The sequence below is a fragment of the Triticum urartu genome, chromosome 1 (genome assembly GCF_003073215.2).
Source record: "Triticum urartu cultivar G1812 chromosome 1, Tu2.1, whole genome shotgun sequence".
Lineage (NCBI taxonomy): Eukaryota > Viridiplantae > Streptophyta > Magnoliopsida > Poales > Poaceae > Triticum > Triticum urartu.
In genome coordinates this window covers 145,076,189-145,148,277 of record NC_053022.1, presented here as the reverse complement: position 1 = coordinate 145,148,277, position 72,089 = coordinate 145,076,189, and the positions used below count along the sequence as shown (strand labels likewise).

Here is a 72,089-nt window from a genome sequence, read left to right as displayed (position 1 = left end):
GGCTCTGGACCACGTCGGCAAGGTGAAGGAGCTAGAACTGGAGCGGGAGGAGCTGAAGAAGAAGATCTTGGGGCTGATAGAGGAGAGGGACACGGCCAACCGCACTCTGGCGGATGCGTAGGTCACCATCTCCGACAAGGCCAAACTGCTCTCCGAGGCCAACAACTCCATCAACGACCTGAAGCTGAAGCTGGGTGGCTTGGAGGGGAAGCTTTCGGAGGCCGGGGCTCATGAGGAGGCCCTGAACAAGGCCCTCGAGGACGAGAAGCGGCTGTGGAGCGATGATGCCGCCGAGCACAAGGATTACGCAAAGAGCGTAAACCTCTGGATCCGCCGCCTCGTCGACATCGCCGAGAGGATCACCGCGAAGCTGGCCGTCATGGGCATGCCGGATATCAGGTACTCCCAGGAGCTGAACATGAGCCCCAATGCCAGGCTGACCCCGTTCTTCGAGGGCGTCCTCGACGCCCTGGAGCAGCTCCGCTCCAATCGAGCAGTTTATCTAGCGAATGAGTCCCGGAGGCTTTGCCGGGGCGCCCTGACCAAGGTGCTCACCAAGGCAGCGTTCTGGAACCGCAGCGTCGACTTCGCCGACGCGTTGGAGAGCTTGCCGGAGGGTACGGACCTCACGGTGCTCGAAGAGCGTATCGAGCCCATCATCAGCTACGTCGACGGAGTCAAGAGGGTGAAGGGCCAGCGCCAGGACTAGGCACCCCGTTTCTCATCGCCGCCGCGAGTTCATGACCAAGACAATTTTATCTTAAGTTAGAACCGCAGCAACTATTGATGTAACATAACCCTGCAATACTTTGAAATGAAGCATGCTATCTTCATGTTCGATCTTTTCTTGTATGTACACACCCTACCCCTAGTTGGATAGGTTTGCCGGCGCGTAAACCCATGCTATGGCGCTTTGAAGGACGAATCCTTAGCAGCCAGCCAGGGGGCGCTTGCTGCCGGGCAAGCCACCCTGCCGTTCTCAGCGTAGCGGCTTGAACTGTTGAGCAGACTCGAAACAGAACAAGGGCGTCGCCAATAGCGGAAGGGTTCCATCGCGTACAGGTTCTCCATACAAGGGGCAAGATTTTTCGAGGAGAACAACCTTACATTAAAAAGGAATTGCTCAAGGTTTTGCGTGACAGCTTTTCTGTTGCCATGCAGATAGCTGTTGCGGCTGCGACAACATCGCCTTGCCTGGCTGACGACGCCAGAGCGTGGCTGATCGACGTAGCCTTCTTCTCTTGAGACATCGCGACGAAGGAGTCGATGAGTTGAATTCAAAACCGGATTTCACAGTTTGCGCCCCTAGAAACGACACCTATGGGATCACAGGGAATCCCTACTATGGTTGACAGGGCGCGGGGCTGTGGAAAGAGCGGGTTTAGAAGATCAACGCGCGCGCGGGGGGGGGGGTTACCCAGGTTCGGGCCGCAAATGATGCGTAATACCCTAGTCCCGCTTTGGTGTATATTTGGTGTTCTTGAGATCTTGAACTAGCCGCGGTGCATGCCTAGTCCAAAGAGTCCGAAGAGTCTGAATCCTTCCTCAGTACGCCTCGGGCCTCCTTTTATATGTCAAAGGGGCTGCCACAGCGGCACACAGGAGGTGGAAAGTATCTACACTCTACAAGTTTATCTCCTTACATCATAAGACAAACGCATTTAATGCGCCGCCTATGTGTCCTCTTGCTTTATCGGGGACGGCAGAGAAACTCGTTCCGTCCGTCGCTGCCTCGCCTTGCTTCGACACGCGTCTAGGGTGACGAGGCATGCAGCGCCATGCTGGCTGGCTGGCTGCTAAACTGGTGCGGTGGCAGGGTCTTCACGAAGATCCGCATGCCACCACGGAGGTGCTTGGCTGGTCGGTCTAAAAGCTGCATGCTGCCACATAGGTGCGTGCCTAGTTGGCAGGCTGGCTGCTGTGTCGGAACGGCCATGGGGCAGCGAAACCTTGGTAAGTGCGGGCCTGGTTGTGGCCCCGCAGATGTCCCCGTCAAGAGTCTTTCCAGCGCCCGGCAAGGATCTTGTCGGGGTCTTGTGGGCGTCCCCGGCAAGGGTCTTGCCGGGGGGCCTTTGTCTTTCGGTTCTCATATAGTCTTGCAGGCCTTCAACCTCCACAAAGATCTGCATGCCACCATGCATGCGCTCCCGAGCCTCGATCTTGACGCTTGTCGATGGCGTCATAACTCCCAGGCTCAAGGGTGGCGGTCTTGCTGGTGTTGGGCAAGTTGCCCTGGCAAGCCTCTTGCCAGGGCCATGTAGGCCGCCCCGGCAAGGCTCTTGCCGGGGGAAGCCCATCTTGTCCCTTTACCCTTTATGCTTCTGGCTTGGGTGCTGCCTCGGCAGCTTTGTATCTTTGCTTCCTCTGCCCCACCGAGCCCGGCCGCAGGTGTGGCTACGACTGCCCGTGCACAAGTAAAGGGGTACAGAAGGGCCCCTACTTTTGTACACCGACACTTGGTCTTACCAATCTTGAAGAATGTTCCTTGAATTTGCACTTGGCGGATTCTACTATTAAAAAGCCTATGGGAAGAATTAATGATGTTCTTATTCTTGCAAATAGAAATTATGTGCCCATAGATTTTATTGTTCTTGATATTGATTGCAATCCGTCTTGTCCAATTATTCTTGGTAGACCATTTTTACGCACTATCAGTGCCGTGATTGATATGAAAGTAGGCAATATTAAGTTCCAATTTCCTTTGAGGAAGGGTATGAAACACTTTCCTAGAACTAGAATTAAGCCACCTTATGAATCAATCATGAGGGCATCTTATGGATCTCGAACCAAAGATGACAAAACTTAGATCCTTGCTATATGCCAAGCTAAGGGCGTAAAACTATAGCGCTTGTTGGGAGGCAACCCAATGAATAAAATTTATTTTTGCTTTTTGCTTTCTGTTCTTGAGTATTAGCACAATTATGCTACTGATATGATTGTGTTTTTTATGTTTTAATTAGTGTTTGTGCCAAGTAAAGCCTTTAGGATCTTCTTGGGCAATAGTTGTTTGATCTTGCTGAAAAAATAGAAACTTTTACGCTCACGAAATTAATTTTCATTTTTTACCAGAGAGCGATAAAATACCTATTCCACTTGTTGTAGATCAATATGCAAATTTCTCGGGTCGTCCTAATTTTTCAGAGTTTTTTGAGTTACAGAAGTATTTGAAATAGTCAGATTGCTACAGACTGTTCTGTTTTGACAGATTCTGTTTTCATTGTGTTGTGTGCTTATTTTGATGGCTCTATGGTTTTCTTTGAAGAGTTTTTGCCATAGAAAAGTTGGAATACATTAGATATAATACCAAAAAAATTATGAATTGGTTCCATACATCACTTATAGTAGTGGTTTATTATTCTTATACTAATGGATCTCACGAAGGCTTTGTTGGGTTTTGTGTGATTGAAGTTTTCAAGTTTTGGGTTATCTTACGATGGATGAAGGAAGAATGTAAGATCCTAAGCTTGGGAATGCCCCGGCATCCTAAGCTATTATCCAAGAATGAGCAACCAACTAAGCTTGGGGATGCCCCCGAGTGGCATCCCCGCTTTCTTCCAACAACTATCGGTATTTTACTCGAGACTATATTTTTATTCGTCACATGATATGTGTTTTGCCTGGAGCATCTTGTATGATATGTGTCTTTGCTTGTTTTGTTTTGTGTTTTAAGTCATCAATCCTTGCTGGACACACCTATTTGAGAGAACCAAAATTATGTCATGACTTGTTAGAATTGCTCTCTATGCTTCACTTAAAGCTTTTATGAGCTAGGACTTGCTCTAGTGCTTCACTTATATCTTTTTGAGCACGGTGTACTTTGTTATTTTTGAAGAAATGCTCTCTTGCTTCACTTAGATTTATTTGAGAGTTAGTAAAATTTTGAATAAATTCTCTCTTGGTTCACTTAAATTATTTTGAGAGAAAGAAAATTTGTTATGCTCATGATCTTCACTTATATTTGTTTGAGCTTATGAAAAGCAACACATGAAAATTAGTGCCAAAGTGATAGATATACAAGAAGGATAAAGTAAAATAAAATGTCATGAAGATCATTGGACAAAATAAACTTGATTCTTAGTAATAGTTTTGAGATATGATAAAGAGATATGTGAGTTATGTTCATGAGTAATTATGCTTTAGTAAGAATATTGGTGTTAAGGTTTGTGATTCCCTATGCATGCACGAAAGTAAATAATCATGTAATGAAAATTATATCCTACTTGTGGTGCATTATTCGGTGTTAATTATGCTTAATGCTTGCTTATGAGATTATTCGTTTCTTGGTTGGTCGCTTCTCAATCTTTTTGCTAGCCTTCATATTGCACCAAGTATGACCTCTACTTGTGCATCCAAAATCCTTTAAACCAGTTTTGCCACATGAGTCCACTATATCTACCTATATGTGGTATTCTTTTGATGTTTTAAGCAAATTTGCATGTGCCATCTCTAATTTTCAAAATAAACTTCTCTTTTGTGTGTTTGTTTCACTCGCGGAGCGGTGAGGGGTGGCTAATATTTTCGATGCTAGATGTGTTATTCTCAAGATGAGTGTTTATTCACTTATCATTGCACGAGAGTAAGGCAAAGGTATTAGGGATGCCTAGTCCCGAAATGAAAAAAAGAAATGAATTTACTTTATGTTGTCAAATAATAAATTCCTTGAAAAGTGTTGGTATGGAGGGCACCCGTGGATACGGTTAGCCATGGAAAGTGAAAGTTATGGTGGAAAAAGAAATAAACTTTATTTTTTGTTTGAGAACCGCTTATATATATATATATCTATGCATGGAAAGTATTGGGAACTCTAAGTCATTTTCATTGGTGGGATGGATACACCTCCCAAAATGTTTTTATCTCAAATTTCTTGCTTTGAGCTCTGGCACCTCTACAAATCCCTACTTCCCTCTACGAAGGGCCTTTCTTTTACTTTATGCAATTTTTATTTTGAATCTCCATCTTATCTCATAAAATCACCAACTAGGAGGCAATATGATCATGCTCAAGTATTGGGTGTAGTTAATATTCGAGTGTGTTTCATGAATGGATCAATGTTTGAGCATGATGGGCTAGGGATAACTTTTTTAGCATTGATATTTTGGAAGACATGGTTGCTTGTTGATATGCTTGAGTATCTAAATTATTATGTCAAAAATAGACTATTGCTTTGAATCACATAAAAGTCCAAATGTCCGTGCTATAAAGAAAAGAATATGATATGACTTGATGAACAACACTCCACATCAAAAAATATGTTTTTATCACTTACCTACTCGAGGACGAGTAGGAGTTAAGCTTGGGGATGCTGATACGTCTCCAACGTATCTATAATTTTTGATGGTTCCATGTTGTTTCATTATCAATCTTGGATGTTTTATAATCATTGTATAGTCATTTTATATCATTTTTTGTACTAACCTATTGACATAGTGCCAAGGGCCAGTTGCTGTTTTTTCCATGTTTTTTACATCGCAGAAAAATCAATATCAAACGGAGTCCAAACGCCACAAAACTTTACGGAGATTTTTTTATGGGCCGAAAGGAAGGCAATGGGCCCTGGTTGCACCTGGGGGATGCCCCAAGGGGGCACAACCCACCAGGGCGCGCTAGGAGGCCCTGCCGCGCCCTGGTGGGTTGTGCCCACCTCGGGTGCCCCCCGGACCGCCTCTTTGCTCTATAAATACCCCAAAAATACCATAACCCTAGGGGAGTTGACGAAATATTCATCCAGCCGCCGCAGAGTCCAGAATCACCAAATCCAATCTAGACACCATCACGGAGGGGTTCACCACCTCCATTGGTGCCTCTCCAATGATGCGCGAGTAGTTCTTTGTAGACCTTCGGGTCCATAGTTAGTAGCTAGATGGCTTCATCTCTCTCTCTCTTGATCCTCAATACAATGGTCTCTTGGAGATCCACATGATGTAACTCTTTTTGCGGTGTGTTTGTTGGGATCGATGAACTTCGAGTTTATGATCAGATCTATGTTTTCATATCCATGGAATTATTTGAGTTTCTTTGATCTTTTTTATGCATGATCTCTTATAGCCTCGTTTTTCTTCTCTGATATTTGGGTTTTGTCTGGCCAACTTGATCTATTTATCTTGCAATGGGAGGAGGTGCCCGGTAGTGGGTTCGATCTTTCGGTGCTAGATCCCAGTGATAGAAAGGGAACCGACACGTATGTATCATTGCCACTAAGGATAAAAAGACGAGATCTATATCTACCGCTATATATATAAACGGGTCTTGTCTACATCATGTCATCGTTCTTATTGCATTACTCTGTTTTTCCATGAACTTGATACACTAGATGCATGCTGGATAGCGGTCGATGTGTGGAGTAATAGTAGTAGATGCAGGCAGGAGTCGGTCTACTAATCTTGGACGTGATGCCTATGTAATGATCATTGCCTAGATATCGTCATAATTTTTTAAAGTTCTATCAATTTCCTAACCGTAATTTGTTTACCCACCGTTTGCTATTATTCTAGAGAGAAGCCACTAGCGAAACCTACGGCCCCCGCATCTTCTTTCTCATATATTTGCCTTGCGATCTACTTTTCCTTTGCATTTTTATTCAAATCTATTAAACCAAAAATCCAAAAATACCTTGCTGCAATTTATTTTATTTGGTGTTCGATCTATCAATCTACTACAATTTACCTCATGTTTGTTTGCCTATCTTGAGAAGCCGTACCCCGGAAGGGATTGACAACCCCTTTAACACGTCGGATTGCGAGGTGTTGTTATTTGTGTGCAGGTGCTGCTTACGTTGTGTTGCTTGGTCCTCCTACTGGTTCGATACCATGGTTTCATAACTGAGGGAAATACCTACCGTCGCTATGTTACATCATCGCTCCCTCTCCAGGGAAATACCGACGTAGTTCCAGCTACCATCAACAACCCTCTTGCCCGTGTTGGGTGCAAGTATTTGCTTTTGTGTGTGTAGGTGTTGTCAAAGGGAATTTTCTTGGTTCTCCTATTGTTTCGATAATCTTGGTTCTCATTGAGGGAAATACTTATCTCTACTGTACTGCTTCACCCCTCCTCTTCGGGGAAATCCCAATGGAGTTTACAAGTAGCAGGGAGCTCTCCCCTAGATTGGACCTCTCTTTTGTCTTCTCTTTTTCAGATATGTTTTTTGGCCATTCATCGTTTCTTGAATATTCGGAGATCCGTAACTTTGATTGGGCTAAAAAAATTACACGATTCTTCTCTAGAAATTAGCTTTCTTGCGGAGAACGAAGGGCTCCAACCTACCTAACGGCTGCCCACAAGTCACCCCAACGTGCCCTAAGGGGTAGGGCGCGCTGGCCTGCCTTGTGGGGACCTTGGTGTTAAGGCATATCTCTCTCGATGTAGTTTTGGTGATTGATGACAACATGTTTGCGGACTAATCGTGTGCTTTGAGCATTTTAGAGATTCATCCTTTGGCACGAGACGATCTCTTTCCCCTCAGAGTGTTATTCAAGACGGTGTAGCTCTTTTGTTTCTTGTTTGGTGGGTTAGTTTCGTAGGAGTCACCGTACTATCAAGAGGGGGTCCGCTTTGGTAAGGCTAGGGTGGAATCAACACGTACACATCCTTTCCTCACCCTCTGAGTCTTTCTGCTTCTTTGGAGAGCTCATTACCCTTTCCACATGTGCTGATTTGGGTCCAAGCGGTAGTACGGCGGTACCCAGCGGTAGTACCGCTTGTGGTTCTCAGCCACAGTACCGCTGCCGTACTGGGCCCCTACCGCGTCGATTCGAGGGGGTTGCATCTCGTGTCGGGTTGAGCGGCACTTTGCAGCGGTAGTAGAAGCGGTAGTACCGCCCTACCACCGCGGTAGTACCGCGCTGGGCACGGTTCCTGCTCTCTCTTCAAGCGCTCCCAGGCTGGGCGGTAGTACCACAAGGGGGAGCGGTAGTACCGCTGCCCCCTGCTGATAGAGGCTAAGGTGTCCCGATGTTTCCATGAGATGGTGGCTATCGTTTTCTGTGGGAGTCGACCTTGACAATCCGACTACGAACGTGCGAGACGTCGCGCCTTAGCAATCGGTAAACCAACTTCCGAGGGTTATTGACCACGCCGGAGCACGATCAACCTGACCACGAGGGTCTGTTTCCTGCGAGCAAACGAAGAACAAGCAAGAAACTGAGATTGCAATTGGGATATTGCGAATATAAGATGAAAGCTTTATTGATCAAGGTGGGGTTCTGTGACGTCTTGGTCTGGTCGTTGGACACAAACGAAGTACGCGAAGTTGCAGCTATGGCGAACTTTTAATCTAAACAAAACCCAAAGTCTAAACGACGCCCTAAGAGCTGTATATATGGAGGAAGAGGGGGGGAATTTCGTGGCCCTTGAGGGTGGGGTCCGAAACCAACCCTAACTCTTGTTTCCCCACACATACGGACTCTAAAAATAGCCTATACTTAAGAATTTCGAAATTACATGGGCCTGGCCCATTAATAAGGTGACGCAGCACCTAGAATAGCCTATGGACGAATATTATGAAGTGGCATCTTGTATATTTCGTCCAAGGCTTCATGCACTCCTTATGGCGGCTTCAAAGTCCTGAAATCATCACTTGTAACTCCGTTCTTGATCCCCTTGCGCATGCCATCAACTCCATGCGTGCTCTTGCTCCAATGTTCATCCTTCTCCAAGCTAGGCCCTTCATTTGTAAGCAAAACAAATGTATCCAATTTAGGCAGCATCATAATCTCATGAACATTAGAATCATTACCAAGAAACGAAAGTACCTGGTAATTTAATTGGTGTGCGCGAGCTCTAGTAATTGGTCCAGTATATGTAACAGTAGGGGCTGTAGGTCCGAACAAGAGCATATAATTCTTTATCATAAGTAGAATAGTTCAGACTAGGCCCACTCAATTTTTCAGAAAAGTATGCAACAGGTTTTCCATCTTGTAATAACACACCTCCTAATCCAATTCCACTAGCATCACATTCAAGCTCAAAAGTCTTATTGAAATTAGGAAGTTGGAGTAAAGGAGCATGTGTCAACTTATCTTTCAATACCGTGAAGGCTTCTTCCTGTGCGGTACCCCAAACAAAAGGCACATCCTTCTTTGTAAGCTCGTTGAGAGGTGCAGCAATGGTGCAGAAATCTCTCACAAAACGCCTATAGAAACCAACGAGGCCAAGGAAACTCCTCACTTGTGTGACCGTTTTGGGCTGCGGCCAACTCTCAATAGCTTCAATCTTGGCTTTATCAACTTCAATTCCCTGTGGAGTAACAACATAGCCAAGAAAAGATACTCGGTTGGTGCAAAAGGTGCACTTTCCAAGGTTTCCAAACAAACGTGCATCACATAGAGCAATAAAAACAGCACATAAATGTTCCAAATGTTCCTCCAAAGATTTGTTATAAATCAATATGTCATCAAAGTAAACTACCACAAATCGTCCAATGAAAGCATGTAAAACTTCGTTCATTAACCTCATGAAAGTACTAGGTGCATTAGTTAACCCAAAAGGCATGACTAACCACTCATATAATCCAAACTTAGTTTTAAATGTTGTTTTCCATTCATCACCCAATTTCATACGAATTTGATGGTATCCACTACGCAAATCAACTTTGGAGAATATTGTAGAGCCACTCAATTCATCAAGCATATCATCTAGCCTAGGAATAGGATGACGATAACGAATAGTAATATTATTAATGCCTCTACAATCAACGCACATACGCGACGTACCATCCTTTTTCGGCACTAAAATGATAGGAACATCACAAGGACTAAGGGATTCGCGTATATAACCTTTGTCGAGCAGTTCTTGTACTTGACGCATAATCTCCTTCGTCTCCTCTGGATTGGTACGGTATGGTGCACGGTTGGGTAGCGAAGCACCGGGAATTAAGTCAATTTGATGCTTAATCCCTCGAATAGGTGGTAATCCCGGTGGCACGTCTTGTGGAAAGACGTCAGCGAACTCCTGCAAAATGTTAGTGACAGCAGGGGGCAAAGAGGAAGGCACATCCTCGAATGAAAATAATGCCTCTTTGCACACAAAAGCACAGCAAACAGATTTGCTAAAATCTAGCTCATCAATATCAGATTTGGTGGCAAGTAAACATGCACTTTTCAATTTAATTTCAGAAACAACAGTAGATGGTTTATTATTAGGCTTCATTTGGTGCTCAAATTCTTTTGCCACAATCTGATTTTCACTCTTATTTGTCTCCTGTTTTGCTTTATTAGCTCTATTAATATCATCTTTCAAAATGGAATCAGGAGTCATAGGAAGCAAAGTAATATTTTTATCGTTATGAACAAGAGTATACTGATTGTTTCTACCATGGTGTACAGAATTTTTATCAAATTGCCATGGTCTACCAAGTAATAAGGAACATGCTTGCATAGGTACCACATCACAATCAACATAATCAGCATATGTAGAGATACTAAAATGCACACGAACAGTACGTGTTACCTTAACCTTGCCACTGTTTTTGAACCATTGGATGTAGTAAGGATGTGGATGTGGTCTTGTGGTGAGAGATAGCTTCTCCACCATCTCCATGCTAGCCAAGTTATTGCAGCTCCCTCCATCTATGATCACGCGAACAGAACGTTCCTTCACAACTCCCTTTGTATGGAACAAATTATGCCTCTGATTTTGCTCAGCTTGTGTAACCTGCACACTCAAAACACGTTGAGCAACTAAACATTCATACCTGTCAGCATCTTCAGGAGCCATGTATTGCGTCTCATGATCAGAATCGTCTCCACCGTGTTCTTCACGTGTAATAAGAGCCAAAGTCTCCTCATCATAGTCACTAGCGGACTCATACCCACCATCCTCAGTAACAATCATCACACGCTTAGATGGGCATTCTCTTGCATAATGACCTCCACCCTTGCAACGTCGACAAATAATATCATGTGTTTGCCCTGTTGATGCCATGGATGAAGAAGAGCTCTTTGCAGGCCCAGAAGGTGTGCTCTTGGCAGATAGTGGTGATTGTGCCTGCTTTATTGTATCACGGTTGGAGGTGGCAGCCGACGGAGGCGCCGGTGTAGTAGAACGTGTGGAAGTAGATGATGCACGTGGTGTCCATGATGAAGGTCGACCTGTAGAAAAGTTAGTCCGTGCCAATGCCTGTCGATCCTGCACTTCACGTTCAGCTTTACAAGCAAGATGGAATAAACGAGTGATATTAGTATACTCCTTATACTCTAGAATCGTCTGAATCTCTCTATTTAATCCACCCATAAAACGTGCAAGCATAGCTTCATTCTCCTCAACAATACCACATCTAATCATGCCAGTTTGTAATTCCTGATAATATTCTTCTACAGAATTTTTCCCCTGTCTTAAGCGCTGCAATTTTTGAAGTAATTCACGTTGATAATATGGTGGAACCCAACGAGTACGCATAGCAGTTTTCAAAGCAGCCCAAGTAGCCGGAATAGGATATAATCTACAATGCTCAGACCACCAAACACATGCAAAACTAGTGAATGCACAAACAGCAGCAGGAACACGTCTCTCCTCGGGATATTGTAAACATGTAAATCGTTGTTCAGTTTCTAACTCCCAAGTAAGATATATATCAGGAACATATCTACCCTCAAATGGTGGAATATTCAATTTTAGTTTAGGGAGATGGTCATGATCTCGTACCTGAGGGTGAGCCCTACCATTGCCATTATTTGCATGTGGACGACCTGGTGGTTGCTGTGCTGGTGGTGGCACATAGTTCTGATTTTGATCAACCTCATCCTCATAATCTCCCACATAATCATTCTCCTCCACATCAGCAGTAGGAGCCACAGAAGTATCAACAGCAGCACCAGTAGTTTGGGCCGACTGAAGAGGGACACGGCTCGCTCGGCGGAGGGCTGTTTCCCGACGTGGAGGTAGTCGGTGTTGTTGCTGTTGTTGCAGAGGTGCGGCAGGAGCAGCCGGTGGTGGTGGTGGAAAACGCGAAAGCAATTCAGCAAACTTGTTATCGAGCTTTGTTTCAAACGTTTTCTCCATGCCATCTATCTTCTCCATGGCCTCTTCAAATCTGTTTATCACATCTTGCACCTGTCCACTCATCATTTGCTGAAACGTATCATGAAGCTCCTTGTTCGTCAAGTTCTCCCAGTCAGTCTCGTCGGCTTGTGATCCTGGCATGGTTAGCAGCAATAGAAACACACAAGAATATGATCCTACAGACTACTAACAAGTGATGGTGGTGGCGGGTGTCACAAATCCTTCAAGCAAATCTCAAATTCTTACCAGTTCTTACCCAGCAGCAGGCGGTGATCGGCAACCGTTGTAGTCAAAACTCTCAAAAGCTTGGATAGAGCGATTGCCAGGGAGAGTCAAACGCACGAGTAGATGTATGTGGAGCTGGGAAGGCTTATAGTATGGTAGCAAAAAGGGTCAGCAATAATCAATTCAGAGATGCAAAGTTGAATAAACGCTCAACGACGGTACTGTGCTGGTCCTAGGCTAGACCGTGCTAGAGACGCGAGCCTAGAACACTAACAAAATCACGGCGCTGCACATAAATAAGGGAAAAGCACACTCTGGAACTCTTTTTTTCGCTCTTTTTTTGCGCTCCTTTTTTGCGCTCCTCTTTTTTTTGCGAAAAATCACTATAATGGCGAGTGTATCAAAACTCTTCCCTCGTCAAACTGATAGGATGGGCACGAATTTTTTTTTCACTTTTTTTTCGGAAATCAGGGAAGCGACGACGAAAAAGTGTGACAAAAAATCACTATGATGGCACGTGGCTCAAAAGACTCAGAAAAGCCTAAAAATAGGATAGGGAAAAAAATTTGCCCGTGAAAATTTTGGCCTAAAAACTGCCCGAGGGTCTCCAGACTCTTTTTTTTTCCGAGACCTACGCAGGCAAGGAAACACGAATCAGAATTTAGATTGATCTCAAGAACAAACCTAATATGAGAAGAACTCGGATTGGTGGTGGATATATGGTTGTGGTATATGGCAGCGGTGGTGGTATATGGTAGCGGTGGTGGTATATGGATACAGATTGGTGGTGGTATATGGATACAGATTGGTGGTGGTATATGGATATGGATTCAGAGCGGTGGCGGATAAGCAAAAGTGATAGATGGGCGATGATGATGGTGCGGCGGCGGCGTGACAACTTATGACCAGAACTCGAAACTCTAAAAGACTAGACTCTAAGACCAGCAACTTGACACGACGATGCAACCGCAAATTCAACAAAGCAAAAACCCTAAAAAGATTATGCAAAGGCTCAGATTGGTTCGGATATGATGAACTAACCCTAATTTTTTTTTTCTGGCTTTTTCGTGGACTGTAGGTCTGAAGAACAGACTCGATCTAATCTATGAAAAACTGTAAAATCTCACCGAGCAACCTGGAAATCTGATACCACTTGATAGAGGCTAAGGTGTCCCGATGTTTCGATGAGATGGTGGCTATCGTTTTCTGTGGGAGTCGACCTTGACGATCCGACTACGAACGTGCGAGACGTCGCGCCTTAGCAATCGCTAAACCAACTTCCGAGGGTTATTGACCACGCCGGAGCACGATCAACCTAACCACGAGGGTCTGTTTCCTGCGAGCAAACAAAGAACAAGCAAGAAACTGAGATTGCAATCGGGATATTGCGAATATAAGATGAAAGCTTTATTGATCAAGGTGGGGTTCTGTGACGTCTTGGTCTGGTCGTTGGACACAAACGAAGTACGCGAAGTTGCAGCTATGGCGAACTTTTAATCTAAACAAAACCCAAAGTCTAAACGATGCCCTAAGGGCTGTATATATGGAGGAAGAGGGGGGGAATTTCGTGGCCCTTGAGGGTGGGGTCCGAAACCAACCCTAACTCTTGTTTCCCCACACACACGGACTCTAAAAATAGCCTATACTTAAGTATTTCGAAATTACATGGGCCTGGCCCATTAATAAGGTGACGCAGCACCTAGAATAGCCTATGGACGAATATTATGAAGTGGCATCTTGTATATTTCGTACAAGGCTTCATGCACTCCTTATGGCGGCTTCAAAGTCCTGAAATCATCACTTATAACTCCGTTCTTGATCCCCTTGCGCATGCCATCAACTCCATGCGTGTTCTTGCTTCAATGTTCATCCTTCTCCAAGCTAGGCCCTTCATTTGTAAGCAAAACAAATGTATCCAATTTAGGCAGCATCATAATCTCATGAACATTAGAATCATTACCAAGAAACGAAAGTACCTGGTAATTTAATTGGCGTGCGCGAGCTCTAGTAATTGGTCCAGTATATGTAACAGTAGGGGCTGTGGGTGTAACAATGGTATTGATGTCCTCATCACCTGCGGTAGTACCGCCCTCTGCGGGGCTGTTTTGGGGGTAACGGTTGGATGGGTTCTCCTTGTATAAAAGGGGGTCCTCTTCTTCCTCGTTGACTTATCTCTTCCCCCAAAAGCTCCATTAATGCTCCAAGCTCCATTTTCGCCCGATATCTCTCCCTAGCCAATCAAACTTGTTGATTTGCTCGGGATTGGTTGAGAAGGCCCCGATCTACACTTCCACCAAGAGAAATTTGATTCCCCCACTAATCTCTAGTGGATCTTGTTACTCTTGGGTGCTTGAGCACCCTAGACGGTTGAGGTCACCATGGAGCCATAGTCCATTGTGGTGAAGCTTCGTGGTGTTGTTGGGAGCCTCCGATTAAGTTGTGGAGATTGCCCCAACCTTGTTTGTAAAGGTCTAGTCGCCGCCTCCAAGGGCACCAATAGTGGAATCACGACATCTCGCATTGTGTGAGGGCGTGAGGAGAATACGGTGGCCCTAGTGGCTTCTTGGGGAGCATTGTGCCTCTACACCGCTCCAACGGAGACGTACTTCCCCTCAAAAGGAAGGAACTTCGGTAACACATCCTCGTCTTCACCGGCTCCACTCTTGGTTATCTCGTACCTTTACTTCTGCAAGCTTATTAGTGTTACTAGCTCCAGTCATAACCTAGGGTGACACAGAACTAGCTCCAGTTCATCAATGTAATGCAGGCATGTATTCCGAATATAGTCATACGTGCTTATGGAAAAGAACTTGCATGACATCTTTTGTCCTACCCTCCCGTGGCAGCGGGGTCCTTACGGAAACTAAGGGATATTAAGGCCTCCTTTTAATAGAGTACCGGAACAAAGCATTAACACATAGTGAATACATGAACTCCTCAAACTACGATCATCATCGGTAAGTATCCCGATTATTGTCACTTCAGGGTTAACGGATCATAACACATAATAGGTGACTATAGACTTGCAAGATAGGATCAAGGACTCTCATATATTGATGAAAACATAATAGGTTCAGATCTGAAATCATGGCACTCGGGCCCTACTGACAAGCATTAAGCATAGCAAAGTCATAGCAACATCAATCTCAGAACATAGTGGATACTAGGGATCAAACCCTAACAAAACTAACTCGATTACATGATAGATCCCATCCAACCCATCACCGTCCAGCAAGCCTACGATGGAATTACTCACGCACGGCGGTGAGCATCATGAAATTGGTGATGGAGGATGGTTGATGATGACGATGGCGACGAATTCCCCTCTCTGGAGCCCCGAACGGACCCCAGATCAGCCCTCCCGAGAGGTTTTAGGGCTTGGCGGCGGCTCCGTATCGTAAAACACGATGATTTCTTCTCTCTGATTTTTTTCTCCCCGAAAGCAAATATATAGAGTTGGTCTTGAGGTCGGAGGAGCTCCAGGGGGCCCATGAGGTAGGGGGCGCGCCCTGGGGGGGCACGCGCACCCCCCACCCTCGTGGACAGGTGGTGGGCCCCCTGGCCTTCATCTTTTGAAAGGATTTTTTATATTTTTCGAAAAGGTGTTCCGTGAAGTTTCAGGTCATTCCGAGAACTTTTGTTTCTGCACATAAATAACACCATGGTAATTCTGCTGAAAACAGCGTCAGTCCGGGTTAGTTCCGTTAAAATCATGCAAGTTAGAGTCCAAAGCAAGGGCAAAAGTGTTTGGAAAAGTAGATACGACGGAGACGTATCAGGGAGCCCTCACGCTTGCACGACACGAAGAGCACCATAGGACACCACCAATAATAAAACACGCAACTCAAACCAATCACGATCATCAATCAACCCATAGGACAAAATAGATCTACTCAAACACCGTAGGATAGTCATACATCATTGGGAAATAATATATAGCGTTGAGCACCATGTTTAAGTAGAGATTATAGTGGGGAGATAAGGTGTTACACCGCTGCATAGAGGGGAAGAGAGTTGGTGATGACGGCGGCGAAGTTGTTGGTGTAGATCGCCGGCACGATGATGGCCCCGACGGTGTTCCGGCGCCACCAGGAGAGAGGGAGAGAGAGCCCTCTCGTTCTTCTTCTTCTTCTTCCTTGACCTCCCCCTAGATGGGAGGAGGGTTTCCCCTCTGGTGCATGGCCTCCATGGCGGCAGAGGGGCGGGAGCCCCTCCGAGATTAGATCTCTCTCTGTGTTTCCTTCTATTTCTGCGTTCCTGTTTTCTGCCCTTTCACCGTTTCTTAAATTCCCGGAGATCCGTAACTCCGATTGGGCTGAAATTTTAACACGGTTTTATCCAGATATCATCTTTCTTGCAGCGAAAGAAATGTCACCAACCGCCTTACGGGGTAACCACAAGCCCCCTAGGCGTGCCCTGGGGAGGGGTGCATGCCTCCAGGGCTTGTGGGCCCCTCGGGTATTGTCTTGCATAGATTCCAATTCCCAAAAATCACATACATTCCAAAAAATCGCCATAAGTTTTTATCGTGTTTGGACTTTGTTTGGTATGGATATTCTACGAAACAAAAAACATGCAATAAACAGGAACTGACACTGGGCACTGCATCAATATGTTAGTCTCAAAAATAGTATAAGTTGTCAAAAGTATATGAAAGTTGTAGAATACTGGCATGAAACAACCAAAAGTTATAGATACGACGGAGACGTATTAGCATCGCCAAGCTTAATTCGTGCCCGTCCTCGAGTAGGTCAATGATAAAATACATAATTTTTGATGTGGAATGCTACTAGCATAATCTTGATCATATAATCTAATCATGGCATGAATATTAAGACACGAGTGCTTCAAAGCAATAGTCTATCATTTGACATTAGGACAAAAATACTTCAAGCATACTAATAAAGCAATCATGTCTTCTCAAAATAACATGGCCAAAGAAAGTTATCCCTACAAAATCATATAGTCTGGCTATGCTCCATCTTCATCACACAAAGTATTTCATCATGCACAACCCCGATGACAAGCCAAGCAATTGTTTCATACTTTTAATGTTCTCAAGCCTTTTCAACTTTCACACAATACATGAGTGTGAGCCATGGATATAGCACTATAGGTGGAATAGAGTATGATGGTGGAGGTTGTGTGGAGAAGACAAAAAAGGAGAAGGTCTCACATGGGCGCAGCTAATCAATGAGTTATGGAGATGCCCATCAATTGATGTCAATGCGAGGAGTAAGGATTGACATGCAACGAATGCACTGAGAGCTATAAGTGTATGAAAGCTCAAAATGAAAACTAAATGGGTGTGCATCCAACTTGCTTGCTCATGAAGACCTCGGGCGTTTGAGGAAGCCTATCATCGAAATATACAAGCCAAGTTCTATAATGAAAATTCCCGCTAGTATATGAAAATGATAACTCAAGAGACTCTCTATATGAAGAACATGGTGTTACTCTGAAGCACAAGTGTGGTAAAAGGATAGTAGCATTGCCCCTTCTCTTTTTTTCTCATTTTTCGTTTCCATTTTTTGGGATCTCTATTTTTTCCTTTTTTGTTTTATTTTTCAATTTTTTTGTCCGGAGTCTCACCCCGACTTGTGGGGAAATCATAGTCTCCATCACCCTTTCCTCACTGGGACAATGCTCTAATAATGATGATCATCACACTTCTATTTAGTTATAACTTAATATTACAGCTTGATATCTAGAACAATATGACTCTATATGAATGCCTCTAACAGTGCACCAGGATGTGCAATGACCTAGCATAGCAAAGATATCAAAAAATGGACAGGCCATAAAATATCATGGTAGCTATCTTAATATTTTTCACATAACGAGCATCGAGGTTTTTAGGAGGTTCCCCATCTCCATGAGTAGCAAGTACACCTATTTTTTTATATTTCATGTTCCATTTCCATAACTAAAGGTAGATAACAACTTAGAACAGAAAGTAAAATCTACTTAGTGATAAAGCAAACAAGCACGCACAAGAATATTAACCCCCACGCTATTGCTCCCCGGCAACGGCGATAGAAAAAGGTCTTGATAACCACAAGTATAGGGGATCAATTGTAGCCTTTCTCGATAAGTAAGAGTGTCGAATCCAATGAGGAGCTGAAGGTAGAACAAATATCCTGTCAAGTTCTGTCGATCACCGATACAACTCTACACATGCTTTACGTTTGCTTTACCTAGAACAAGTATGAAACTAGAAGTACTTTGTAGGTGTGATAGATTAGGTTTGCAAGATAATAAAGAACATGTAAATATAAGCCAGGGGCTATTTAGATAAAAAACAATTAAGTTAGTTTTAGTAGAGAGCTTTTTGTCATAAGAAAGTTACTTGTCCCTAGACAATCGATAACTAGACCGGTAATCATTATTGCAATTTTATATGAGGGAGGGGCATAAGCTAACATACTTTCTCTACTTGGATCATATGCACTTGTGATTGGAACTCTACCAAGCATCCACAACTACTAAAGGTCATTAAGGTAAAACCCAACCATAACACTAAAGTATCAAGTCCTCTTTACTCCCATATGCAAACAACCTACTTACTCGGGTTTAAGCTTCTGTCACTCTAGCAACCCACCATAAGCGAAACCATGAGCATATTTCAAACCCTACAGCAGGGATCCCTCATGCTTGCACGACACGGAGAGCACCATAGGACAACACCAATAATAAAACATGCAACTCAAACCAATCACGATCATCAATCAACCCATAGGACAAAACAGATCTACTCAAACATCATAGGATAGCCATACATCATTGTGAAATAACATATAGCATTGAGCACCATGTTTAAGTAGAGATTACAGCGATGAGAAGATGTGTTACACCACTGCATAGAGGGGGAGAGAGTTGGTGATGACGACGACGAAGTTATTGGTGTAGATCGCTGGCACGATGGCCTTGGCGGCGTTCCGGCGCCACCGGGAGAGAGGGGGAGAGAGCCCTTCCCTCTTCTTCTTTCTTGACCCCCCCTAGATGGGAGGAGGGTTTTCCCTCTGGTTCATGGCCTCCATGGTTGCAGAGGGATGGGAGCCCCTCCGAGATTGGATCTCTCTCTCTTTGTTTCCTTCTGTTTATGCGTTCTTGTTTTCTGCCCTTTCACCGTTTCTTAAATTCCTGGAGATTCGTAACTTCGATTGGGCTGGAATTTTAACATGATTTTTATCCGGATATCATCTTTTTTATGGCGAAAGAAGGGCACCAACCGCCTTACGGGATAGCCACAAGCCCCCTAGGCGCGCCCTGGGGAGGGGAGGCGCGCCTCCAGGGCTTGTGGGCCCCTCGGGCATTGTCTCGCGTAGATTCCAATTTCCAAAAATCACATATATTCCAAAAAATATCCGTAAGTTTTTATCGCGTTTGGACTTCGTTTGGTATGGATATTCCGCGAAACAAAAAACATGCAACAAACGGGAACTGGCACTGGGCACTAGATCAATATGTTAGTCCAAAAAATAGTATAAAAAGTTGCCAAAAGTATATGAAAGTTGTAGAATATTGGCATGAAACAATAAAAAGTTATAGTTACGACGGAGACATATCAATCACCACCATCGGCTCCAGCACGCCGCCGCCCTCTGGCTTTGGGACGACCACATCGCCTACGGCCGACAAGGCGTGCTACACGTCGAGGCCCTTCCACTGGATGTGTTCGTACTCGCGGACTGAATCCTCGAGCACCTTCTTCATGAGCTCCCACTCTTGGGCGCTTAGGGCCGGTGGCGGCGGCGGGACGGCGAGCGCGTACCTGTGGCCTCGGCGGGCTCGGAGCACGGGCGCCAAAGAAAGTTTGCCGCCGCACGTCGTGCTTGTCCCGGAACCACGTGACCCACATCGGGGACTTGACGGTGAACTTGGGGTCATGAAGAAGGTCTGGATGCAGCTGCGCTCGTCGGCGGTTGATCTCAAGTGGACGGGCACGAGCGCTCGTCGGGATGGCCGCCACAGACACCTGATCGAGGCTGAGATGCCACCCATTTGGCACATGCGCGTCGGGCCATGGGAGCTAGGTGGCCGTGTCCCCGTGGCGTTGGCACACCTCCACCTTCACGTATGGCCTCTACCGCGGCGCGACGATGGGCGGCGAGATAGAGAACCCGCCGGTGCTCCTCGATCCTGATGGGGCAGAATAAGAGCCGGCTTGAACGTCGTGCTTGATGGACGCCCCCGGGATCCACTTCCATATCCCCATCATGGCCGGTGGCCCAGTCTAGGTCTTGTCAGACGCGTGAGGGCAAAGAAGTGTGTGGAAGTGCACTAATCGGTCCATGGGGTAGACATTAAAAGGACGCGTGAGGGCGGACATGTGGGCCCCATCCACAAGTTTGGGATGGAAGGTGGTTAGTCGTTTGCCACGCGGGACTGAGGTCAAACACCGAGAGGACAAACGCTCGTCCGTCCAATGTCCGCTTGAACAAAATCAACCTAAATTTGGGTCAGAAATAAGTCCAAATGGACAAGCGCCGGGCAGATTTTATATTCAATCCATGCATTGGGCCATGTTATTTGTTTGTCTCGAGCCAAATGAACAGAGGCGGACTAAATGCGGTCTTAAGTTGGCGTGAGATGAGTGAGAAGACTAGCCACAATAAAGAGTAACATACTTACTAACATACACATTTTCCTGGACTATATTACTATCTTCATAGTGAGTAGTAATATAAGTATGGTAAAATGCAAAGCCTTATTTATTAGGTCATAGACTCATATTGCATTAGGACATGTGATGTTATAATAACTAGCTAAATTATTTAAAGTACATCTCTCCTCATTAATGTATTGTCACGTAAACAAATTTGTTAAGTTGAACTTGTAGTGCCTACTCCAGCTAGTCGAAGAGAACGGACGAGTTTGGTTCCAACCTGGTGCCTGCGATGCGACTGCATCCGCCCGAGATGCGAGCGAACGCACACCCCCACGCGCGACCCGGGCCCACCACCCCTTTCATCGGGTTACGCAGCAAGCGGACCCACAGCCGGGTTCCACAAGGCAGGGGCATATAACGTGGTTGGGGCTGTACGGTTTGGTCCGCGTAGCCGGTGGCTGTTGGGCCTGGCCCCCGGTGGGTTATAAATAAGCCTCCACCCATCGCCTCTTCCCTCACATCTGGACCTCACACCCACCCCCTCTCTCCTCTCTCTCTCTCGTCGAGAAGAAAGAAAGGAAGCGAAAGCTCTAGTAGTCTCGTCACCTGCACACAGACCGCTCGTGAGGCGAGAGAGGGGCCGAGTCCGAGGCCACCAAACCAAAAAGGAAAATAATTCTTTTCTTGGAGAAGAACACGCACGCATCGAGGAGGGAGGCGGGGGCATACAGGAGAGGGTGGAAGGGAACCCTAGTCAAGCAGAGACGGATCTGCCCTCCGCCGCCGACGCCGACGCCGACAACGATCGCCTGGTACGGAGATCCCCGCCAACTCACGACTCTTCCTGCTTGCCTGCTACGAACCCTAGGACCCGCCGTCACGCGGTTTCGATACGAATTGAACGGGGCGGCGGTCGAATGACGAAACCCTAGGATGGGATGGATGCGCGTGGGTGGGACGAGCCTTTTTTTTCCTTCCATCTCTCTCCAAGTTAGGCAGGCGGGGCATGGGCTGCTGCCTAATTCGGACATTAACTGTGCGATGTGAGTTTGCCGAATCTCGAAACGGAATGGGGATCAGGGTACGGGGGATTCGCCAAATCTAGCGACGGCTTCCAAGGGACGTTTATGGAATTTGAAAAGATTTCCATGGGATTTCCTGATTTAAGACGGGGCGATAAATACCCTATCCTGGTAGATCGAGCAAACAGAAGCAGGCTATGCCATGCTAGTGGTAGCAATGAATGGAAGAGGGTACACGATCTTTATTTGTGCTGCCGTATATTAACTTTCCTCTTGCTAATTGATTTCTAGCACTCGACATAGGGGTTTGGAGGTACATTGTTTACCCCTACCATTAGTTGCTCTTGCTTCTTCAGTTTTTATTAGTTCATCATCTGTTTAGTCAAATAATAGAGGGCACGTGTTAGATTCATTTGCTTTTTGTTTGAATAGTGGATTGTTCATCTAATTTGTACAGTTGCTACGCTGTAGTTAATTGTCAACCTAGTTTTTGACTTTTTGGTGAGTAGAATTGGCAGATTTGTTACACTGCTACTGGAACATCATGTTTTGTTGGTTGTTAGTTAGAACCCATTGTTTCTTAGATGACATGTATGATTTTGTACTGATTTGGGTGGGATTTTGTCGTATGCGTACTTCTTCTGTTGTAACATTTAATTCAGAGTATAACGGCATCTACAATGCCAGGTGCTAGAGGCTGGTGCTAGGATTGATTTCCTGCCTGTTTAGTGGTTGTGCTCTGTTAAATCCTGGTGTTCTAAGTAGCATCGACGCAAAAGCATGCGCCAAGCGCTTGGCTCGTTTCTTTTCCGCACGAAGTGCCTAGTTGCGTAATTAGCGCATATAAATCAGCGTCCGCCGTTGAAAGGTAAGGCGGTGGGTTTTAAAGTTTATGATATTTATTTATTCCCCCTAAGTGTCTGTCCAGGCGTCTAGCATTGTAGATGCTGTAAGTGAATCATAGTTGCGCCTTGGTCAATTTTGTAATAAAGGGATATTTTTGTAGTCTGTAAATTAAATTCCTCCTTGGGTAACTTTTAATAATAGTTAATACTTAACCTTCTGACTTCATTGGAGGCACACATCCTCTATTCTGTTTGAAGTGGACTTTTGAATATCAAGTTTGATATTCCTGTAACATTGTAGTAGTCATCAAGCTATTTATGTCAGATAGAAGGTTTGGAGAGTCATTTGTGCTACTGGTTAACTGTTAGGAGTTGGATAGATTTTTTGGATTTGTTGGATGCCTTTAGCTGAAGGCACTCCTGTTGTAAATAGCTTTAATTTAGGGTTGTCTTTAAATCATTGCTGCCCAAAGGGGTCATTTACCATTTATAGGCATGTGCTTATTTTAGTTGATGTTCTATTCAGACTAGCTCTGGATCATTTTCCCATTTGAAACTTTTGGTCAAGTTTGTAGACCTCTACTTTAGTGATGATATAATTTGGAGTAGCTGTGAATCAATATTGGTGTTTATTCATCGGTTGTCTAACTGGGTGTGTGCCTTTTGGTTTGAGTGGCATGAAGAGAACATTTGTTGGTTGTAGCGATTGTGTTTTTCTTTTTGAAAGATAACGTGTTTGTCCATCGGAGCAGGGGACAACTTGCCATTTCTGCAAAACTAGAAGAAGCCCATCACTAATAAAACATTTGAGTGCTCAATGGATAAAATGCCGAATCTGCATAGAGGAATCAAGCCAGGGTTGGAGAAGAAGCGGAATATAAAGAGGAGCAGAGACGCATGGGTAAGTAGAGAAGCAGGGGCATGGTAAGAGGAAGAACGGGGCTTGGGGTGGCGGTGGCTCGGAAGCTGAAGGGAGCAGAAGGTGGATGAGAATAAGAGGAACTGGGGAATAATGATGAATGCGAGAGGGTGGAGGAGAAGCTCAGGTAGGAGGCAGTGATGCCAGAGGCTGAAACATTTGTAGGTGGTGGTGAAGCAGGAGGGAGGAGATGGTGGCGGATTATAAGAGCTTACCCGCAGTTTAGAATACAGTCGTAATTCAGGATCAGGGTTGAAATTATTACTGGATTAGACCCTAGGGCTTATGCGGAGTTGGTGAGACCTCTTGCAGTGCATAGGTACTTTAGATGAGGTGCTAAGTGCATGAAAGGGCTTATAGCAACTAAACTCTCCAATGCATAGGTGCTTTGTTTCTTGTTGCTAAGCTCTCTTCATTTAATGAGTTGTAGACTGTAAATTGTGTTTTCATCTAGGTGCGCGCCCCTAGCATCGTTTCTTTGTGGGCTCATCAAACTCCTCTCTCCTCTTAATTACCTTGCCACAACAGATTTTTTGCATACTTGGGGAGCCTTTGCCCCGGTACAAGGTGGAGCACTGGGAAGGGCCTCGAAGTTTTTAGGCTCATTTATTGAGCTATACTCTCTCTCTCTCTCTCTCCCCTACAGCCATTAATGTATCCTCTGTTTGATAGGGAACCCCTTTTTAGTTTGGAAGAAATTGATACTAGTCTTGCTACAAGCTTTTATTGTTTTTTTGTCTGTGGTAATTTGTTAAATATTGCTGTACTTCATGTTGAAATCCAATCCGTTTGCTTTTGAGTTGATAGTATAGATGCCCTGTCCCAGACATAATGGTGTGTATGACAATGTTTACCTTTAGGTAGTTATGCACCATCTGCTTGATATGTTCCACATACTTATTTACGTTGTCTGTAAAGGGTCTGTCTGGATGTGGAGATCCTGAATTCCTAGAATCCAGTTTCTTGAGATGGATATGAAGTGGGCAACAAGAGGACGAAGGGGGCTGGGTCTGAACATGACAGGAATGCAGCGAAGAATCGTATTCAGGTCGCATAACCTGATCAAGATTTGTCTTTTCTGTAGTACCGTACAATGAGGGTTCTGCTGTAACTGTTCACTTCCTTGTTCAGCTCTGCTTCCGCCTCTTGTTGATGGGCTATCTCAGTAATGGAATGAAGCATCCAGGCACCCCTTGAACACCCTGTTTATCATTGTATATTACTAACATATTACGCTGGTTGTTGCAGATTTCTTGCTATACAGAAGGTCAATAATAGTTCTCTTCCAGTAGGTGCTATTGCCCTGGAAGATTGTTACTGAATCCACCAGTTAAACATTCAAGTTATATGCATTTACACATGACATGGGGTCTCGTGGAAGGATGTTATTTGACCTCAATGAGCTCCCAACAGAAGCTGACGAAGAAGAAGCTGCTGTTGTTGTGTCCCAACCTCAGCTTCCTGTTCCCAATATGTATCCCTCAAATTTGTTTCCACCACAAGAAGTGCCTTGGTCACAAGGGATATTAAACAACCATGCCTTTAATCATGCATCTTCTGGTTCAGGTTTTCAGCCTTTTGTTAGAAGTACAGATTCACAAAATGTAAAGAATTCTATGAATACAGAAGAGAATTTGGATGCTACTGCGGCTTCTACATCTGTGGTAACTAATAATTTATCTGATAGTGTTGTGTGTCCTACTGGGCCCTCCAATCAGGTTCCACAATCAGTTGAAAGAGAAGAGGGAGAGTGGTCTGATGCAGATGGTGCTTCTGACACAGCAGGTAGTAGTGTCAGCAACAAGGAAGAATCTGCTGGTACTGCAAGTACTCAAGTGAAAAGAGAATCCCAGGAGAGTGGACCTGCTATTGTTAAATCTACTGATGTGATTAAAGATGACATTGCTCCTGAACCTGGTGACACTGAAATGTCTGATGTGTCTAAAGGTCCAGTCCTTCATGGTCTGACAGGACTAGAGAGCATGAAAACGTCTGAATCTAAAGGAAGTCAACCTGTGGATGATTTGGACCAGTGCACTAAGTCAAAGGATGTCAGAGGAGTAGAAGCCAGTTATGCATTGAAGTGCACGAACAACCCTGCAAAGAGACCTAAGTTAGATGATCACAAAGTTGCAATGCTTGGTAAAAAGCGAGCGAGGCAGACTGTGTTCATCAATGTTGAGGATGCAAAACAAGCTGGCACAATGAAGACAATTACACCGAGGAGACAGTCATCTTTTCCAGCACCAATTGTTACACGTACCGTGAAAGAAGCTTCTCGTGGTGTTGGTGAAAGAGCTGCAGACAAGCAGAACCAACCAGTCATCAGGGATCAGAGACAATCTGAGATGATTGGTCCAGAAAGAAGTAATTCTGCAGATCCTTGTGACCAAAATGGAGAATCTAATGGTGATTTTGAGTTGGGATCTCACGGCAGGTCAAAGAAAATGAATGCCGAAGAACCCCCCTCAGATAGTTACCAACAATCTGTGCCAAGGCAGGCCTTTTCAAAGCAGCCCACGGATTCCAAGCAGTTTAAAGGCAGACCAGTCTCTTCTCAGAGAGCACTTCTAACAGGACAACATACTGCAGATCAGAAGCCAGCCAACAAAAGGTCTCTTGTTCCAAAGAAGCAAGCTTCAGTTAATAACACACAGTATAATGACACATCTGTTGAACGATTTATACGGGAAGTGACAAATGGCAAGTTCTGGCACAATCCAGGTTAGTTCTTCGGCATTGTCCCTGTTTCTTCTGGACATCTTTGGTTAACTGACGCTGTTGTTTAATCTGGAAACTTCTTTCATGTGCTGTGAGGCAATACATTTTGTTTATGCGCTTGTGAAATTTGGCTAGTGCTACTTCCTCAAATGCTAATTCTGTTTTAGTGACTTGCAGAACATAAGGGTGACTTATACGCTTATAAGAAGATTGCAGTCCTTTAGACATATATGGTTTATTTTATATAAATAGTAAACTTAAGTATTATATATGTCTGCCTGTGTTCTGTATTTATTAGGACTGTTCCTAGTTTGCTCCGTATTTTTCTTTCATGGTTGGTACAATTGCACTGTTTTTTCTGTGTGAATACATGCCTTGTATATAATTATTGCATCGTCAGTGTTTGCTTGGTTTCGTTCTATTGTAAAACCAGTGTGTGTGCATGAGCACTCTTAGTTTGACAAGGCAAGTTTATAATTGTTATCTGAACAGAGGAGGAAGAACTTCAGTGTGTTCCTGGAAGCTTTGATTCTGCCGAGGAGTACATTAGAGTTTTTGAGCCTTTGCTTTTTGAGGAATGCAGAGCTCAGCTATATAGTTCCTACGAGGAGAGTCTTGAGGCTGTATCAAGGGATGCACATGTAATGGTGCGTGTGAAAAGTGTGGATAGGCGTGAAAGAGGTATATTTTCTGCATTTTTATTGCCCCCTTTTTTGTAGAGCAATCATGTTACCCATTGTAATCACCTAACATAAATATGCTTGCTGCATTCAGGATGGTATGATGTTATTGTTTTGCCAACACATGAATATAAATGGACTTTTAAAGAAGGAGAAGTTGCAATTTTGTCGTCCCCCCGGCCTGGTTCAGGTAGCCATACTGATAATATCCCTTTATTTTTATCAAGATTTTTATTTTGCTTCCACAAATATGTTTTGACAACTTTGTTCACTTACCTTTGTTTTGTTCATTAGCTGCCCAATCAAGTAGATCTAATAGGAAGACTGCTGCTTCAAATGAAGACGCTGAAGCTGACTATGGACGGCTTGTAGGTACGGTCAGACGCCATATGCCTATTGATACGCGTGATCCCATTGGAGCAACTATCCATTTTTATGCTGGGGATTCATTTGATTGTAGCAGGTAATCCAGTGTTAGTGATATCATTGTTCTTTAGCTATCCCACACTATGTTTTGATAAGACCACACTTTTGTGCTCTTTGTCCACCCTGTTCCCCTACTATATCAACAGTGATTGGAATTTTCTTAGTTCTTTTTATCACTGGCATGTGATTGTTTGCTTCACAGTTCACACACATGATAGAAGTTGCATGCCAAATTTATTTAAGTCAACTATGCTTTGGAATTTATCATGCTTGACACGATGAATTTTGCACTGCACGATGCAGGTTTACCTTGGAATGAGCAGTACTTACTCATACAACAGCTTGTCTAACTTGTCAGTTTGCCTTTGGCTTTTAAGGTCGTCGGGTTTTTCACGTGCACAGTTACATTGAACATTACACATGCACACAAAACCATCTGCTCTGCAATTTTCTGTAACTTCCTAGTTCTGGTTTGTCTAGTGTTGAGAACATCACCATCTTATTATGAATTAAGCTATACTCAAGCGAAAATCCCCTCATCCTAACAGGACCTGTGATGAGGTTCATAGACACAATTTTCTGAGAATATTACCTACTCCCTCCGTCTGAAAAAGCTTGTCCCTCAAATGGATGTATCTAGCACCAAGTTAGTGCTAGATACATCCATTTGAGGAACAAGCTTGGGACAAGTTTTTTCGGACGGAGGGAGTACTAGATTGTTACGTTTAGTTTACTTTGTTAAGTTGACTCGATTCATATACACTGTTATTGACCTTTTTTTATTGTTTTGGTTGTCTTTTCTGTGATGCACTAGCGAGACTAATGTTCTGAGGAAACTGCAACCTCGAAGCACCTGGTATCTAACGGGTCTTGGTTCCCTTGCAACAACACAAAGGGAATATGTAGCATTGCATGCATTCCGCCGTCTTAATGTGCAGGTAATGCATATTACACCTGGTTGTTATCTGTCTTTCTTGGTTAACATTTTTGCTTGACGCTGATAAAAAACTTTCCATCAGATGCAAAACGCAATTCTTCAGCCAAGTCCAGAGCACTTCCCAAAATACCAAGAGCAGCCGCCTGCTATGCTTGACTGTTTCACTCCAAGTTTTTCTGATCATATCAATCGTACTTTCAATGGGCCTCAGCTATCGGCTATTCATTGGGCTGCAATGCACACAGCTGCTGGTACAAGCAATGGAGTGGTTAAGAAACAAGAACCATGGCCTTTCACATTAGTACAAGGTCCTCCGGGGACAGGGAAAACCCATACTGTGTGGGGAATGTTAAATGTTATTCATCTTGTTCAGTATCAACATTACTATGCTGCTCTGCTAAAGAAACTTGCTCCTGAAAGTTACAAGCAAGTTGGTAGTACCACTAACAGCAGCTCAGAGGCTTTTGCCGCAGGGTCTATTGATGAAGTTTTGCAGAGCATGGATCAGAACCTTTTCCGCACTCTTCCCAAGCTTTGCCCCAAACCACGGATGCTTGTGTGCGCCCCATCAAATGCTGCAACAGATGAGCTGCTTTCTCGTGTTCTTGACCGAGGTTTCATAGATGGTGAGATGAAGGTTTACCGCCCTGATGTTGCCCGTGTTGGAGTTGACACACAGTCTCGTGCTGCCCAAGCTGTATCAGTTGAGCGACGGACGGAACAGCTTTTAATGAAGGGCCGTGATGAAGTAATTGGGTGGTTGCAGCAGCTAAAAGGCCGTGAGCAGCAGTTATCACAGGAGATAGGGCTTCTACAGAGGGAACTTAATATCGTTGCAGCAGCTGGTAGATCCCATGGTTCGGTTGGGGTAGATCCTGATGTGCTAGCTCACAGGGATCGTAACCGTGACGTTCTGCTTCAAAAACTTGCTGCCTCTGTAGAAAGCAGGGATAAAGTACTTGTAGAGATGTCAAGGCTGCTGATATTAGAAAGCAGGTTCCGTGTTGGCAGCAACTTCAATCTGGAAGATGCTAGGTCTAGTCTGGAAGCCAGTTTCGCCAATGAAGCAGAAATTGTTTTTACAACAGTGTCAAGCAGCGGGCGCAGGTTATTTTCTCGCCTTAGTCATGGTTTTGATATGGTTGTTATCGATGAGGCTGCTCAGGCCAGTGAAGTTGGAGTCCTCCCTCCACTTGCACTTGGTGCCGCTAGATGTGTCTTGGTAGGTGATCCACAGCAGCTCCCTGCCACTGTTATTAGTAAAGCGGCTGGAACTTTACTCTATAGCAGGAGCCTTTTTGAGAGGTTTCAGCAGGCTGGTTGCCCTACCATTTTGTTGTCAGTGCAATATCGGATGCATCCCCAGATCCGAGAGTTTCCATCACGATACTTTTATCAAGGCCGCCTTACAGACAGTGAAAGTGTTGTCAAACTGCCTGATGAGTTGTATTACAAAGATGCATTAATGGCACCTTACATATTTTATGACATCTCACATGGTCGTGAGTCTCATAGAGGTGGATCATCTTCATACCAGAATGTTCATGAAGCTCAGTTTGCATTGCGTTTATACGAGCATCTTCAGAAGCTTGTGAAAGTTAATGGTGGTAAGAAGGCATCTGTTGGTATAATCACTCCATATAAGTTGCAGTTGAAGTGTCTTCAGCGGGAATTTGAGGAGGTCATGAATACTGAGGAAGGGAAAGATATCTACATAAACACAGTAGATGCTTTTCAAGGCCAGGAGCGTGATGTGATTATCATGTCATGCGTGCGTGCTTCAAACCACGGCGTGGGTTTTGTTGCAGATATACGGCGCATGAATGTTGCTCTTACTCGAGCTAGGAGAGCTCTATGGGTACGTCTCTCTGTCCTCTTTTAAAAAATGCATCAAGACCACTGTACTGCTACTTCAAAACATGCTATGAACAAATGCTATAGTACTAATAGTTATTCGTCGTTTTCTAGGTTGTTGGTAATGCCAGTGCTCTCATGCAGTCAGAGGACTGGGCGGCGCTGGTAGCAGATGCAAAGGCCAGAAAATGTTTCATGGACTTGGATAGCATCCCCAAGGACTTTCTTGCCATGAAGATCTCTTCCAACACTCCAGGAAGGAATACTTCAAACAACCTAAGGAACTTGAGGACTGGTGGACCAAGACCGAGGCATCTGGACATGCTTCCGGACCCCAGGATTGGCATGAGGGCTGATGAGGATGAGCGTCCTAACTCTGTTCCAAGAAATGCTAGTTACCGGAATTTGGATGACCTGGGACGATCTGGTGATAGATCTAGGGAAAGTTTGCAGTTTGGAGTGGCCAAGAGGCCGAATTCATCCAATGGTTCTCGGAGAGAAGTCTGAAGACAATGCATTGCTATCTTCATCTTTGCGTGCGCGTAACAATGATGAGCTTCCTCGGGATGAAGCCTGGTTGGAGCAAAGCATCACCTATTGGAAGATGTACACCCTGGGTCGGTTGTGTTAAGGAGAAGGCATTATTGACATAATGAAAGGATTCCTCATGAAATTAGTAGGCCTCTCGGCGGCATGTTGCAACAATAGCCACTGACGTCAGTCCAATCAGATCGTCAGATGCGCTCTGTTGGGTGGTTCAGATTACAGTAGAAAAAGGCTGCCCCAGGTCCTCAGTGTTCTGCAATTGTGCAGGACACATTTGGTCTGTTGATATAACCAGACTTCAACAAGGCTGCAGCTGGATGGTTACTTTCTGGGATTGCAATACTTGCTTTAGTGTGCTTAACAGGCTACCATCTTTCTCATAGATATAAATACATGCGCATGGGCATTTCCATTTTGAGACATGCCAGGAGAGATAAATCTCACTGGCCCTAGAGCAAGGTTAGGTGTCAAGCTTTGCCGCGAGATTGCTGCTAGCTACAAACATGCGTTGCTTGATATGCCCTTGTAGGATCAGTATTGCTAACGTAGGCAGGGCTTCTGTAACATATGACATAAGCTCCCTCTATGTACAAAGTCCACATCTAGAAAAGAAAATCATTTTTTTATTCAGCTGCCTTGTTGTCTGTCACCTGTTGTTAGTTCGAGACTGTTGAATGATGTTTTATGTTGTTGGAAGATGTTATCATGTTTTCAGTTATGTTCTTACCTGATATTGCACATTGTTGGTTTTTGTACTTCTATGTTGATCTGTGGTATAGCTTGTGCTCTTTAAACTGGTATGTGGTATAGCATGGTGTTTGGTTGGCATTATTATATTGATTGATGTAAAATTCCAACCGGGGTGACGCTGTACATGCTTCGGGTTTGTGGAAGCCCTGTTTGGATCCTTCTGTTTTTTTGTCTGATATCTGAGGTCCCCTGTTAGCATAAACCAGCCCTTGTTCTTTTTGCTAGTTCTTGATTTTACAGGCATGTACTGATATGGTTCTTGTTCTCTATGCAGGGTATATCTGATGATGTTTCATAATCTTAGCTTGGAATGCTGCTGGTTCGGTGGTGGTCCTCTGAGATGTCAGTTTTAGCATAAGCTAGCCCTTAATTCTTTTTTGTCTGAATCAGATTTGCTTGTGCAGGCCTGTGTTGTACTGTATTGATCTTGGTCTTGTTCTGTGCAGGCTACACCTTATGATGTACTAGTATGACATTCTGTTCTGCAGAATTTCAGAATGCCGAGGGCTATGACTTCAATCCTGGCTGGGTGTTGCTGGACGGTGGTGGTCATCGAAGATCTCAGGTATGCTCAAAATGTTCTGTTTCTTCTTGGGTTATCAGATTTGCTGGTTCTCCATTTAATTCCTCTTTTCATTCAGGTACGACACGAAAAGAGTACTTGCCAGCTTGGTGTGATGCATGTATGCCCCCAGGAAGACCTTACGTCCAAGCTGGAGTGCTTTTCTGGTACTTGAAAGTGAACATGCTGCTGTGATTATTTTAATTCGCAATATAACACAGATTGTGATTATTTTTTATGGCGAAAAGGATCTGATACATTATAAAGATTCACTTGAAGTACAAATCATCTCAAGCACTTGCCGCTGCTCGAACGAGCTGTTGACGGTCCTTTATACCGGACTGGCCTGTCCTCTTCGTGCAAGTGCTCAATGCAAGCTGTAGTAGCTGACGTTGAATCGATATGAAATACCGGTCACCAAATTTGCCGTAGCCAATGGCAAGCGAGAATGTTAGCAACCCAGTGCTCAATCCACTCAAACTAGCATGAATTACAAACCATGGAGGTTGGTCAAGAAATGTATCTATATGTATGATAGTTCTAGATACATCTATTTTTATTCATTTCTATGACAAGTAATTTCGGATGGAGAGAGAGAAGGAAGATCAGGAGCCAGTCAAGTCGTACAAGCAAGGCCGAAGCCATCCTTTCCCTGCCAAGCTGCTCGTGGGGGCCGAATCCATCTGTTCCCAGCCGAGTTGCTCGTTGAGGCCCCCCCTGTAGTGCATCTCCTTCGTGGGCTGGGTAGTGCCTGAGAGCCCGACAAGGCCCAGGTTGTTGACACAATCCCTCCCACCATAAGATTCGACTTGCCCCAAGTCGATGTTTAGTAGCGCCATCCGGGGTCCCATGGAGTTGGCAAGGCATACTGAACCCATTCTACAGTTTCGTCCTCAAGTCGATGTTGTGTTGAACCTCCTGGGTCCCATGTCACCTGTGATGTATCAAAACCATTCCCCAAACAAGCATCATCCATACTGTTAAAGATTGTCTCGTCACCAGGTCTTAAGATTGTCTCGCCACCAGGTCTTAGAATAGGAAGCCCGCGATTGATCCACTGCCTTCTTAGAACTGAGCAAATCGACTCGTTTTGCCTCTCACATCATTCATGTCTTTCGGAGGCATTGTGATTTGCTCTCTTTGTCCCATCATCTCGTTTTGTCAAGATCATGTTATTTTCTTTGCTTATCCATTTAACTGGAATGTTGTGTCCTTCGTTTAAGTTCTTTTCATCTTATCAAGTCTTGCCTCTCTTTTGAACCGGAGCGCTGTTCGAATTCTTCTTGCTTTGTGCCATTCTTCATGACCTTGCAACCTTCCAAGGTTTGTTGGTTTCACTCGTTGTCAAAAAAGCAACTTAGTTTTACTTTTTCTCTTTCTCTTTCGTTTGTCATCCTTAGATCTCGGGACGAGATCTCTTGTAAGTGGAGGAGAGTTGTGACGACCCGAGACCAACGCTTCATATGCCTTTCATGTATTTTGAATTTTATCGTGTGATTTGTTTTGTTCGTTACATTTTTCTTTTGCATCATGTCATTATGCAACCCCCTTTTAAAACTCAACTAAATAAATTGCATAGATCGTTGATCTATTTAAATTGAGGGAATTCACATGGTGATTCTCTTTGTAACATATTTTTTCAATATTTTAAGGAGCTATAATAAAATATTCCGTTAATTTGGAATTAACCATAACACACTTGCATTTTAATTCCATGCCTCTTCTACTTCAAGTTTCATCTCCAAACCTTGTCGATAATTCTTTCTCCATTTATCGAGGCTCTTCCTAAAATCTCAACATTTTTGGGCATTTCGAAATCCTAGTCCTTGTTCAAACCATTTGATTAAATTCAAATGACTTTGAATTTAATTCTTGCAATCTTGCCCACTCCATTTTTCTTGGAACAAGCGCATTTTTGCGAGTCCAGAAAATTTGACCTCTTGTTCAAATTCTTTTTCGGACCCTCTCTTTCTTCTCTTTGAAATTCTGTTTATTTCTCATGGAGATAAAAAGAAGGAAGAGGGTGGACAACCCAGCACCCGGGCCTCTGGCCATTTCCCCTCCACTGGGCTGGCCTCTAAGGCCCATCCTCAGGCCCAGCTGCACCTAAAAAACCCTATCCCCGACCCTCTTCTCTCGACCTCTCCCTCTCGCTTCCCCTCAGCGCCGCTCTCTTTCGATCCCCAACTCCACTCGATCCCCTCCTTCCTCCTGGCGCCGCCACAGAGAGAGGCCAACGCCGCGCCCTCGTCCCAATTCCCGCGCCGCGCCACCGTTGCGCAATGCACGCAGGAGAAGAGCTCCTCGCCCACGACCCCTCCGGTTGTCGCGTTGCCATCTGCCGCGTCCTTCTTGCGCGCGAAGCCCTCGCTTCTCTCGGTCGCGCCCGACCACATGTTCGCCGCTGCAACTCCCGCCATGGCCCGCGAGGCCATCAGCATCGCTGCGCCCCTGTTGCCTCCCTCCCTTGGCGACCTCGACCTCCGGCCTGTTCCGCCTTGCTGACGTGCACCTTGTCTCCTCTGCATCCATGGTGCCTCTCGTGCCCCCCTGCACCACGAACCCCGAGCTCCATCATTTCTGCTTCGCTCTGCTGCTACTGCCCCCCCATCTCCAACCCCTTTCTCCTACAACGCCCTGCCTCCTGATGTGCTGCACCACCACTAAGTCGTGGCCGATTTTGTTGTTTCATTGTTGGGCATGAGCAGCTATGGCCCGCCATCTCCTGCCGCTACTCGCGCGCTGCACACGAGAGGCCTTTTGTCTTGCTTCGTTTTGGGTTGGCAAAAACGTTGCCAAGACCCGTACGCGGACCGTCAAGCATCGTCTCCGGGATTTTTCGCCAAGTACCCTACCGGCAAGACCGACGTTCGAACAAGCACACCGACTCTATGGTTCCGACAAGTACCCTGACAACGTGTGTACCTGTAACGCCCCGAGACCGATGTGCCAGGTGTCCTCCAGTTATTCGCTGTTGTTGCCTTGTCTTTGCTTGCGTGTCATGTCATTGCATATCATGTCATCATGTGCATTTCATTTGCATACATGTTCATCTCATGCATCCAAGCATTTTCCCCGTTGTCCTTTTGCAATCCGGCGCTTCTATGTCACCCGGTGTCCCTTTCTACCTCTTTTCGTGTGCGGGTGTTAAACATTTTCGGATTAGACCGAAACTTGCCATGCGGCCTTGGTTCACTACCGGTAGACCGTCTGTCAAGTTTCATGCCATTTGGACTTCGTTTGATACTCCAACGGTTAACCGAGGGACCGAAAAGGCCTCGTGTGTGTTGCAGCCCAACACCCTTCCAAAGTGGCCCAAAACCCACCTAAACCTGTTCCATCATCTAGAGCGTTCGATCACGATCGCGTGGCCGCAAACTGCACCTCATTTGGAGCTTCCTAACTCCCTCTACCTCTATAAATAGACCCCTTCATTTCCGTTTTCGGATCTTTTCCCCGAAACCCTAAAACTCCTCCCTCAGCGCCGCCAGACATGTCCGTCCCGCCGCTGGACGTGTCCGCCGCCGCCACGTCGCTCCAGCCAATCAGGAGCCGCCAGCTCAGCACTGCCGCCCCCTCCTCCACTCGCGCGCCGCCACGTGGCTCCGCCGCCGTCCCCGCGCCGCCGGGCCCGAGGCGCCCAGATCCGGCCCTCCCGGCCCGGTTCGTCTCCGCGTCGCTTGCGCCTCCCCGCGCCTTCTCGTCTCTCTTCTTCGCCACGCTCGTCCGCTGCCGTCAGCCGACGTCGGCGACCAACTCCGGCGACCGGTTTCCGCCGCCCTGCTCCGCCGTTCGCCGCCGGGGAGCCGGATCCGAGCTCGTCCGCGCCCCACCACGGCTCCCCGTCGCCGCCTAGCCTGGATCTGGCCCCGCCGGACCGGGATCCGCCGCCCTCCCTCTCCTGGCACTGTCCTTTCGCCGGCTCGCCGGTCCAGCTCGCCGGCAACGCGCCTGGATCGCCGCCTCCTGTCTCCCCGATCCAGGAGGGATCGGGAGGAGGGTGACCTTCAAGTGGGCCGCGCGCCCGAATCCGACCCAGCAGGCCAGCGCCGGCCTGCCCCGCCTACCTCCTCTCTCTTCTGCAGCTGGGCTGAGCCCACGGGGTGAGAACCCTCTATCCTCCGCCCGTGCGCTGTGTAACTATATAATGCTCGTCTGTTTTTTTCCTAAAAACTGCCAAGTCCTAGTAATTTTTATGCATATTCATCATGTCATAACTCTGCACTCGTAGTTCCGATTCGTGTGTGTAGCATATCTAAATGTTCGTCTCGACGAGTACATCATTTCATCTCATTGCATCATTTTCATTTTAGCTCATCTTGATGCCCGAAATGCTGTTGAAAGAGGGTTATGTGAGTAATTTGTCAGATCTGTTTCAGCAAATGTCATTTTGTCATTTTTGCCATGATTAATGTGTGCATGCTATGATCCGGAGCTCTACTTGTGTTTTGTAATATGCCATGCCATCTTTATAGTGGTGCTTACCATGCATTTTTGTGATATTTGTGGTGACTAGCACAAGCTTGCAAAGTTGCGTAATCGGTAATTCTGTTTTCAGGGACTTAGAATTTCACTAAGTCCTTGTCCTGATTTTGTTGTTATGCCATATGTTCATGTTGTTTCCTAGTGATCCGTGCCTCTTTTGAGGATGATCAGTAAGGATATTTTGTTAATACCGTGGTGCTCTATCCATCCATGTCTTTGTTTGCATTTATGGAGCAACCTAGCTTGAGTCAATCGAGCTCTACTTTTGCTATATCGTGAATCCTGGCAGATTGTTGACTTGTTAGCGATTTTGCCGAGGATGTTGCTATTGATCCGTGCATGTTATGTTGTTGTTCTTGCCATGTCTAGCTTCTATGCCATGTATTCTTGATGGGTGTATGCTTAGTTTGTCATGCCATGCTCTATAGTGAGTGCATCGAGCTCGTAAACATGCCTACTCGTTAACTGTTTTGCATGCTCCAGTTTTTCACTAAGTTCTGATGTATCTAAATCCCCTCAAGCTTCTTTGTTCATTTGCTAATTCTTTCCGGTGTTTCATTATCTTTTCTTCATTCATTTTCAAATCCTACCGGTGGATCATCGAAGGCCTCTTCAAGTTTGCGCATTATCTATCTTAATCCTTTCTATGAGAATAAGTAGTATGCCAATTCCATTGGTTGTCATCAATTTGAATTGGGGAAGGATAAGCATAATGTAATTCTTATTCTTGTTTCATCGAGTTGATTCAATTCCTTATTCCGGAGTGGTTCATCATACATATTCTTGGCTTCAAGTGCTCATCTTTCTTTCCCGGAGTTCCAAGCTCTCGCAATTATGTTATCACGGAGATCTATCTAAATCTTTACAAGGTTTCACCTTGTGTTTTCAACTACCCTTTCTTTCCGTTTGATCATTCTTTTGTTTAACGAAGTTCTTCATGGAGGTTCTACATGATGGTTCTTCAAGGATTTAACTCCTTCTCGAAGGGTTCATCAAGATTCTTTTCAGAGGAGCTCAAGTATTTCTTCATCTTGCAATCCAGAGTGCATTTCTTTCTACCGTATCATTGGAGGTGGTTTTACATCATTCTTGATAATTTGAGTTCATGCTTCATGATTCACACATTGTTAAGAATGAGGTATTTTAAATCCATCAACCTATTCATTGGAATTGTCATGGGTTATATTTCACCTAAAGCCTTCCCTAAGGATTGTTGTTATATGGTGCTCATAAATGACCCAAGTTCTTCATCTATCCTCCCGGTGAAATAGCGTTCTCGTCTCCTTGTTCATTCCAATCCAATTCTTTTTCCGTGAGTGGCAGGTTGTCACCTCATAATTTGAGATGTATTCCATAAGACCATATCAAGCTTATTCTTTTCATTGTTGGTTTTCCAACAACTCCGTTCAACCCTTCTCCTAAAGATGCCTTTTCAAGCTCTTTGGTAGCAGAAGTTGGCATTGTCTTCTACATTCTTTTGTCTCAATTATCTTTATTCTATTCTTTCTCCTGGAGGTCTATTGATGTTGCTCTTTTCACTCCTCATCTCGGTTTGTCAAGATCATGTTCAATTTCTTCCATTTACAGTCGAAGTGCTGTCCAAATTATATCAGTCTTATTCCTTCTCTATCTTGTTTAACCGGAGTGTCGTGTCCTCTGCTCAAGTTCTTTTCATCCTATCAAGTTTTTGCCTCCCTTCTCAACCGGAGTGCTACCCGAATCGGGTCTTTCTTATTCCTCTTTCTTAACGGAGTGCTTTCAACTTGTTCATCTCCGTTGCTTTCTTTCTTTCAATTTGCTCAACCTCGCAAGGTTCCTTGGTTTCACTCATTGGTCAAAGAAGCAGCTTAGTTTTACCTCTTCTCTTTCTCTTCCGTTTTTCCCTCCGGTGCCATTCTAGATCTCGGGACGAGATCCTCTCGTAGTGGTGGAGTGTTGTAACGCCCCGAGACCAATGTGCCAGGTGTCCTCCAGTTATTCGCTGTTGTTGCCTTGTCTTTGCTTATGTGTCATGCATTGCATATCATGTCATCATGTGCATTTCATTTGCATACATGTTTGTCTCATGCATCCGAGCATTTTCCTCGTTGTCCGTTTTGCAATCCGGCGCTTCTATGTCACCCTGTGTCCCTTTCTACCTCTTTTCATGTGCGGGTGTTAAATGTTTTCGGATTGGACCGAGACTTGCCATGCGGCCTTGGTTCACTACCGGTAGACCGCCTGTCAAGTTTCGTGCCATTTGGACTTCGTTTGATACTCAACGGTTAACCGAGGGACCGAAAAGGCCTCGTGTGTGTTGCAGCCCAACACCCTTCCAAAGTGGCACAAAACCCACCTAAACCCGTTCCATCATCTAGAGCGTTCGATCACGATCGTGTGGCCGCAAACCGCACCTCATTTGGAGCTTCCTAGCTCCCTCTACCTCTATAAATAGACCCCTTCATTTCCATTTTCGGATCTTTTCCCCGAAACCCTAAAACTCCTCCCTCAGCGCCGCCGGACATGTCCGTCCCGCCGTCGCCGCCACGTCGCTCCAGCTAATCAGGAGCCGCCACCTCAGCACCGCCGCCCCCTCCTCCACTCGCGCGCCGCCATGTGGCTCCGCCGCCGTCCCCGCGCCGCCGGGCCCGAGGCGCCCAGATCCGGCCCTCCCGGCCCGGTTCGTCTCCGCCGTCGCTTGCGCCTCCCCGCGCCTCCTCGTCGCTCTTCTCCGCCGTGCTCGTCCTGAGCTCTACTTGTGTTTTGTAATATGCCATGCCATCTTTACAGTGGTGCTTACCATTTATTTTTGTGATATTTGTGGTGACTAGCACAAGCTTGCAAAGTAGCGTAATCGGTAATTCTGTTTTCAGGGACTTTGTCCTGATTTTGTTGTTATGCCATATGTTCATGTTGTTTCCTAGTGATCCGTGCCTCTTTTGAGGATGATCAGTAAGGATGTTTTATAAATATTGTGATGCTCTATCCATCCATGTCTTTGTTTGCATTTATGGAGCACCCTAGCTTGAGTCAATCGAGCTCTACTTTTGCTATATCGTGAATCCTGGCAGATTGTTGACTTGTTAGCGATTTTGCCGAGGATGTTGCTATTGATTCGTGCATGCTATGTTGTTGTTCTTACCATGTCTAGCTTTTATGGCATGTATTATTGATGGGTGTATGCTTAGTTTGTCATGCTATGCTTTGTAGTGAGTGCATCAAGCTCGTAAACAGGCCCACTCGTTAACTGTTTTGCATGCTCCAGTTTTTCACCAAGTCTGAGATCTGTTTATGTTTTTGCCATGTTCACATGCTTGCAATTGTATTTTCTGATCCCTTTTGGCTCAAGGTCACTAAGGGACTTTTGTTAAGTGCTTTGAGTAGCTTCATGCCATGCCTTGATTTGCCATGTTAAGTTCCTGTAGCAGTTTTCATGCTTCAAAGGATGCTTCCTGATAATAAATTCCAGACTTGTGTTAATTTCACGAAGTCTGAAACCTGTTATCATTTGCATTTTTGCCATGCTTGTTTGGACCTGTTAATGAGTGAATTAGCCGTAGCTCAGTGTTCATCTTTTGTTAAGCATCTCGAGTGGATCCCTGCCATGTATTTTTTTGCCATGTTTGAGTGCTGTAGCATAACTATCTTGTTGCATTTAGATGGCTACTTGCTGTTTATCGCAGACCGGTGCCATATTTGTTTTGCTTGCCATTTCCAAACCGTGCATCCGATTCCGGTGATCTTTATATCGATTTCAACCGAAATCACCTCACCTTTCCAGTGGCACTCTTGGACTTCCAAGTTGAGGCCAGGTTCAATCATTCCTTTGCAAATCATGCATATGCATCGCATACCGCATCCCGCATATCATACCATGTTCATGTGTTGGTTGTTTACTATGTTGTGTGCTTCTTTCCAGTGTTGCTTCTTCGGATTGGATCCGGTAACGTTGCGTTTGTGAGGATACGTTGGCTACGTCCGTTTGTCTTCTTCATGGACTCGTTCTTCTTCCTTGCGGGATTTCAGGCAAGATGACCATACCCTCGAAATCACTTCTATCTTTGCTTGCTAGTTGCTCGCTCTTTTGCTATGCCTATGCTGCGATACCTACCACTTGCTTATCATGCCTCCCATATTGTTGAACCAAGCCTCTAACCCACCTTGTCCTAGCAAACCGTTTTTTGGCTATGTTACCGCTTTGCTCAGCCCCTCTTATAGAGTTGTTAGTTGCAGGTGAAGATTGAAGTTTGTTCCTTGTTGGAACATGGAGATATTGTTCCTTGTTGGAACATGTTTACTTGTTGGGATATCACAATATCTCTTATTTAATTAATGCATCTATATACTTGGTAAAGGGTGGAAGGCTCGGCCTTATGCCTGGTGTTTTGTTCCACTCTTGTCGCCATAGTTTCCATCATATCGGTGTTATGTTCCCGGATTTTGCGTTCCTTACGCGGTTGGGTTATAATGGGAACCCCTTGACAGTTCGCCTTGAATAAAACTCCTCCAGCAAGGCCCAACATTGGTTTTACCATTTGCCACCTAGCCTTTTTCTTTCCCTTGAGTCGGCCGGCTCAAGGGTCATCTTATTTTAACCCCCCCGGGGCAGTGCTTCTCTAAGTGTTGGTCCAACTAAGCGATGTCCGAGGCTACCAGGGGCAACTCTGGGCTGGCTTACCCGACGTCTTGCTCATCTGGTGTGCCCTGAGAACGAGATATGTGCAGCTCCTATCGGGATTTGTCGGCACATTTGGGTGGCTTTGCTGGTCTTGTTTTACCATTGTCGAAATGTCTTGTAACCGGGATTCCGAGTCTGATCGGGTCTTCTCGCTAGAAGGAATATCCTTCGTTGACCGTGAGAGCTTGTGATGGGCTAAGTTGGGACACCCCTGCAGGGATTTGAACTTTCAAAAGCTGTGCCCACGGTTATGGGCAGATGGGAATTTGTTAATGTCCGGTTGTAGAAAACCTGAAGTTTATCTTAACTAAAATGCATCAACCGCGTGTGTAACCGTGATGGTCTCTTCTCGGCGGAGTCCGGGAAGTGAACACGGTATTGGAGTTTTGCTTGACGTAGGTTGTTCTAGGATCACTTCTTGATCATAGTTTCTCGACCATGCTTTGCCTCCTCTTCTCGCTCTCATTTGCGTATGTTAGCCACCATATATGCTAGTCGCTTGCTGCAGCTCCACCTCATACCTTTACCTTACCCATAAGCTTAAATAGTCTTGATCGCAAGGGTGTGAGATTGCTGAGTCCCCGTGACTCACGGATACTTCCAAAACCAGCTTGCAGGTGCCGATGATATCGTAAAGGTGACGCAACCAAGCTCAGGAGGAGCTCGATGAAGATCTTGTCCTTTATGTTGTTCCGTTTCCAGTTGATCAGTAGTGGAGCCCAGTTGGGGACGATCGGGGATCTGTGTAGCATTTGGGGTACTCTTCTTTTACCTTGGTTCCGTAGTCGGACCTTGATTGTATCTGGATAATGTAATGCTTTGTTTCATGTAATTGTGTGAAGTGGCGATTGTAAGCCAACTATCTATCTCTTTCCCTTATGTATTACATGGGTTGTGTGAAGATTAACTCACTTGCGACATTGCTTTCAATGCGGTTATGCCTCTAAGTCGTGCTTCGACACGTGGGAGATATAGCCGCATCGAGGGCGTTACAGTACCTCTATCATCGACCCCGTGGACGTCAAGTTCCTCGTTGTGACACCGATCATCTACAGAGTGTGTACGACTATGAAACGTGAACCACCACTTCCACTACCGTCGCCGTGCACCACTACTTCCTCTACGACCGTCCCGAGAACGTCTAGTTCCTCTACTTCGCACTGACTCGGTCCACCTCAAAATGCACGCTTCGAAAGTATAACCGACGAGATGACACTCGTGGACGATTGCTCGTGTTTGCACTGCATGCGATTATTTGTTGCATGTTCCTCCTCGTTTGCCATGCCGTCGACCCGTGGGAACCTGGTAACCGGGATCACCCCACCATCTTTTGCATGTTCCGTATATCCACACTTTCTTTTGCACCGACATCTCGATGAGTTGTTGGATCATCGGAATGTTGCATTGGCACCATTTCCGTTGTCGTTGCCGTGGCACCCCTTTCGTTCTGCCATGGTGACCAAATGCTTCAGAACATGCTCATGTCAACATTTTCATAAAATTACATAAAACTTGTATATGTCATCTGCATTATGATAACAACATTTAAAATGTTTAAAATTATTTTTTGCACTAAATTGCTAAATGACATGTGGGGATTTACCGGAATTGTTGTTGAATGTTTCCGGCCTCATTTAAACTTGCCTAAATAGTTAGTTTAATTATGACCTCTTGCCATGTTAACAACATTTAATATTGACGAGTAGCATAAATGAGAGCGAACTAAATACTTGAATGTGGTGTTTCGTCAATATGCAACGAGACTCGTTGCATATTGAGCCCCACTTAATTTGTAGTATTGTTTGTTGCACTTTGCCATGCCATGCCTTATTTAAATGGACATGCATCATACTTTATTGTGCATCATGCCATGGTTATGATATGTTTGTTTACCGAGTTGTTTGCTTCTTCTTGATAGTTCCAGTTTCGTTGTGATTGTGAGGATTCGTTCGACTACGCCCGTTCATCTACTTCATGGACTCGATCTTCTTCCTAGCGGGATTTTAGGCAAGATGACCATTATCCTGGATACCACTACTACCTTTGCTTTGCTTGTTATCTCGATGCTATCGCTATGTCGTGCTACCTACCACTTGTTTATCAAGCCTCCCAAATTGCCATGACAACCTCTAACCTTTTCCACCATCCTAGCAAACCGTTGTTTGTCTATGTTACCGTTCTTGCTGGGTCGGTTTGTTTTTGGGGGGTGGGGCAATAAGCTTGCTTCTTCACAAGCTTTGCTCAGCCCCTCTTATAGCGTTGCTAGTTGTAGGTGTAGTTGCAGGTTGTTCCATGTTGGGACATGGATATCATGGGATATCACAATATCTCTTATTTAATTAATGCATATATATACTTGGTAACAGGTGGAAGGCTCGGCCTTTTGCCTGGTGTTTTGTTCCACTCTTGTCGCCCTAGTTTCCGTCATACCGGTGCTATGTTCCTTGAATTTTGCGTTCCTAACGCGGTCGGGGTTTATGGGCCCCCTTAACAGTTCGCTTTGAATAAAACTCTTCCTGCAAGGCCCAACATTGGTTTTAACATTTGCTCAACATAATAAACTTGATAATTAATTAATTTGCATAGGGGGTCGCATCCCCGAGGATTCTTAATTCCACATAATAAAGGGGGTCCAGTGTTGTTGGTGCTGGTCCAAACTAGAGCACTGTGCGGGGCCACCCCGGGGCAACCTGGGTTATTTTCTTTGGCACCTGTACGCGTAGCTCATCCATCGTGGCCTGAGACGAGATAGAGCGGCTACTATCAGGGTGTCGACATGTCGGGAGGTCTTGCTGGACTTGTTTTACCATTGTCGAAATGTCTTGTGCACCGATATCCCGAGTTTGATCGGGTTGTCCTGCGATGGCGGATTGTCTCTGCGGATCGTGAGAGCTTATCATGGGCTAAGTTGGGACACCCCTGCAGGGTTTAAACATTCGAGAGCCGTGCCCGCGGTTATGTGGCAGATGGGAATTTTTAATATCCGATTGTAGATAACTTGACACCAGATCTGAAGTAAAATACACTAACCGCGTGTGTAACCGTGACCATCTCTTTTTGAGTGAGTTCGAGAAGAGAATACGGTGGGGTTATGTTTGAACGTAAGTAGTTCAGGATCACTTGATCATTATTAGTTTGCGACCGTTGCGTAGTTTCTCATCTTTTTCTTGTACTTGTAAGTTAGCCACCATATAATGCTTAGTGCTGCTGCAAACCTCACCACTTATCCATTCCATACCCATTAAGCTTTTCTAGTCTTGATACCCATGGTAATGGGATTGCTGAGTCCTCGTGGCTCACAGCTTACTACAACAACAGTTGCAGGTACATGTAATGCAATGATCTGACATGAGAGCGATGCTTGATTGCTTTTGGAGTTCTTCTTCTTCTTGTTCTTCTTTGATCAAGGGATAGTTTCCGGGTCGGGAGCTTGAGACTAGCAGGGTGGATGTCGTTCTTGTTTTTTGTTTGGTTTCATCCGTAGTCGGATCCCGCTCTTCTGTATGATGATTGCTATGTATTGATGAACTGTTGTATTCATGATGTAGCTTGTGGTGAGTGTAAGCCTTTATCTTGTATTCTCATCTATTCAGTACAAGGTATGTTGTAATGATATCCACCTTGCTATGCGCTCAAAATGCGGTTGTGCCCCAATCATGAATTCATCATGTGATTGGGATAGAACCGCATCTTAGGCTCTACAGAAGAAAGATATGAAGAAGCCGTAGCTGTGCAGCTGACGCTAGGTGCTGTGGTGGTTAGCACCTCGTGCCAATGACCCGAAGGTCGCAGGATCGAATTGCAACGAAGACGTGTATAAATTTTTGTTTACGACGAAAAATGGAATGGGCCGAGTCTAGCTAACGCTTCTGCAGGCGCTGGTTTGCAGAAATAGCCAATAATCGGCACTTGCAGCGCTAAATAGGAAACACCGGGGGACGGGGGTGGATCCGTGTAGAGAGCAGGGAACAACCGCCATAGGATATGAATATTACAGGAATAGAAAACTTGTAGGAACAAAGATGACATGTATCTCAAATCCTGTGGGCCGCGGCTACAAATTAGCCGATTGATTTTCTAGAAAAATCATCCTCCTAATTAGACATTCGATATGGCACCGGTGGCCGCCGATCTCAGCAAGGCAGCCTGGCGTCTTCCTTCCTCTGTACCCATCCACCACGCGATTCAGTTCAACAACCGATGTCTCCTCCGAAGACAACAACCCACCGTGATACCTGCGCCTACGACATCTGGGACCAGAATCACCGGCGACCGTTGCATCGCAACTCTTAGAGCCGCCGGCGACCGCTGCAACGTAGCACCGGGAGCCACTTGAGGGCTGCTCCATGGCAACACCGAGCCCGACGTCTCCGTGAAGCTTCATTGCAGCTCCGGCGAAGCTTCATTGCAGCCCCGGCGGAGTCTGTTTCGACCCCATCGCTGCTCCAACGACTGGGCGGAGCCCCAATGCAGGCCCGGGCGACGCTCCATGGCAACACCGAGCACGACATCTCCGGCAAAAGCTTCATTGCAGCCCTGGCGGAGTCCATTCCAACCCCGTCGCAGCACCAACGACCGGGCGGCGCTCCATGGCAGCCGGGGGTGGCGCTCCAATGCAACCTCGACGACGTGAAAATAAGCTCCAACACATCACCTCCTCCGTGGGGCATTGCAGCACCAGCGTCGAGCAGCGCTCGCCTCCAGCCTTCGTGTTGCCTTGCAACAACGGCAGCGAGTAGCCCAGCCTCCATCCTGCGCACTGCGTTGCAGCACCGACGATGAGTGGCGCCAGCCTTCGGTCTTCCTGCTGTGATGCAACAGTGGCAGCGACGCTATGCTTGTGGCCCGTGCACCCATGGCGAGCAGCAAACTGCTGCTTCCAACTCGCAGGAATGGTGGTGCGCCCCCAGAGCAAGGAGCACACAACTCATGGTCGCGTTTGCCCCTCGCTCGCAGCAATAACTCCTATTTGGGCGGGGTGCAGCTGGTGGTGGTGGTCGTTGTCCATCCCGGTTTGCAGCAGCGACAGCTGGTGGTCGGCGTCGCCATGGGAATCTCTCCCTCTCAGATGCAACAAAAGAGGAGGTGGGGAGAGGAAAGAAGATGAGGGGGAAAATGCGTGGAGGAGCAGCCGTGTGAAGGAGATAAGCTCAAGGGTAAAGCGGTGGCCTCGTTCTCTCAAGGACACGTGTCGAGCAGAGCAACCAGTTTACGTGACGCTGTTTTCAGCCAGTTGAGTTTAAACTTTTCCAATCATGTGAATAGGAATAGGACAAGAGATGTCATTCATATCATAGAATATTTTTCATCGAGTGGCTAATGTTTATTTTCCTTTCATCTGGTATGTTGGGCGAAGGCGGAGGGTGGCCTCGGTGTCCGGGATCTCGCCATGCAGAATGACGCCCTCCTCCTCAAAATTCTCCATCAACTCCACGCCGTTGTCCTGTTACGCTGGACATCGTGGGTCTAGGGCGAGCTCAGGGATCTCCTACTCATCGAAGCTCGTGGGTCACCCTTGGTCGGGGCGCACGGGGGGGGGGGGGGAGGGGATTCCGTGAGCTTGTGCCTCTCTATAGGTCCCTCACTCGAGTCGTGGTGGGGGACGGCCAGAAAACCGCTTTCTGAGCTGACCACTGACTCCCCTGTGGGCTGCTCCGGTGCGCCTTCCCCGCGTTCGCCACCTATGCCACACCCCCCGAGGCGTCAGTCTAGACGGTGTGTGCTCTCGGCCTCGATGTCGTCCTCGTTCCTCGGCTCACTGCTGCTGCGGCAAGGGAGCGTTTGGTGCTCCTCCCCCTCATCGGGGAGCCCTGTGACGACGCCCCCTAATCTCTGGAGCATGGTGCTGTGTCGTGCGCCACGGGATGGCCTCGCCTCTAGGGCAGTGTACGTGCTCGCCTGGTTCGGTGGCGAGAACGCCTCTAATGCTGCCTTCCTTTGGAAGTCGCCCGTGCCGTCACGTGTCCGTTTCTTCGCATGGCTTCTCATGCTCGAGCGGATCCACACACGCGACAATTTGCTCAAGAAAAACATCGTCGAGCCTCGCGAGGCTGGGTGTCCTGAGTGCGGTGTTGCTCTTGAGACGCCCGATCACCTCATCTTTGGCTGCCCCTTCACGTGCGCTTTTTAGAGCGCCCTCTGCCTGTGCACGGCCGGGTGTATTGTGCAGGAGCTTCACCTCTTCGATGCCTCCGCTACTGTCAGCAAGGCATAGCCAGACGCCTTCATCCTACTATTGCTGGCACCTCCGGAAACGGCGAAACTCTGTGGTCTTCAGGGGCGAGATGCCCCCCTCTCCGCCGTCCGGAAAGCATGGCGTGGGCGGTTCTGCGAAGATTGGCGTGGGCACGTGGATGCGTGGTTGTGTGCCCTTGCTCCTGGGGGATAGTCCCCCCTAGCGGTGGGATGTTGTAACAAAAACCTGGTGGCCTCGCCCCACGCTCTTGTCAATATTGTTCACTATATATATAGGGTCGCGCTATTCGTCACCCTGGGTGAGGAATAGTTATTCTTCACCCCCCTCTATTTTACCATCAATGCACCGTAGTTTTACGTTTCGTAAGTTTTGTCTTATTTCCGACGCAAAAAGAGACCGTAAGAAAATATATAATCGCCGTAAAAAATATTTTATGTTATGTAAAATTACAAACATAAAAACATAGTCTAAAATACACATAAACTGCAATTTTTCTTGTCTTATGACCTATATTTTTATTTTCTTATGTCAAATCTTACATAGTGAATCAATAGGAATGTAACTATTTGAATTTCAAACGTAATTTAATTATGAAATGATCGTTAGATTACCTCGGGTGAAGAATAACTTATTCTGCACCCTGGATGATGAATAGTAACACTATATATATTATGTTCCTGCCGTATTTCCACACAGAAAAATGTTCCTCACATATTTTAGGTGAGTCTAGAAGAGCATGGTGTTTCAGTGCCCATGATCATCTGCACATTTTATCCTGTGCGCTCGTCTCATTGTGTGGATTCAGGAAATGCTAATTCATGGGATAAGTGCTGGCGCTAGAAAATTGGCCATATGGCAGAGATACGTTGAGTCAGGAAGCAGTCCGATGGGACACCGTGCAAAAGCGTTGTATTGTTTCCAATTTTTTAGGGTGTCACCATTGGGCTGGGTAGCTAGTCCATGAAAAGGTTCGTGAGTTTGAGATGGGCGGTAGCATGGAATGTTAGTCCATGACGTTGGTTGGCATCCGAGCCGCAGAACAGAATTTGACACCATGCCATTGGCGAGACTCCGAAACAATATCTCTTGGGCGTAGGGGGTGGGACTCCTTGCTTATTCGATAAACTTTTGGACTATGGTGGCTTTGAGGTCGACCGAGATTCACCGGAGTTGATGCCGCAACGAAGATGTCTGGGATTATACATATGATAGAAAGAACAATGGAGAGATAAAGTTGAGATCAATTCTAGGCACAACTGCAAAACTTGACTGACAAAGAATGTGGATAAAACAAATTGCGTTGGGTAGATGACAGAGCATTCCGATATAGGGGATCACTGGAGGTGGATGAAGTAAGGCCTACTAGCGACGGTTCGCGTGGTTGTTGTAGTGGCTGGGGGTGCGGACTGACTCCAAGGAAACACATTAGGAATGTAACATCCCAAAATTCTAAATTTTGGAATGTTATATTAAATAAATAATTATGGCTATTTGTTTGTTGTGTGATTGATTGTGTGAAATTAAGTGGAAATTGAAACTTTTTGAAAGCTGAATAAGAGGGAATAAAATGACTTTCCCAAAACCTTCATCTTGCATTTTTGATCTCTATGAATTCAAATTCATTTCATTACAAAACTCTAGAGTGAAGATAATATGACTTCTTTCATTTAAAGAAATGAAAAGGGGTTTGAAAATTATTTGAATTCCATTTGAAATATTTCAAACATAGAAACTTTAAGCAACTCAATGAGTTCACGAGGGAAGATAAATTGACTTCTTCAAATTCAAAGAAAGAGAGTTGGAAGTTTCAACGAAATAATTTGGAAGTCACTTTGAAGTTATTTGAAACTCATTTTCCATTTGAAGTTGTTTGAAGTTCCAAATTCAAATCTAGTTGGGAGTTATTTGGGTTTCTATTCAAATTATTTTTCTCCTAAAAATAAATATATGGAAATAAGGGTAAAATGATTCCCTTCAATACAATATTAGGAGAAAATAAATTTCAAATAATTTTGCTATTTTAAAAATGTTTTCATTGATTTTAAATGCAACAGTAGCAATGTTTGACTTTTATGAATTTTTATAGAATTTATTTGAACTTGGAAAATATTTCATCTTATTCTTGATATTTTTCTCAGCATTTTGGTATATAATATGCCTAATGAGAGTTTCTAATTAATTTCTTTCTGTTGGAGTTTTCTTTTTGTTTTAAAAAAAACAGCACTCGCACTCACCCACGTGCGCGCGAGCCCATCGGCCCAGCCACAGGCCAGCGAGGCCATGGCCCAGCCGCAGCGCTAGGACAGCCAGCGGCCAGCCAGGCAAGCACCAAGAGGCCAACGCCCTAGCACCGCACGCACGAGCCGCCCGCTCCTCCCTTCGCTCGCTACCCGCTGCTGCCGCTGACGCATGGGGCCCGCCCATCGTCCCTAACCTCCCGCTCGCTCCGCTCAGATAGAGCTCACACCATCACCGCCCGCAACCACCACACGACGCCCTCGGGGATAAAGCTTATCCCGCAGCCCAACGCCTCCTCTCCGTGCCTATAAAATCCCCGAAGCCCCTCTCTCCATTCAGCCACTTCATTAGCCCTCTCACCACTCGTAGTCGTCGCCCCGTCGTTTCGCTTCTCGCCGGAGTCGAGCTTCTCGTTGTCGTTTCCGTCGCCGGTGGCGCACCCGAACCCTCTTATTCCCTGTCAATCAACTTGCCTCGCCATCTCGCGTCATTTTGACATGTTTTTGCCACCCAGGTCTCGCCGGAGGCGCCGTCCCGACGACCTGCGTCCTCGCCGGAGCACAGAGCCGCCGTCCCTGCGCAGCATGACCCCGACATCCCCAACGCGAGCCACCTCCACCACCAGACCGCCCGCGCCGCGCCCGTTCTGTTCATCTCCTTCCCCGCCGCCGGAGGCCACCCGCAGTCGTCGCCCTGTCCGCCGTCCGTCGCCCGAGCCAATGCCACCGTCTCCTGTATGACGTCGTCGCTGTTGTGAGCCGCTCGCCCTCCCCGTTCGTTTAGTTTTTTTATTTATAGCATTAGATCGGTTAACCCGGTTTTAGTTAAACCGAACGGTTTTGATTAAAACCGATTGTTAGTTTTTTTGTTAGCCACCGCATAGTGTTTTTTTATTTAGCGGCCGTTCACCGTACTAGTCGTACAGCGGACAACTTCCAGCCTATAGAACTCTACCACGTGGGCAAGGGCCTGTTCGCAGTTATTTCTTTTTCTGTTTAGTCCTTGAGTTTTATAGATTAGTCCCTAAATTTCAGAAAGCCGTATCTTTTTAACCATAGATCCAAATCAGATGAAACCAGCGGCAAATTCTTCTTCATGATTAGATCTATCCAGTGGTGTCATTTTTGTAAACCTTTGTCAGATTCAAATTTGAAATTATTCAGATTTTAATTCAAACTTCCAATGGCCATATCTCCTAAACCATAACTCAGTTTGAGTTGATTCTTTTTGCACTTTCTCACCGTAGCCCAACCCTATCACTTGGATCTTTGTCACAACATTTTTTCACACAACTATGATCTATCTATGATAGTTCTAGTTGTAAGTGCATCTAGTGCCACCCCTAGTTGGTTTTGGAGTATTGACGACAAACCTAGTTGAGGGACTAATGTGTTTGTGAGAATTGCAGGATAACACAGGTAGAAGTCCCTCATTGATTCAGTTTTCCTACCAGAGATGACCCCTAAAAATGTATGAAGACATTGAAGTCAAAGGTGGTATATGAAGATATTCACATTGAAGACTATGACAAGAGAAGACACCACATGAAGCCTATGGAGCTCGAAGACTTAGATCTTTCGTAGTTCTTTTTCTTTTGTGTTGAGTCATAGGAACCACCGTACTGTTAAGTGGGGTCCAAGAGAACCAGTCAGACTGACTGAAGTGATGCCTAACCAAAAACCTATGTCTTCGAGTGAAGACTATGAGAGCGAATCTTGTCTAGAGTCGGACAAGTCAGCTTTGCTTGTAGCCCAAGTAAAGTTGCCGTGTGAGTTTGAAATCTGACCGTTGGAACACGTGTCAGTTCCTTAGTGACCTAGGGTCATTTCGAACAAATCAGGTCGGGTTGCCAAGTGGCTATAAATAGCCCACCCCCCACAACCATAAACGTTTGGCTGCTCAGATTGAGAGTACGGCTTTTGTCGTTTGAGAGCAACCCACCTCGAAGCCTTTGAGAGAGAATTCCTAGCGAGGATAAAGCCCTAACCACCCAGAGCCAGAGAGAATTGGGCATCACTTAAGTCTTCTTGTCTGTGTGATCTGAAGACTTATTATACTTGAGGACTGTGCATCCTCCAGCCGGTTAGGCGTCGCGTTCTGAGCATCCAAGAGACATTATGGATTTCCGGTGAACGAAGTCTGTGAAGGTTTGGGAGTCTACCTTGAAGACTTACCAGAGTGATTGGGCGAGGTTTGTGTGACCTTAGCTCAAGGGGAATACGGTGAGGACTGGGTGTCCTGAGTTGCGTGTTCAGGACTGGGTGTCCGGGACTATGTGTCCTAAGGTTTAAATACCTAGCCGCCCCAACCAGACATACAGTTGTCACAGCAACTGGAACTGGTCCAACAAATCATTGTCTTCAACGAGTCACTGGTTTCATCTTCCCTTCCCTTTACTTACTGTTGCTCCTTGTGAAGTCATTGTATGTTTGCACTATCTTTTGTCTTCACTGAGTGACTGCATGCTCTATATGGCTTCATAATATCTTCCTACCTGATCCTTACTACATTGCTGCTATTAAGTCATTGTGCTTTCACTTCATTGAACACTTGACTATGGCTTGCCTAGTGTAGTCTACCTTCCGCTGCATGGTAATAGGTTTATTTCTATCGTTTGTCTTCATAACTTCCACGTTTTGAAGACTTTCATAAAAATCGCCTATTCACCCCCCCTTAGTCGATATAACGCACTTTCACTAGTACTATGCTTTATATGCATGATAGATCACATCATGGTTTTGCACCTTATGTCACTTATTGTTTTGCACCTAGAATTATTTGCATGCAAGTTATGTGTGTTGGATTCCCATTTGGTTTTCCGAGTCATTTTTGTTGCATGTTATTGCTCTCTGGAATGATTGCTTATGTATGTTATTTTACTTTGACGATAGACTGTCTGGAGTGCGAAGCCGAGTACTATTGTTCTCTAGAATTCAACTACCAACATCAAGGGAAGTTCACATTTGACCATTCTTTCAATTACCTATGCTTTATTTATGAACTTAGTCCTTTGCGGTAGGATTGCATGGTAGGAATTTATGCCGAATGGCTATGCTTTTACCTAGTAGTTCATTTGAGGTAGGTCTGAACTATACAACCTTGTCACCACTATGTAAGTTTATTTTTGCCTCGCTAATGTAGACGTGGATTGGGAAATGTCCATGTCGAGCCTTGAGTGACAAAGTAGTAATCAGGACCAAGACTTAAATGAACTACCTGGGCAGAAACTTGGTTTGAATGGTGGCGAAGTACAGTGGGGCACACATGGGAAATCCATGGTGGTGCACCACTAGTGGTCCGTCCGCTCAGGATCAAAGGGATCAAACATATTTTCATGTCTAGAAGCTTACTTGTGCAGCCATAAGCCAATATGGGCTCTGGCTTAGTTGAGTAGTTAGTGTGACCTCTTTCGGGATAGGCTAGCAGATGTAGAATGAGTAGGTGTATCGGCCTATCTGTGGGTTAAGGGGAAATACTTTCGAAAGACCATGTCTCGATCATCCTGTTCTCAAACGCCAGGCAGTGCGAGAACTTCAAGGGAGGCGATCGAGTCTTGTGGGGAAAAGTGCGCAAACCTCTGCAGAGTGTTAAAACCTAATCGATTAGCCGTGTCCCGGGTTATGGACAACTTGAGCATCTAGTAGTGGAAATGCTGGGAGATCTCATCACCCTTAAGTTAAACAGTTGGGTTTTAAATGAAATTTCGGGAATGGTTGAGTTGGGTTTGCCAACTCATCCTATGCAATGTTGTAGTAGTAGAATAATATCTTTTATTCTAGGGAAAAACTAGCTTTATGCAAAAACTAAACTTAGAGCTTTCCACCAGCCAAATTGCATGTACAAATAGGGTCATTATTCTTATGATGTGACTTGCCAGTACATTCAATGTACTGACCTGCTGGGCTGCAATGTCCTATGTTGCAGGAATTTCTATGACGAATAAGAGTTACATTGTAGGGTTACGATCTACACTTAACTTGCCGTTGGTGTTGATGGGACTCCACACCCGTTCAATTGTTTCTGCTGAGACTTATGATGTATATATTAGTTTTATGTTATTTATACATGTGATTGCACTTTGATATATACATTGATATACTGTGTGTGCTAGCATACCGATCCAGGGATGGCACAGATACACAGAGGCTTGACCGTTTGAGGTCGGGTTGCTACAGAGATGGTATCAGAGCACATGTTGACTGTAGGACGTGACCCTAGAAACTAGAAAGCCGTAGGAAAGGAAATCTCTAAAACTTTATTCTCAAAACATCTTTTACTTCTCATCTTTTCTGATTTTATCAAATAGTCCATCTTAACTCAAATAGTTAAAATATACCCTTTACCCTTTTATCACCGGAGGATTCAACTGAAGCGACTCCAAGAGGGACAAGATATCGGATAGCCGATGGCCACTTTAGAGTAAAAAGGATTTCACCGTGCATTTGAAGAATTGAAGCTACAACGTTGAGGACTCTGAAGACTCAAAGAAATGAAAGACCCTGAAGAATTCCAATATTTATTTGACCTTTAGAAGACCAAACCCCTGTTATATACTTACGTTACATGCGACGATTTGTGAGCTGTCATTTGTTTGATGTTTTTTCGACAGCCACAAAATAAAACCTGTTTCTTCAAAACTATTGTTTGTATTGTGTGTATCTCTCCCTTTTCTTCTCTCCTATCTCATCCCAAAACCCTTGGACCCAATAGATGATGAAGGAACACAGACTGGTATTCTCTGGACCGATGACTCAGTTGGAGGCAAAGCTATGGATTCAAACATGGAGGATCACTTTGGAAAAAAATTGATTACAAGGAAGTATGAGGTTCAATATGCTCTTCAATATTTTATCGCGAGTGCAGCAACCTGGTGGAAAATGCATCAAGCCATACAAGGATGCAACTGTAGGGGAACGTAGCAGAAATTCAAAATTTTCTACGCATCACCAAGATCAATCTATGGAGTAATGTAGCAACGAGGGAAGGAGAGTGCATCTACATACCCTTGTAGATCGCTAAGCGGAAGCGTTCAAGTGAACGGGGTTGATGGAGTCGTACTCATCGTGATCCAAATCACCGATGATCGTAGTGCCGAACGGACGACACCTCCTTTTTCAACACACGTACAGCCCGGTGACGTCTCCTACGCCTTGATCCAGCAAGGGGAGAAGGAGAGGTTGGGGAAGACTCCATCCAGCAGCAGCACGACGGCGTGGTGGTGGTGGAGGAGCGTGGTACTCCAGCAGGGCTTCGCCAAGCACCGCAAGAGACGAGGAGGGAGAGGGGTAGGGCTGCGCCAAGAAGGAGATTGAATCGTGTCTCTGGCAGCCCAAAACCTCAAGTATATATAGGGGGAGGGGAGGGGCTGCGCCCCCACCTAGGTTTCCACCCCTAGGGGTGGCGGCCAGCCCTAGATCCCATCTAGGGGGGCGGCCAAGGGGGGAGAGAGGGGGGCGCACCACTAGGTGGGCCTTAGGCCCATCTGAGCCTAGGGTTTGCCCCCTTCCACTCTCCCTTGCGCCTTGGGCCTTGGTGGGGGGGCGCACCAGCCCACCTGGGGCTGGTCCCCTCCCACACTTGGCCCATGCAGCCCTCCGGGGATGGTGGCCCCACTTGGTGGACCACCAGGACCCTCTCGGTGGTCCCGGTACATTACCGATAAAACCCAAAACTTTTCCGGCGACCAAAACAGGACTTCCCATATATAAATCTTTACCTCCAGACCATTCCGGAACTCCTCGTGACGTCTGAGATCTCATCTGGGACTCCGAACAACATTCGGTAACCACGTATATCTATTCCCTATAACCCTAGCGTCATCGAACCTTAAGTGTGTAGACCCTACGGGTTCGGAAGTCATGCAGACATGGCCGAGACAACTCTCCGGTCAATAACCAACAGCGGGATCTGGATACCCATGCTGGCTCCCACATGCTTCACGATGATCTCATCGGATGAACCACGATGTCAAGGACTTAATCAATCCCGTATACAATTCCCTTTGTCTATCGGTACGATACTTGCCCGAGATTCGATCGTCGGTATCCCGATACCTTGTTCAATCTCGTTACTGGCAAGTCTCTTTACTCGTTCCGTAACACATCATCCCGTGATCAACTCCTTGATCACATTGTGCACATTATGATGATGTCCTACCGAGTGGGCCTAGAGATACCTCTCCGTTTACACAGAGTGACAAATCCCAGTCTCGATTCGTGCCAACCCAACAGACACTTTCCGAGATACCTGTAGTGTACCTTTATAGCCACCCAGTTACGTTGTGACGTTTGGCACACCGAAAGCACTCCTACGGTATCCGGGAGTTGCACAATCTCATGGTCTAAGGAAATGATACTTGACATTAGAAAAGCTTTAGCATACGAACTACATGATCTTGTGCTAGGCTTAGGATTGGGTCTTGTCCATCACATCATTCTCCTAATGATGTGATCCCGTTATCAACGACATCCAATGTCCATGGTCAGGAAACCGTAACCATCTATTGATCAACGAGCTAGTCAACTAGAGGCTTACTAGGGACATGGTGTTGTCTATGTATCCACACATGTATCTGAGTTTCCTATCAATACAATTCTAGCATGGATAATAAACGATTATCATGAACAAGGAAATATAATAATAACCAATTTATTATTGCCTCTAGGGCATATTTCCAACAGTCTCCCACTTGCACTAGAGTCAATAATCCAGTTCACATTGATATGTGATTAACACTCAAGGTCACATCCCCATGTGACTAACACCCAAAGAGTTCTGGGTTTGATCATGTTATGCTTGTGAGAGAGGTTTCAGTCAATGGGTCTGCAACATTCAGATCCGTATGTACTTCGCAAATTTCTATGTCATCTTGTAGATGCAACTACTACGCTACATTTGGAGCCATTTCAAATAACTGTTCTACTTGGAGCTATTCTAAATTGTTGCTCCATTATACGTATCCGGTATCTCTACTCAGAGCTATCCGGATAGGTGTTAAGCTTGCATCGATGTAACTCTTTACGTCGAACTCTTTATCACCTCCATAACCGAGAAACATATCCTTATTCCTCTAAGGATAATTTAGACCGCTATCTAGTGATCTACTCCTAGATTACCTTTGTACCCTCTTGCCAGATATGTGGCAAGGCACACATCAGGTGCGGTACTCAGCATGGCATACCGTATAGAGCCTATGACAAAAGCATAGGGGACGACCTTCGTCCTTCCTCTTTCTTCTGCCGTGGTCGAGCTTTAAGTCTTAACTTCATACCTTACAACTCAGGCAAGAACTCCTTCTTTGACTGATCCATCTTGAACACCTTCAAGATCATGTCAAGGTATGTGCTCATTTGAAAGTACCATTAAGCATTTTGATCTATCCTTATAGATCTTGATGCTCAATGTTCAAGTAGCTTAATCCAGGCTTTCCATTGAAAAACACTTTCCAAATAACCCTATATGCTTTCCAGAAATTCTACGTTATTTCTGATCAACAATATGTCAACAACATATACTCATCAGAAATTCTATAGTGCTCCCACTCACTTCTTTGGAAATACAAGTTTCTCATAAACTTTGTATGCACCCAAAATCTTTGATCATCTCATCAAAGCATACATTCCAACTCTGAGATGCTTACTCCAGTCCTTAGAAGGACTGCTGGAGCTTTGCATACTTATTAGCATCTTTCAGGATTGAAAAAACCTTCCGGTTGTATCACATACAACCTTCCCTCAAGAAAATCATCGAGGAAACAATGTTTTGACATCCTATCTGCAAGATTTCATAAATAATGCAGTAATCGCTAATATAATTCCAACAGACTCTTAGCATCGCTACGAGTGAGAAAGTCTCATCGTAGTCAACTCCTTGAACTTGTCGGAAAACATCTTAACGACAAGTCGAGCTTTCTTAATGGTGATACTTACCATCATTGTCCGTCTTCCTTTTAAAAATCCATATGTACCTAACAGCCTTACGACCATCAAGTAGTTCTTCCAAAGTCTACACTTTGTTTTCATATATGGATCCTCTCTCGGATTATATGGCCTCGAGCCATTTTGGAATCCAGGCCCACCATCGCTTCTCCATAGCTCGTAGGTTCATTGTTGTCTAGCAACATGACTTCCAAGACAGGATTACGTACCACTCTGAAGTAGTACGCATCCTTGTCATCCCACGAGGTTTGGTAGTGACTTGATCTGAAGTTTCATGATCACTATCATAAGCTTCCACTTCAATTGGTGTAGTTGCCACAGGAACAACTCCCTGTGCCCTGCCACACACTAGTTGAAGAGATGGTTCAATAACCTCATCAAGTCTCCACCATCCTCCCACTCAATTCTTTCGAGAGAAACTTTTCCTCGAGAAAGGACCCGATTCTAGAAACAATCCCTTATTGCTTTCGGATCTGAGACAGGAGGTATACCCAACTGTTTTGGGTGTCCTATGAAGATGCATTTATCCGCTTTGGGTTCGAGCTTATCAGCCTGAAACTTTTTCACATAAGTGTCGCAGCCCCATACTTTTAAGAAATGACAGCTTAGGTTTCTCTAAACCATAGTTCATACGGTGTCATCTCATCGGAATTATGTGGTGCCCTATTTAAAGTGAATGTGGTTGTCTCTAATGCCTAACCCATAAACTATCGTGGTAATTCGATAAGAGACATCATGGTATGCATCATATCCAATAGGGTGCAGTTATGATGTTCGGACACACCATCACACTATGGTGTTCCAGGCTGTATTAGTTGTGAAACAATTTCCACAATGTCTTAATTCTATGCCAAACTCATAATTCAGATATTCATCTCTATGATCATATCATAGATATTTTATCCTCTTGTCACGACGATCTTTCAACTTCACCTTGAAATTACTTGAACCTTTCAATAATTCAGACTCGTGATTCATCAAGTAAATGTACTCAACATCTACTCAAATCATCTGTGAAGTAAGAACATAACGATATCCACTACACGCCTCAGCACTCATTGGACTGCACACATCAAAATGTATTACTTCCAACAAGTTGCTTTCTAGTTCCATTTTACTGAAAACGAGGCTTTCAGTCATCTTGCCCATGTGGTATGATTTGCATGTCTCAAGTGATTCAAAATCAAGTGAGTCCAAATGGTCCATTTGCATGGAGTTTCTTCATGCATATACACCAATAGACATGGTTCGCATGTCTCAAATTTTTCAAAAACGAGTGAGCCCAAAGATCCATCAACATGGAGCTTCTCCATGCGTTTTATACCGATATGACTTACGTGGCAGTGCCACAAGTAGGTGGTACTATCATTACTATCTTATATGTTTTGGCATGAACATGTGTATCACTACGATCGAGATTCAAAAAAAACATTCATTTTAGGTGCAAGACCATTGAAGGTATTATTCAAATAAACAGAGTAACCATTATTCTCCTTAAATGAATAACCGTATTGCGATAGGCATAATCCGATCATGTCTATGCTCAACGCAAACACCAATCTCGATGGTAGAGGGAGCGTGCGATGCTTGATCACATCAAGCTTGGAAAAACTTCCAACACATATTGCCAGCTCACCTTTAGCTAGTCTCCGTTTACTCCACAGCCTTTTATTTCGAGTTTACTAACATTTAGCAACCGAACCGGTATCTAATACCATGGTGCTACTAGGAGTACTAGTAAAGTACACATTAACACAATGTATATCCAATATACTTCTATCGACCTTGCCAGCCTTCTCATCTACCAAGTATCTAGGGTAATTCTGCTCCAGTGGCTGTTCCCCTTATTACAGAAGCACTTAGTCTCGGGTTTGGGTTCAACCTTGGGTTTCTTCACTAGAGCAGCAGCTGATTTGCCGTTTCATGAAGTATCCTTTTTGCCCTTGCCCTTCTTGAAACTAGTGGTTTCACCAACCATCAACAATTGATGCTCCTTCTTGATTTCTACTTTTGTGGTGTCAAACATCGCGAATAACTCAAGGATCATCATATATGTCCCTGATATATTATAGTTCATCACGAAGCTCTAGCAGCTTGGTGGTAATGACTTCGTAGAAACATCACTATCTCATCTGGAAGATCAACTCCCGCTCGATTCAAATGATTGTTGTACTCAGACAATCTCAGCACAAGCTCAACAATTGAGCTTTTCTCCCTTAGTTTGCAGGCTAAGAAAATCGTCGGAGGTCTTATACCTCTTGACGTGGGCACGAGCCTGAAATCCCAATTTCAGCCCTCGAAACATCTCATATGTTTCGCGACGTTTCAAAACGTCTTCGGTGCCTCAACTCTAAACCGTTTAACTGAACTATCACGTAGTTATCAAAATGTGTATGTCAGATGTTCGCAACATCCATAGACGACGTTCGAGGTTCAGCACACTGAGCGGTGCATTAAGGACACAAGCCTTCTATGAAGCAATGAGGACAATCCTCAGTTTATGGACCTAGTCCGTATAATTGCTACTATCATCTTTCAACTAAATTTTCTCTAGGAACATATCTAAACAGTAGAACTGAAGCGCGAGCTACGACATAATTTGCGAAGACCTTTTGACTATGTTCAGGATAATTAAGTTCATCTTATGAACTCCCATTCAGATAGACATCCCTCTAGTCATCTAAGTGATTACATGATCCGAGTCAACTAGGCCGTGTCCGATCATCACGTGAGACGAACTAGTCAACATCGGTGAACATCTTCATGTTGATCGTATCTTCTATACGACTCATGTTCGACCTTTCGGTCTTCTGTGTTCCGAGGCCATGTCTGTACATGCTAGGCTCATCAAGTCAACCTAAGTGTTTGCATGTGTAAATCTGTCTTACACCCATTGTATGTGAACGTTGGAATCTATCACACCCGATCATCACGTGGTGCTTCGAAACAACGAACTGTCGCAACGGTGCACAGTTAGGGGGAACATTTTCTTGAAATTATTATGAGGGATCATCTTATTTACTACCGTCGTTCTAAGTAAACAAGATGCAAAAACATGATAAACATCACATGCAATCAAATAATAGTGACATGATATGGCCAATATCATATAGCTCCTTTGATCTCCATCTTGGGGCTCCATGATCATCTTGTCACCGGCATGACACCATGATCTCCATCATCGTGTCTCCATGAAGTTGCTCGCCAACTATTACTTCTACTACTATGGCTAACACGTTTAGCAATAAAGTAAAGTAATTTACATGGCGTTTCTCAATGACACGCAGGTCATACAAAAAATAAAGACAACTCCTATGGCTCCTGCCGGTTGTCATACTCATCGACATGCAAGTCGTGATTCCTATTACAAGAACATGATCCCATACATCACATATATATCATTCATCACATCCTTTGGCCATATCACATCACAAAACACTTGTTGCAAAAACAAGTTAGACGTCCTCTAATTGTTGTTGCAAGTTTTTTTACGTGGCTGCTATAGGTTTCTAGCAAGAACGTTTCTTACCTACGCCAAAACCACAACGTGAATTGCCAATTTCTATTTACCCTTCATAAGGACCCTGTTCATCGAATCCGATCCGAATAAAGTGGGAGAGACAGACACCCGCCAGCCACCTTATGCAACTAGTGCATGTCAGTCGGTGGAACCGGTCTCACGTAAGCGTACGTGTAAGGTTGGTCCGGGCCGCTTCATCCCACGATGCCGCCGAATCAAGATAAGACTAGTAACGGCAAGATAATTGACAATATCGACGCCCACAACTACTTTGTGTTCTACTCGTGCATAGTAACTACGCATAGACCTAGCTCATGATGCCACTGTAGGGGAACGTAGCAGAAATTCAAAATTTTCTACGCATCACCAAGATCAATCTATGGAGTAATCTAGCAACGAGGGAAGGAGAGTGCATCTACATACCCTTGTAGATCGCTAAGCGGAAGCGTTCAAGTGAACGGGGTTGATGGAGTCGTACTCGTCGTGATCCAAATCACCGATGATCCTAGTGCCGAACGGACGGCACCTCCGTGTTCAACACACGTACAGCCCGGTGACGTCTCCTACGCCTTGATCCAGCAAGGGGAGAAGGAGAGGTTGGGGAAGACTCCATCCAGCAGCAGCACGACGATGTGGTGGTGGTGGAGCGTGGTACTCCAGCAGGGCTTCGCCAAGCACCGCAAGAGACAAGGAGGGAGAGGGGTAGGGCTGCGCCAAGAAGGAGATTGAATCGTGTCTCTGGCAGCCCAAAACCTCAAGTATATATAGGGGGAGGGGAGGGGCTGCGCCCCCACCTAGGTTTCCACCCCTAGGGGTGGCGGCCAGCCCTAGATCCCATCTAGGGGGGCGGCCAAGGGGGGAGAGAGGGGGGCGCACCACTAGGTGGGCCTTAGGCCCATCTGAGCCTAGGGTTTGCCCCCTTCCACTCTCCCTTGCGCCTTGGGCCTTGGTGGGGGGGCGCACCAGCCCACCTGGGGGCTGGTCCCCTCCCACACTTGGCCCATGCAGCCCTCCGGGGCTGGTGGCCCCACTTGGTGGACCACCGGGACCCTCCCGGTGGTCCCGGTACATTACCGATGAAACCCGAAACTTTTCCGGCGACCAAAACAGGACTTCCCATATATAAATCTTTACCTCCGGACCATTCCGGAACTCCTCGTGACGTCCGGGATATCATCCGGGACTCCGAACAACATTCGGTAACCACGTATATCTATTCCCTATAACCCTAGCGTCATCGAACCTTAAGTGTGTAGACCCTACGGGTTCGGAAGTCATGCAGACATGGCCGAGACAACTCTCCGGTCAATAACCAACAGCGGGATCTGGATACCCATGCTGGCTCCCACATGCTCCACGATGATCTCATCGGATGAACCACGATGTCAAGGACTTAATCAATCCCGTATACAATTCCCTTTGTCTATCGGTACGATACTTGCCCGAGATTCGATCGTCGATATCCTGATACCTTGTTTAATCTCGTTACCGGCAAGTCTCTTTACTCGTTCCGTAACACATCATCCCGTGATCAACTCCTTGATCACATTGTGCACATTATGATGATGTCCTACCGAGTGGGCCCAGAGATACCTCTCCGTCTACACGGAGTGACAAATCCCAGTCTCGATTCGTGCCAACCCAACAGACACTTTCGGAGATACCTGTAGTGTACCTTTATAGCCACCCAGTTATGTTATGACGTTTGGCACACCCAAAGCACTCCTACGGTATCCGGGAGTTGCACAATCTCATGGTCTAAGGAAATGATACTTGACATTAGATAAGCTTGAGCATACGAACTACATGATCTTGTGCTAGGCTTAGGATTGGGTCTTGTCCATCACATCATTCTCCTAATGATGTGATCCCGTTATCAACGACATCCAATGTCCATGGTCAGGAAACCGTAACCATCTATTGATCAACGAGCTAGTCAACTAGAGGCTTACTAAGGACATGGTGTTGTCTATGTATCCACACATGTATCTGAGTTTCCTATCAATACAATTCTAGCATGGATAATAAACGATTATCATGAACAAGGAAATATAATAATAACCAATTTATTATTGCCTCTAGGGCATATTTCCAACAACAACAGAGCAAAAACTTGGGAGGAATTCAAGAAGACTCTGTTGAGATCCCGTCTTATTCGGAAGCACTATGATAACCCGAAGAAGAAACCTTGTGCTTGCAAGATTGCAGAGAAATAGGACACACCAATGAAGAACGCAAGGATGGATGCCCTCATTGTGAAGGAAATCACCCAGCTGAAGAATGCCCGACTGGGCAGGTTACGTGTTTCCTGTGTGAAGGAACTATGCACTATCCTGCTCAGTGTCACCTTTACCCCAAGGCACAAGAAATTACCAAGCAGCAGAAAGGAGCCCTCAGGAAAAATTCAAAAGAACCAATGATGAAGGAAGATGTTGAAGACTCTAATGGAGAAGGCCTAATCAGATTTTACGCTCATGCCTGCTATTCATGTGGAGAAGAAGGACATTTTCACGGTATTACACAAAGGAAAGAGAAGAGTATCTCGGAGACTTCCCGACAGCGGAAGTGAAGTTTGACCCTCAGGAAATAGAAGCTCTGATTATTACAGAGAAATCTAGGAAGAGAAAATGAAGGCATCCCCAGAACAACCCAATTTCCGCAGAGAAGGACTTGAGACATATCACTTGTTGCAGGTGCCAGGATCAAGGTCATTACGGTGATAAATGTCTAGAGAAGAAGCCAAGAACCCCAAAAGAAGAAACCATCCCCAAGAAGCCCAAAGACTTATCAGAAGTTATTTGTTTTCGTTGTAAGGAAGCCGGACATTATGCTACTAAATGTCCCAACAAGATGAAAGCCGGAGCTGAATAGTTGAGATTTTGATATTGGTAATAAGTGTAGTAGGAAGAAAACTTATTTTCATGAGTACAATGAGTTGAGTTATGTAATGGGTGCTCAGAGATTGTAATGAATTCATGAATCAATAAAATTAATGTGCCATGATTTCATATGTTGAATTGTATGAGTTGTTACTCTATGGACAAAGGTTTTGGACCCGTTTCGAGGATATGAGAAATATGGTTTAGGGATGAATTTGTGAATTTGATTTTAAGGGTGGTAGTACCCTATGAGGACACTTGACCCATGGAAAGGAATATGTATTCCGCGGAGTGAAGTTTGGACAAAATAAGTATGAGTTTTGTTTTGATATATTGATTACCCCAAGAATATGAAGGAATGAAATAATGTTGGATTTAAAGGAGATGCAATGTTGATAAGGAACAATAGCAACTCCAAGGATGGGTTAAAATTATACAAGTGTTGACGTGGGCCATAACCCACATGACCCAGGCTTTGAAAAGGAACAAGCACAACCTTGTGCAGGAGGAATTATGGAAGAAGCTGTGAGTTCATCAGCAGACGTTCCATAGGAGGTTACGTAAACCCGAGAGTTGTGAAGAAATGATAGAGGTTTTGCTTGGCTTGCAGAACCAATGGATTTACCCGAACCCAGTTCGTGGAGAAGAGAAGTTCTGCAATGCTTGTGAGGATACCCAAGTATGAGAATACGTGATTCACTATCTGCGTATGTAGTAATGATTCAAGTACGTGATGGATTGGCCCCCATACCGGAGACTTCTATCACGAACTATCATACGTTGATGGAAAATCAAAGAGCCTTAAAACCCTAGAAGAGTGTCGACAAGCCAAGCCAAAAACCTTAGAATGGCAGGACGATGGAAACCTTGTACAGGCACCCGTTGCCAATCGTAGGTAATACGGTGATATTCAACCCAGACCCATTTCCTGCAGGAGAACCAGTAATTGTCGACCACCATGAGATTTTCGATAGTTGTTTAGCATTGGCGACAACCTGACAGCTAAGAAGACCCAAACTCGGAAGGATCTTATGAAGGAAATATGCCCTAGAGGCAATAATAAAGTTGTTATTTTATATTTCCTTATAGCATGATAAATGTTTATTATTCATGTAGAATTGTATTAACCGGAAACTTGATATATGTGTGGATACATAGACAAAACACCGTGTCCCTAGTAAGCCTCTACTAGACTAGCTCATTAATAAAAGATGGTTAAGTTTCCAAACCATAGACATGTGTTGTCATTTGATGAATGGGATCACATCATTAGGAGAATGATGTGATGGAAAAGACCCACCCGTTAGCTTAGCATATTGATCGTTTAGTTTTATTGCTATTTCTTTCTTCATGTCAAATACATATTCCTTCGACTATGAGATTATGCAACTCCCGGATACCGGAGGAATACCTTGTGTGTTATCAAACGTCACAACGTAACTGGGTGATTATAAAGATGCTCTACAGGTATCTCCAAAGGTGTTCTTTTAGGTTGGCATAGATCAAGATTAGGATTTGTCACTCCGAGTATCGGAGAGGTATCTTTGGGCCCTCTCGGTAATGCACATCATAAGAAGCCTTGCAAGCAAAGTGACTAATGAGTTAGTTGCAGGATGATGTATTATGGAACGAGTAAAGAGACTTGACAGTAAAGAGATTGAACTAGGTATGAAGATACCGACGATTGAATCTCGGGAAAGTAACATACCGATGGACAAAGGGAATAACATATGTTGTCATAACGGTTCGACCGACAAAGATCTTAGTAGAATATGTAGGAGCCAATATGAGCTTCTAGTTTCCGCTATTGGTTATTGACTGGAGAAGTGTCTCGGTCATGTCGACAAGTTCTCAAACCTGTAGGGTCTGCACGCTTAACGTTCGATGACGATATAGTATTATATGAGTTTTGTGATTTGGTGACCGAATGTTGTTCGGAGTCCCGGATGAGATCACGGACATGATGAGGAGTCTCTAAATGGCCGAGAGGTAAAGATTGATATATTGGACGATGGTATTCGGACACCCGAAGTGTTCCGGAGGGTATCGAGTACTTATCGGATCAACGGATGGTGTTTCGGGTACCCCGGCAATCCTATGGGCTATATGGGCCTTGTGAAGGAACACACCAGCCCACAAGGGGCTGGTGCGCCCTATAAGGCTATAGGAGGAGGAGAAGGAAAGGGGGAAACAGAAAGGAAAGTGTGGATTAGGATTCCCACTTCCTTCCCTCACCCCCTCTTTCCTTCCCCTTCATGCATACATGGAAAAGGGGGCGCAGGGCAAGGCAGGGCCCCTAGGGGGCGGCGGCCAACCCTAGGGCGCCCCTAGCTGCCTCTCCTCCCCCTCCCACCTATATATATATGTGGGGAGGGGGCGCCGAGAACACACAACAATAATCGTTAGCTGTGTGCGGCGCCCCCCTCCACAGTTTACACCCCCGGTCATAGTTTTACGGTGCTTAGGCGAGGCCCTGCGAGAATCACTTCACCATCACCATCACCACACTGTCGTGCTGATGGAACTCATCTACTTCCTCGAAACCTTGCTGGATCAAGAAGGCAAGGGACATCATCGCGCTGAACGTGTGCAAAACTAGGAGGTGTCGTACGTTCGGTGCTTGATCGGTCGGAGCTAGAAGAAGTTCGACTACATCAACCGCGTTATCAAACGCTTCCGCTTTCGGTCTATGAGGGTACGTAGACACACTCTCCCCCTCTTGTTGCTATACATCTCCTAGATAGATCTTGCATGAGCGTAGGAATTTTTTTGTAATTGCATGCTACGTTTCCCAACAGTGGCATCCGAGCCAGGTCTATGCGTAGATGATATGCATGAGTAGAACACAAAGAGTTGTGGGCGGTGATAGTCATACTGCTTACCACCAACGTATTATTTTGATTCAGCGGTATTGTGGGATGAAGCGGTCCGGACCAATCTTACATGTCCACGCACATGAGACCGGTTCCATCGACAGACATGCAACTAGTTTTGCATAAAGGTGGCTGGCGGGTGTCTGTTTCTCCTACTTTAGTTGAATCCAATTTGACTACGGCCGGTCCTTGAAGAAGGCCAAAACAACAAACTTGACTAAACATCGTTGTGGTTTTGATGCGTAGGTAAGAACGATTCTCGCTAGAAGCCCGTAGCAGCCACGTAAAACTTGCAACAACAAAGTAGAGGACGTCTAACTTGTTTTTGGAGGGCATGTTGTGATGTGATATGGTCAAGACATGATGTGATATACATTATTGTATGAGATCATCATGTTTTGTAGAAGTTACCGGCAACCGCAAGAGCCTTATGGTTGTCTCTTTATTGTATGAAATGCAAACGCCATGTAATTGCTTTACTTTATCACTATGCGTTAGCGATAGTTGTAGAAGCAATAGTTGGCGAGACGACCACGACGCTATGACGGAGATCAAGGTGTGAAGCCAGTGGCGATGGAGATCATGACGATGCTTTGGAGATGGAGATCGAAACTACAAGATGATGATGGCCATATCATGTCACATATTTTGATTGCATGCCATGTTTATCTTTTATGCATCTTATTTTGCTTAGTACGGCGGTAGCATTATAAGATGACCCCTTAACTAAATTTCAAGGTATAAGTGTTCTCCCTGAGTATGCACCATTGCGACAATTCGTCGTGTTGAGACACCATGTGATGATCGGGTGTGATAGACTCTATGTTCACATACAACGGGTGCGAGACAGTTTTGCACATGCAGAATACTCGGGTTAAACTTGACGAGCCTGGCATGTACAAACATGGCCTCGGAACACTAGAGACCGAAAGGTCGAACGTGAATCATATAGTAGATATGATGAACATAGATATGTTCACCATTGATGACTACTCCATCTCACGTGTCGGATCACGGGTTCTGGCAAAACCCTCGATGTTCGAACACCGGGGTGCGCGCGAAGGTTTTCTCCCTATCGATCCACGCCCTAGCTCGTTAAGATCTCGCGGATGAACTCCACGAACTTGCAACACAAAGACACAAGATTTATACTGGTTCGGGCCACCGTTTTGGTGTAATACCCTACTCTAGTGTGGTGGTGGTGGATTGCCTCTTGGGATGATGATGAACAGTACAAGGGGAAGAACAGCCTCCTGAGGTTGAGGTGTTCGTGTGCTTGGCCAACTTGTGTGGGTGAGATGCCTCTGAATGAGTTCTCCCTCTTTCATCTCGTCCCCCCTACCGTGGTGGCTAGTTCTACTTATATAGGCCCTGGTCCTCTCCCCAAATATTGAGCGGGAAGGGAGCCAACAACGGCCAATTTGAAAGGGGATAACTAGTACAGCTTATCTTGACAAAAGTAGTCTTCGCCTGCAAAAGGCTCTAGTGGTGACTCCGTCTTGGGCTCCATGGTGACCTCCATCTTGCTGTCCTGCTGCTCTTGGTTTCGTTACACCGATATGGGAACCTTTCCTTGATGCCTCGGTACTCCGCGCCTGCACTTGCCCCCTTGGCACCAAAGAGGAAGCAAGGACACTGCGCGCTGGCGCCCGCCTGGTCTCGATCGTCATGGCTCATGTCACGAGGACCTCACGAGGTTTGCCTTGCCTTGATATCTCCGCCCATCGTGAGCCTGCCTGGCGAGGCCGCTCCTGAGAAGGTCTTGCGTCGTCCGCCTCACGAGGCTTGGCCCCTCGCGAGGGTCTTGAATACCTCATCGATGAAGACGGCCCGTACAGACCTGCTAGCTCAGCCACGCCGTGGGCCGCAGGCAGGCAAGTCTGGGGACCCCCGTTCCCAGAACACCGACAGTAGCCCCCGGGCCCAAGGCGTGCTTGGGCTCGGCTTTGAGGCAAAGCCAAAGGTCAAGCACGGAGCACCGCGGGCCCCAAAAGCCCGCAACCTCAGTTGACGCGTGGCGGTTGATTGGACGTGGGCGTCTTTGCTTCCCCACGCTGCCTGGGCAACTTCCCGACTTGACAAGTCCCTGTGACATGCAAGGAAAACCATCATTACGTGTGATCATGGGGGGCGCTGGTTGCCCTTCTCATGCTATAAATGAGGAAGGGGGTGGAGCCCCCGTCCCCCACTTCTTCCCATTCCGCCTGCTTCTTCCTCCTCTGCTCCACCACCGACTTCAATGGCGCCGTCAAAGAGGTTCTCCGCCGCGGAGGAAGGAAAGGCCCCTCGTGAGGGGCCCGGCTCCCCGGCGCCCAAGCGGGGACGCGACCGTCCTCGCAAGCACACCACGACTCCCGCCATGCCCCCCCGCTCCCGGGGTGGCGCCGCTGCGTGTGGTGGGGGTCGCTCCGGTCGTGGCAGCCCTGTCGATGAGGTGAGACGTGCCGTGGTTGCGCGGCTTCCCCGGCCACGCTTCCACTCGGCAGAGGTGCTGCCGGAGTTCGTTGTTTGGTCGGAGGATCCGGCCGGCAACTGGCTTCAGCTTCCGCGCTTCTTCGTCGACGAGCTGCCGGCCTCTGGTCCAGGCGGGCTTTGGCCGCAGGGGGATGGCTGCTGCAGCAGGGCCTCCTGGGTCACGGTTGAAGTCTCTACTGCGGGCAACATAACTCTGGCCCGCGGTTGGCAGACGTTCGCCCGCGCGCGCGGCCTGGGCAGGCGGTGCACCCTCCATTTCAAGTAGGACGGTGATGGGACCCTCTACGTGAGGGTGTTTGGGGAAGATGGTCGCCGCACCGGGTGCTGCCCCGAGACGAACGACGGTGAGGAGGTGCTCGGTCTCGGCGATGGCCGTGACAAGGGCTAGCCCGCCGGCCGCGCCTCGTCCAGCTACGGTGGCTCTTCTCTTGGCGAAAGCTCCAGCAGCGGCGGCTACGACTAGCTGCCACGCCGCCACGCTCGCTTCGAAGGTGGCAGCGGGTCGTCTGATCGCCGCGCCTCCGTGAAGCGCAAGGAGGGATCCGGCTAAGCTCGGGACGTTGCTGGAGGCCTGGCCCTGTGGTTCGCTGCAACACCGGTTTTGTTTTGTTCCTCTTTTCTTTCCTGCATTAAAATGAAACCAGTATGGGCCCGGAGGGGTGTGTATCAAACTGTGATTCCTCAATGATTACGCTATGCTTGTTATTTCCATGCTGTGTTGTTATTTTGTGTGGAGATAACTTAGCCTGGCGCGTTCGGGACAGCCACTTCTTCAGGAGGCACTTGTTTCCTCGTGCCCGTCTTGGCTTAGTGGTTGCTCAGGAACTGCAAAAAATCCGTTAGGAAGCTCGCTAGGAGACTTATCATTCACCCGAGCCTTGACCCAGCGCTTCATATCATGGTGCCTGAGGGGCACGGATTAGGAGAGATGTGCCGGCTTGTGGGCTCGAATGAGGGTGCCTCGCGAGAAAGCAGACCGAAGGCAGAAAGAAGGACCGACACAGGAGGAAGAAACCCTCGCGAAGGCACCTGCCTAGCCCCCTCGCGAGGTATGCGAGAGATTGAACATAAGCGAACTAGATTCAGAAAAGGTGGCAAAAGGCGACGGAACCAAATCAAAAAGGAACACCAGAAGCAAACTTCGATTAAGAGAAGGCGAGCCAACTATGGAAAGCGAATGAAAAGCCGCGTCTGACACCAAGTCTAGTATTCAAGTCTTCTCACCAGCGCGGAGCTAAGTGCTGCCACTAGGCGTGGGAGGGAGCCCCGAGGCCTGAGGGCGGCACTCCTGAGACTCCGGGGCGTGTACAGCCCCACTCATTATTACGTGAGAGTGTCACAGGCGGCGATTCTTCACAGGCACCGGGCCTTTATTCACAGGCACTGGGCCTTGCTTCACAGGCACTGGGCCTTGCTTCGTGGGTAGAACTTCCGGAGGTGCTGGATGTTGCGGGCGTTCTGGATGGGCACCCCGTCCTCTGTCTCCAGGCGCGCAGCGCCAGGCCTGGAGATATGGACGACCTTGAACGGGCCCTCCCACATGGGTGAGAGCTTGTGCAACCCTTTCTTGGAGAGGAACCGCCTCAGGACAAGGTCGCCTGCCTCGAGCGTCCTGGAGCGGATGTTGCGACAGTGGTATCGCCATAGTGCCTGCTGGTACCTTGCCGCCCTCAGTGCAGCTTCGCGGCGATGTTCCTCCCCCAGTACAAGGTCCATCCCCCGCGTGGTGTCCTGCTGCATTTCATCAAACGCCAGGACCCGTGCGGAGCGATGCTTGACCTCATGAGGGAGGACCGCTTCGGCTCCATAGACAAGGAAGAACGGGGTCTCTCCCGTCGGCTTAGTGGCGGTGGTGCAGATGGACCACAACACGGACTGGAGCTCGTCGTGCCAGCCCCTGCCGCAGGCCTCGAGCTTCTTCCTGAAGGTCCTGGTCTTGAGGCCTCTCAGGACCTCTGCGTTGGCGCGTTCAGCCTGGCCATTGCTCCTGGGGTGCGCCACCGAAGCGTAGCAGATCTGCGTTCCAAGGTGAGCACATTATGTTTTGAAGAGATTACTGGTGAAATGCGAGCCGTTGTCGGTGATGATGTGGTTGGGGACCCCGAAATGGCTCACGAGGCCCTTGATGAACTTAACCACGGAACCAGCTGGGATGGTGCGGACGGCTTCCACTTCCGCCCACTTGGTGAACTTGTCGATGGCGATGTAGAGGTAGTGGTAGCCCCCTGGCGCTCGAGGGAATGGGCCCAAGATATCCAGCCCCCAGACTGTGAACGGCCATGTGAGCGGTATAGTCTGGAGGCCCTGAGCTGGCTGATGGATCTGCTTGGCGTGGAACTGGCAAGCTTCACAGGACTTCACCAGCTCAACTGCGTCGTTGAGCGCCGTGGGCCAGTAGAATCCACTGCGGAACACCTTGCCGACAAGAGTCCATGACGACAAGTGGTGTCCGCAGTCCCCGCCGTGTATGTCAATCAGCAACTCCTCCCCCTGGTCCCTGGAAATGCAACGCAATGAAACATCATTTGGTTGCTTCTTGTACGACTCACCGTCCTGGATGAGGTATGCCATGGCTTGCCGGGCCACGCGCTCTGCGTCCTCTTCCTTCTCCGGTAGCGCCCCTTGCCTCAGATATTCCTTGAATTCCTTGGTCCAACATCCCTCTTGGGGCTCGAGCGCCAAGAGCAAGCGAGCTCCTGAGGTCGGGCCACAAGCTGGGGCTCCCGTGGCAGGCGGT

General features: G+C 46.1%; 1 protein-coding gene across 5 annotated transcripts; it reads left to right on the top strand.

Moving 5' to 3' along the window:
- The first annotated feature begins 21,340 nt into the window (after positions 1-21,340).
- On the top strand, positions 21,341-32,392 carry LOC125552015 (uncharacterized ATP-dependent helicase C29A10.10c-like). 5 transcript variants are annotated; one of them, XR_007303360.1, is made up of 12 exons: positions 21,341-21,642; positions 24,535-24,664; positions 24,865-26,340; positions 26,830-27,018; positions 27,112-27,207; positions 27,312-27,480; positions 28,258-28,381; positions 28,463-30,238; positions 30,349-31,239; positions 31,805-31,872; positions 31,977-32,095; positions 32,172-32,392. XR_007303360.1 is itself a non-coding variant. In XM_048715467.1 (9 exons), the coding sequence occupies exons 3-9, from the start codon at positions 24,981-24,983 to the stop codon at positions 30,739-30,741; spliced, it is 4,107 nt and encodes a 1,368-aa protein (XP_048571424.1). In that variant the 5' UTR covers positions 21,341-21,642; positions 24,535-24,664; positions 24,748-24,980; the 3' UTR covers positions 30,742-31,410. The 5 variants fall into 5 exon arrangements, 1 of the variants encoding a protein (XP_048571424.1); XR_007303362.1 differs by having other exon boundaries at positions 24,748-26,340; positions 27,390-27,480; XR_007303353.1 differs by having other exon boundaries at positions 24,748-26,340.
- The last annotated feature ends 39,697 nt before the right edge of the window (positions 32,393-72,089 follow it).

Coding starts and splice junctions, on each gene's coding strand:
- LOC125552015 (XM_048715467.1), top strand. CDS start 24,981: ATGGGGTCTCGTGGAAGGATGTTATTTGACCTCAATGAGCTCCCAACA. Junction 27,481..28,257: donor GATTCATTTGATTGTAGCAG/GTAATCCAGTGT, acceptor GTGATGCACTAG/CGAGACTAATGTTCTGAGGA. Junction 30,239..30,348: donor GAGCTAGGAGAGCTCTATGG/GTACGTCTCTCT, acceptor GTCGTTTTCTAG/GTTGTTGGTAATGCCAGTGC.